Source organism: Candoia aspera, chromosome 8, assembly GCF_035149785.1.
Source record: "Candoia aspera isolate rCanAsp1 chromosome 8, rCanAsp1.hap2, whole genome shotgun sequence".
Taxonomy (NCBI): Eukaryota; Metazoa; Chordata; class Lepidosauria; order Squamata; family Boidae; genus Candoia; species Candoia aspera.
In genome coordinates this window covers 35,669,840-35,724,119 of record NC_086160.1, presented here as the reverse complement: position 1 = coordinate 35,724,119, position 54,280 = coordinate 35,669,840, and the positions used below count along the sequence as shown (strand labels likewise).

Below are 54,280 nucleotides of genomic sequence, written 5' to 3'. Positions count from 1 at the left end.
TGATACACAAGCCAAGGATTGCCATCCACTTGCCTGTCATCCATTATGATAGAATTCACATAATACTGATATTAAAGAACAGCTTTTAAAAATTCAAATCCCTGTACAACTTATATTTAAACAATCTGATATTCAAACATTTTCTTACTGGTCTGTCAAGTTTGTCTTTTTATGTCACCTGCAGATTTACATATTAATGAACTAAATCAAACATTTTATGCTATAAATTGTCCTTTCATATCTGATGTTCCCAGGTAACATTAATCAGTTATTCTTCTAATAGCTGTCAGCCACTGGAATCAAAGGGAACAGAGACTCCTAAATTGAAAGATTTTGGATTATGTGAGCTTATAAAATAGTAGATTTTAGAATTTAGACCTGAGTGTGCTCTGATATCTCCTGGTTCAATGAATCTCTAATTATGGACAGAAAAGCCACATGTACAATTTAAAATATACTAATTCCAGTTGCAGTAAATGTAAGCCCCAACTTGGATTCTCTATAGCTTATCACTCAGCTTTCCAGTTTACAGCTTTATCCATTTCATTCTCATTCTTGCCTTTCTTATAATAGATATACAGATGTAAAACTGTACTGAAAATACAGGAGCATCCTCTGACAAGTTGTTTTGACATCCTGCCAAAAATTATTGTAATGGGAAATAATTATTCTCTAGGTAGAAGCTAATGCTATATCTCCTATCCTTATTCTGGTATTTCCCTTAAATGGAAAATATATGGAGAGATATAACCATTTTTGTAAGCAAGCTGATAAAGCAAGCAGTATAATAAATAGTAAAGCAATTTAAAAACAGCAGATGCAACACTGAAATGTTAAAAGATCTCAGGAGCATTAATACTTTATTAAAAGTCCTAGGAGAATAAAAATACATTTGCCTGCCACCAGGCGGACCTTGCGGCAGAAAGCATTTCAAAGACAGGAGCTGCCACTGAAAAGGTCTATTCCCGAGTAGCCAATCAGCACCTTTCATATGGATGCATGCCCAAAACAGGTTACCTGAAGGGAATCTAAGGTATGGGTAGAAACATAAAGGAAGAGGAGTTCCATTGGATACTGTGACCCCATACCCTGAAAAAATGTATTTAAATCAGCAAACTGACCTGGGCAGTCACTCTCTCTCAGCCCAACTCACCTCACAGGATTGCTGTTGTGGGGAAGATAGGAAGAGGAAGGAGTATTAGGTATGTTTGACGCCTTGAGTTATTCATAAAAATAATAAAGGCAGAATAATAAATAAATAAATAAATAAATCGGCAATTTAATTTAATATCAGAAGTGAACTCAGGAACAGTGAAAAATCGTAAAGAACTGGAGTACATGTTCATATCGCCCAATTCTAGACAATGCTCTTGCCACAATTGTCACAGATTCCTTTTGAGGAAGGAATAAAACACTGAGGAGAAGAACCAGGTTTTACTGCAATGACCAGTAGGTGCCTGCTTTACAAGAAAGAGGTGAAAGGTGAAAGGTCCCCCGTGCAAGCACCGAGTCATGTCTGACCCTTTGGAGGGACACTGCTTTCACAACGTTTTCTTGGCAGACTATAGCAGGGTGGTTTGCCATTGCCTTCCCCAGTTGTCACCTTCCCAAGAGGGGCCCTGAACAATGGAAAAGCAAAGGGTTTTTATAGAAGTTGAGGGCTAAAAGGCAGGAAATCCTAGGTATCTGATTTGTTGGCCAGTTTGGGGAAGCTAGGCAGGTCCTTGTCAGTGTTGCCAGAGTTAGTTCTATTGTTAGGCAAAATGGGACATTCTGGAGGGCAGCAGAGCTGGGAAGCCCATTGCTAAAGGAGATGGAATGTTGAGGTCATCACTGATAGAATGGAAGGCTGGGGTTTCTTTAGGCTGCCATTTCCTTGTAAGGGCTACCCTTGGGCTCTACTGTGAGCTGACAAGGAGGCTTCTATTCTTTGGTTTAGATGTGATTGCAGTTGTGTGGGGGGCTTTGTCTGGGAGTAGGGAAGGTGAATATGGGTCTGATGGGATTAGGCAAAGAGTTGAACTGGGTTCGATCCTGGTCATGTCCAAGGACAGGAAAGAAAAGGGTGCACCTCCATTTTGTTGGTTAGGTTTATTTTCTCTACTACACAACATTTTATAATAACTGAAGTTTCTGACCTGTCTTCAAGGGCAATCCTGTTTATAATGAATCCACTAATCTAAGTTAGAAGTTACTAGGTACAGATTACTACAGCAAGGCTATAGTTGATACTCCAGCTTTAGCTGCTGAAAGAGGCATCATGCCACAGAAGCCACTTGTGCCTCTAATGTGAGACAGAATAACTTAAATGGTGCATCTGATGCTTGTGGCTGAAGTGGCCCCAATTTGCCAAATTTCAATCCCATAGGAGTCATGGGTCCCAGATTCTGAGCACATTCTGTAAGTTAGCCCATCTGAGGTACCTTGTTTCAAAAACTGTTGCCCTATGATGCACTGTTTCTCCCAACCGAAGGTTGCAAACAAACAGACACAAATGCTTGAGTAGTATATAGATAAAAAATTCTATATAACACTATGGAGAGTGAAACCTGAGGGACCACCTCTTCCCCGTTACATCAACCTGTCCCACCCGATCATGCAGAGAGAGCATGCTGCAGACCCCGTTGGTAAGAGAATTTCATCTGGCGGGGTCCAGGAGGCGGGCCTTCTCTGTAGTAGCGCCTGCCCTCTGGAACATCTTGCCGCCGGAGGTGAGGTTAGCCCCATCTCTCCTGGCCTTTTGGAGAAACTTGAAGACCTGGCTGTGCCACCTGGCCTGGGGCAGGGAGGAGAAAAGTCATGCCTGGGGTTGGCTTGTGCCTTCAAGTACCCCTTCCATGCAAATACTGAACGAGATCACAGCCATCTGGACTTTACTCTTATTTATATTTATTAGTAATATGTAATTTTATAATGCATTTTTATATATTGATTGTTTTAGTGATCATTTTGTGGTCAACCACCCAGAGTCCCTCCAGTGGGAAGAGATGGGTGGTGACAAATTTGATAAATAAATAAATGGTGCCTTCCAGAAATATTAGACAAATTCTACCAGTCCCAATTAAACTAGTCAGTGACAAGTCATGATCTGAAACAGCCACTCACTGAAACAGTCATCTCAAGACAAGGATTCAAAGGGATACAATTAAACAAACATACATCCTTGCTACTCTTCAACTGAACAATGCCATCTATTGGGACTCAGGATGCATGCCTTCTCTGCTGCTACTCTCTGGAATGATATCCCCCAGAGATCTTTGTAGCTCTAACCTTATGAAGTTCCAGGTTTTAAAAATTTAGATTTTTAAAAATTAAAAATCCCAGGCCTTGGGGTAGGGTGCTTACGGACCCCTGTTGGTTGTGTTTTTGACATACTGTGTGGGATGTAATTGTTCAGATGCATCAGATTTTCTCTTTATTGTTTTTCCTGTTTTTTAACTGTATGCCATGTGGAGTCATTGGAGTTGGCAGCATGTAAATTTAAATCATCATCACTGTCTGGATGGCACCATATAAGCTACTTCTCTTATATGTATCTGCTCAGATTTAAGCTCAGTTTAATTCAGCAGGACATACGTCCAAATGAATACAGAAATGCAGAATTGTACAGTTGTAGTTTTGACTGTGTATTTCTGTGAGACTCAGTGAAGCTCTGCTCAACAGGCTTCTTACAAAGACCTTGAAAAAAATCTGGTTCTTTCTCAGGACAGAAAGCTAGCCAGGATTTCTAAAGCAAAAGTCTAGTCATCTCATACCTTATTAGAAAAAGTCCCTTGGAGAATTGAGTCATTTTTGCTGTAACCTAGATGTATTATAATAACTAGCAAATATATTAACAAAGCTAGATCTCTTCGTTACACTAAAAACCGTACCTTGAAGGAAATTATCCTCCCTTGGGTTGCAAATAGCTAAATGAAAACTATTCTGATTAGTCTTTATTTTCAAATGCCTGGACCTTATTAAACAAATGAAATACAATTGTCAGAAAACCATTATGAAACCGTTTTTCCCCCAGAAAAGAACATTAGAAAAACGCGCTGTTCTATATTTAAAAACCACATAAAAACTGTTTCAATGCAGAATTCATGAACACAACCACATAGCCTACTAGGCTGACATATTAAAACTGATCAGAAATATATGTTTGCAGCCCAGAAACAAATGTTACTCTAAAGTAACCTCTTTGTAAAGAAAATGATAGCATTCCTAATATATTTCATCTCAGTCTTACATTCAGAATTAGTTTTGTTTTCAATGTCAGGCTGCTATCATAGCTAATCAGAAATGATTTGTGCATGGGATCATGTTGACTGCATGACTATAGAGAACCTCTGTGCAGATCAGAATTGTAAACCATTGTTGTATCAGTGGGTCTTTAGGAATTTTTACTATATTATCAATGTGTGTGTGTATATCATGAGTTAGTTTACATAGTGTAATGCAGATATATTTAACTTTTCTAAGCAAAGCACTACACTTGAACATTTATATTCAATTTATTTTTAATTATTTAATTTTATTTAATTCTCTGGAATGATCTCCCCCCTGATACATGAGAGCCTCCAACTCTCCTCACCTTTAGGAAAGCCCTTAAGATCTGGCTCTTCCTCCAGGAATTCAGGGTCAGTTGAAATGTCCACTTTCAAGGTTTTTCACTGTTTTGCAAAACCTTATGTTTCAAATGATTAGTATGTCCAATGATTTATCTGAAATGAGTGTGAACATGGAAGATGAATAGGAAGCCTAAAATAATTACAAAAGGAAAAAGGGAAAAGAAACATTACTATCACAAAGCTTCCACTATCTCACATTTCCTTTGCGTAACTGGGGTACTTCAGCTCTGTTGAACTATACATTTTAGCATCCCTTGACCAATTAGACACATTTTAAGAGCTTAATTACCATGCAGGGGAATTTTTCAAAGTTAAGTCACAGCAGGATTAGCTCCCTTCCTCCCTGCTGCGATCTCCTTGAAGTCCTGCCATTGAATCAATTAAGTATTAGAAGAGAAAACTTGGCATTTCAGAAGATGTGGCAGAACAGCCAGCAATTACCCAATCTGGGCGAATGGGTTTGCCTCTTTAGTATAACATCCAGGCTTATTACTCCAGTTCTATTTATTTTATGAAAAATGTAGATTAGGTTAATCATTCCTTATCATGAACTCTAGGGAAGTGGGCAGAAAAAGATGATCAGAGAGGATCTCATATGCAACTCAATCACACTTAGATATTGGACAGAGAATGGCAAATCCCAGGAAACTTAAACTCTGAGCAACCAATCAGGAGCAGAACATCTTCCTCATCACTTTTAAAGGAGAAGGGTCTTTGCTTTTTTGCCTTCCATTACTGAGATATAGCATCTGACCCCATACTGACTTCTGCCAGGTAAAATACACACTCAAACCTGAAGAAGGATTAGAAGGAAAGAGTCACCCAAAGAAATGAGGAATTAGATGGTAAATTAATTAATTATGTGCCATCAAATTGGCATCAACTCTTAGCAACCACATAGATAAACTTTCTCCAGGATGATCTGTCCCCTTCAGGTCTTCCAATGGTGTACCTGTCATTGCTGTATTTGAGCACATCCACCTTGCAGCTGATTGTCCTCTTCTCTCTCCTTCCACCTTTCTCATCATTAAAGACTTCTCCAGAGAGCTACATTTTTGCATAATGTGCCCAAGATATGATAATGTGAGTCTAGACATTTGTGTCTTGAACGACGATTCTGGATTGATTTGTTCCATGATTCATTTGTTTGTTTTCTTGGTTATCTATGGTTAGGTGTCTTTGCCAACACCGGAGTTCAAAAGCATCAATATTCTTTCTATCCTGCTTCTTCAAAGTCCAACTTTTGCTTCCATAGAGTGTCCCAGGAAGAACCATTGCCTGTGTGATTTTGATCTTTTCCAAGGCCTTCATTGGTACTGTACCAAGTGCTAGTCTACAGTGTGCTGGTTCCTTTACTGTTGATAGTTGATCCTAAAAGGCAGAAACTATACACCTCAGTAACTTCATAGTTAGCTCTAAGGCTGATTGCTATATCTTGTTGTCATTAGTTTGGTCTTCCTTACATTTAACCAGGTAGTCCTCAGGGTACAACCACTTGTTCAGTGACCATGCAAAGTTATGACGGCGCTGAACATGGGGGACTTATGACCAGTCCTCAATGTTGTAGCCATCACAGCATCCCTGCAGTCACATGATCGCGATTCAGGCACTTGGCAACTGGCTCACAATTATGAGAGTTGCAGCATTCCATGGTCACATTATTGCCATTTGTGACCTTCCCTGCCAGCTCCCCTGCCAGCTTCCCTTGCCATAAGCAAAGTCAATAGGGAAGCTGGCAGGTGGTTGCAAGTCACTCCCATCTCAAGGAACCCCTGGGCAGCATGGGAATCTCATACTCCGTAGCACCCACCTGCACTCTGTAGCACCCACCCACAGCACTTGTCTGCCCACACTCCATAGTGCCCACCCACAGCACCCACCTGCCCATCTGTATCCTGGGGCACCTGCATGCCCATAGCTCTCGCCCACTGGTCTGCTTGCTTGGGACATGGTTTCAGCAGTGTAAGCAAGAGCTTCTGGATTCCTGCCTCTTCCCATATCACGGTCACATGAGGTCCTTGCTTAACAACGGCAACAGAGACTGATGGGATTGCTGTAGCTAAGCAATGTGGTTATGCTGGTATCACGCTTTATGACCACATCGTTTAGCAATGGAAATTCTGGTTGTAATTGCCATCATAACCCTAGGACTACCTGTAGTCCCATTTTTTCACAGTGCTCCTTGACTTTTATTATTAGAGTTTCCAGATTATTTGTATCTTCAGTTATTGAGATGTCACTTTGGATCTTTTTTAAAAAAGGATCTATCTGGGCTGTTTCTTTATATGCTGATGTCTCTTTTGTTCTACATTTATTGCATGTGTGTCTAGATGTGCATTTCTGCCTGGAATATTAGCTGTGATTTGGGTTTGAGAGGACTAGTCTGCAAGATTCACATTTTTCTTTTCCTTTTCTCCCATTGTTTTCAATTCCCAGTTAGCTCCTTAACCTTAATCTACACAATAAAACAATTTGTATCTTCTGAAATCTGTAGTTTCATTATGACAGGAAATTTAGTCTATTATACGTCCTGGCCACTCTGCAAGCCTCAGAAGGGCAAAAAACAAAACAAAAAACAAAAACCTAAAGCAGAAGTTTCTTAATCTGTTCTTTCTAAAGAAAGGTGTGGAGAAGAATTTTCTCTTCGGTAGGTGGTGGCAGAAACTAAACTGACCCCGCATCCCCAGACAGAAGCAATTTTGGGGGAAGGGCTTCATGGCTCTCGCTTGGGAGGGACCAGCCAACAACATTGCTGCACATGCATATGCAAGCACCTCTCCCATTACATGAACAATGGGGATGAAGCAATTTCTTTAAAAAGCATCTGCAGAATTAGCAGATTGGATGAAGTATGTTGTACAGATCCAAACTAAAAATAGAAACTAGAAGATTCTAAGAGTTTGCATGAAAAGAAAATGTGTTTTGTTTTATGCTCAAAACAGAACAACACTCCTTCAATGGTCCACTGGAGTTCTAAGCTGTCTATTGGAACAAACTTCAATGAACTTTAGTGTTTTGTTCCAGCCCCAAAACAAATACTAGAGTGTTCCAGGGTTTGGAACTGAAACACTCAAAATTACCCATTCTGAGAATAAAATGGCATATTTTGGAGGTTATTATACTGTAAACACTCAGAATGACACTGATTCAAATGACCAAGGCTTGAAACAAAACTACCAGAGCATGAACATCTTGTATTGAGCTCAAAACATGCAACATAACTGTTTTGAGAACATGCTTTGCACTTGGCTTGGGAGGTTTACATCTGCATATGTCCCTATGACACCTATTGATGTAGATGTAGATCAAAAGCTTTTCATATGTTCCTATCATTTTTGGATTCTATCCACCCTCCTCACACAATTATATTAGACATACTTCAAAGGAATGTTGTGATGTTGCCATTTCAATGGCAACATCTAGTTCACCAAACATTTGAATTGAATAATTCTATTTGTTTTGTGTCATGCTGTAAACAGTCTGGTAATTAGCAATCCATAAAACATTTTAAAATAAATGGTCACTTTCTCTGTGAGGCATGTCTTCAAAATCGCTATGGAACTAATGGTGAATGTACTCTGAACCATCTCCCTACAGAAAGTTTTAAGGCTTATTTAAATATTCTTCACTAGGTTTCAGATCCTACTTCAAATATGCCTTAAGAATTTAGATACTGTATACCCATGTCTGAAATTAAATACAATTCATAATTAAAAGAACCAATCAGATGATTTCATGTGATATATACCTTGCTTTATGTTACATTAAAAAAACAGACTGTTTTATTAACTTCCTTGCTTATACTAGCCAGCTTGGAGGAGAATGCTCTATGGCTGGTGTTCATACTTAGGTATAAATCAGTTTGCTTGATTTTGGCTTAGTAGGATGTGTGAACCCAGCCTTTATAATATATAAAACATGCTTTCGCATTTTGGGAAAATCTAGAGTTGTTTATTCAATAAAGCTAAGTTAAAGCATGATTTACCAGATAAACTCCGACTGTGGATTGGGCAGTGCTTCAGATTTAAAATGGAAAGAGGTCCTTTGGAGCGTACCAAGCATCTATCTGCAACACGTTAAAGCAGCCACAGCTGTTTCCAGTACTGCACAGTTGAGGCAGACACTTCCCTGAAGCTGATTTAGAGTTAGAGAATGATGCCGCATTTGTACAGCCCCAGTGGTGATGCTACCTTTTCTGTCAGTATGCTTTCACTTCATATTGGAAAGTACCTCTCTTTCTAGCTGGAACATGTACGGTGTCTAAGACACCAAGATGAACATTTCTGGAAAAGTTATCAAACGTGATTTCAAATTTATTTGACTTCCAGAACTGGTAACCTAAAAAAGAAGTGTGTCAAACCAAAATTGGGATTAACCATATTTAAAACTCACTTAGCCTGTTCTTGATAACACTGTCAAAGAACAGATCTCTGTACACAACGCCAAATATTTGAAGAATGGTAATGACAGCCAGAACACTAACAGCAGCTTACTTGGCTATATGCAGGGATTTGTTTCTGCGCATATGAAGGTTCTCATTCGAAGAAGAAATTCTGCATTAATAATTTAGAAGCTGACATTTAGGGCATTCATTGTAAATGGAAATTTTATTTTAGACTAGTCTTTTCTTCAGGAAGCATAATCTGAAGCCTTTCACTGGTATCTTTTTAAATTGTATGGTATAGCTTAATTTTATAAAATTCTTAAAAAGAAAGGTTTAGGATGGTAAGAATGTTTTTATCCCCCAAGTCTTCTTATTTAGATGCTTAAAGGAAATTCTGCATAAAAAGATTAATTTCAGTCAGTATGATTATTTATCTTGTGAAGGAAAACCTCTGAAAAAAATCTCAACACCCTGGAAGCTTAGTGTAAACAGAACATTTGTCACATCATAAGTAGCGTAGGTTTTCCACACAGAATATCTGCCACTTCCAGAGAAACAGCCTTTTATTACGCAGAATGAAGCAATCTAATTTTTTAAAGTTCATTCGCAACAATATTCAGAGCCAGTTTGCTCTAGCAGTTAAGGCTCCAGGCTAGAAACCAGGAGACCTGAGTTCTAGTCCTGCCTTAGGCATGAAAGACGGCTGGGGGACTTTGGGCCAGTCACTGTCTCTCAGCCCAAATCACCTCACGGGGTTGTTGTTGTGAGGAAAATGGGAGGAGGAAAGAGTATTGGGTATGTTCCCTGCCTTGAGTTATTGATAAAAAGAATAAAGGCGGAATTAAAAAAAAAACTAAACATAAATGAATAAATATCAAACAAATATTTTTTATAATGTGAACATCCCCCAAAATTCCAATATATGTTTGTCCAACGTCAATTATTTGGAGTGAATTCTAAACAGAATACTGCTCTAATTAGAGTTTTATTCATGTCATAAAATACAAATATGACCAATATTCTGGGTTTTCTAAAATACTTTGTGTCCATTCTTTCATTAACAAATAGTAGCATCTTTATCCTAAATTTAAATACTGCATGCTAGAATATATACAAGAAACTTACTCTATTTTAATTTCCTTAAAAATCAAAAAATTTGTAATTAAATATAAGCCTATATTTCTCATATTTATCTATACATTGGAAGCAAAACCAAACTGGTGATAACAAAAATGGGTATTTCTACAAATTCAGAACAGAACATTCCATTGGATATGAAAACACTGTTCAAATTTTAATTACCATCTGAGATACACTAGCAGAAATCATACGGTCTCACTTTCAGCGCAGCATGATCTAAACTTCCTGATTTTGATTGGCCCATCTTTATGCATCAACAAACGTGGAACTCATAATTTGAAGAAAATTAACTGCAAACATTTCCAAGATTTCTTATCTAAAAGATGTCACTTATTGCAATACAGATGGACTCATTAATTTTAGTTGCTATTGCTTCTCATTATAGTGGAGTAATATACCCATGTACTTAGAAGTAAATGTCGCTGAGTGGAATGAACCTTAGTTCCTGTCAAGTGCATTTAGTCCTTGGTTCTTTTGGGAGGAATATGCCCCACCAGCAGTTTCAGTGATACACTCATCAGTTCCTTGCACTGATGTGGAATAGAGATTCTTTTTGTCATGAGTATGGATGGCGAGCAGGGGGCTCCCATCCAGACTGTTAAGCGCATGCGTAGCACTGAGGAATTGGGCAGCCATTCAAAGAGACACAGATCGGGACCGCCTTAACCTTTGGGGTTTATATGTCTGGGTTTTTCCCACGCTTCTTCAGTTGGTTAGGATTCCTGTTATGTACAAGCAGTAAAACATTAGAGACCAGTTCCTTGTCTCAGCGTGTTTCCTGGCTGTTAGGACACTTTTAAATACTTTTCATGCATGAATCTAAATAAATTGATTACAATAATATTCTTACAATAGCCAAGTAAATAAAATATTTCCCTTTAACATACTTTCAGTGCAGTTTCTGTCTCAGCCAACATATGAACAGCTCTTGTTCCTTCACCAATTGCAGTGATAAAAGCAGAACAAATGAAATACCTAGGAACAAAATCTGTATTTTTCCTTTAAATACATGTGGAAAGATCAAACATTTTCTGCTTTTAAAATTAAGTTATGAAGTCATACATTACTAGTATTTAATATATCCCTGACAAATACTCTAAATATCAGCACTGTTTTTATTCTGAAGAGCAAAGGAAAATTTATAAAGCAAGGATTTTTACACCTCAGTATAGACTGAATAAACATTACTAACTCACGCTTCAATATAGTAAATAGGAACCGTTCCATTGTATGCCTCCATGATCATCATCCAGAAATGATATATCAAACTAGTTTAGTTACATTATCTTCTATATCACCATTATACTCACACCCTCAATGCAATTAATTTTTTACACAATTAACAGAGCAAATTGGACTGTTCTCTTATTCAAGTGAGATTTTATATCTTTTGTGCCTACAATGTGATCCTAACAAATGTTATAAGCATTATTTCTTTAAAATGTGTTGCAGTTGTGCAAGTCAGCATTTACAATAGCTCTGAAGCTTCTTAAGATAAAGATGAATGTCTTCATATCAACTGAAGTAACCATTATTCATACCCAGTTCCTAGTCTTCTCTGGATTATTTTAGTGTCTCAGAAATTTAGCGTCTCAGAAATACCTATTTGTAGTTGATCAATGGCTTCTATAACTTCTTTAACAAATGTTATGTAAAATCCAAGCAGCTTTGAATAAGAAATCTTAGCCTTTCAGTGTTTAGCTTTCTAACTTAGCCCTTCTGAAAAGTCTCTATCCTTTTTTTTTTTTTTGGTGCTCTATATACCTGCCCATTTAAACTTCCTATGTGTTGCTCCTGGAGAGTAGGCCTGTACTTAAGACACTGCCTGGAATTTGGTCTGTGTTTCCTGGAGCTCCTGAAAGATTATTCTGTAAGGATCATATTGAAGATTTCCATTGATGAAAAATAAAGATTTGGGCATTGCTTCTGAGACTAGCTCCAGTTCATTGTTCTGAGATACAATTAAAAAAACAACAACATGCAAAGGATGATTACTTTCTGAAACACTAGAATATACTGAATTCTTGCCAAAGCTTCAGAGCACACTGGCAAATGTTATGAAGTCTTTCCAAATAGAATACAACTGTTTTTAATTAAAATATTAATGTCTGATTACTCAACATATTAAACAATCGTTTGTAAGTAGAAACACTTTGAATATGACCCAAAGAATCACAAACATAAGGAAAATAGCTGTTAGCACTCTTCCACAAATGCTTAGACAAAAAAAAATAATTAAAATTATATTACAGAAAGTTTCTATAACAGATTCCTCTCAAACTGCAATTGCACAAGGGAAATGTTTAGGTCCTTTCTCACAGAATTCTCTAGTATGAGGGGTAAAATAATTCTTAATATGAGCATAAGGGCATATATTTGCAATATACTATATTTAGGCTTATGGCCTCTGGCTGATTTTTAAAAATATACTGATGCAACGTAGTAATTTCATTTAACAGAGACTTGTACCATAAAATCCTAAGTAGTTCTACTTGGTATTAAGTGTAATCAATTATCTTGCTATATATACATTTACATATACATATGACCCATAGCTGAGTCAGGGTATTAAGGGAAAGTGAAAACTACTCCAAATTTTTTAAGGTACTTAAAAATGTATTATTACATGCCTGTAACATATATGATCTTTGTAACAAAAGCTCTCTACAACATTTGCATACTTTTATCAAAACTTACTCATCAATAGCTTCAGATGTTATATGGAAATAACAAGTACCTTACAAATCAAGCATGCTACTGACAATATTACATGTCAATGTATACAAGCATATATAATACATATTTTTAACATTTTTAGAAACTTTAAGTAAAGATACTATAGCAATTATATCCAACTTGTGTTTGTTACAACTCACATGAAAATTAATGTGCGGTGGGGGAGAGAAAGCTTACGATTTCAAGTCATATTGGGCACATTCTCCAAATGGTAAGCAAAGTCCAAAAGAGGAAAAGAGGTGAACAGTGACTTTTCCAGCTCCTCTCACTCTGAAAAGCTATGCCTGGAGGTCATGCTACCCAGAAGCAAGATTCATTCAGTGTTGTATGATAGGCCACACTCACAAACAAAAATAAGGAACATTTTGCCGCTATATGTAAAAGCCATGTCCACTCATACCCGAAGCCATTTTTATTTCAGCTGAAAAGCATACTGTATGCTGTTTCAGAAATGTATTCTATATCCTCTCCAATGTATTACATTCACTTTGTTTTTAAACTTTTGTAAATGAGAATGTAAAAATGGAAGAGACAAACATCAAGTCATTTTTAAAAGGCTGTTTCATTAAAATTTTAATGTGGATTCCAATATGGGATAGGCAAAAATAAATCCATGACTCAAACAGAATGATGTACATCCAACATATGAGACTGCAGTTCAGTCTTCCTTTTTTAGGGGAATGAAATTTATTGCATTACACCTTGACAAAGCAGCACATTGTATTAAGGACATTAATCATTACTACAATGGCTTTTGTTTTCCATTGACATTTTAACTATTCAGAATCCCAGGACAGAGTACTAAATAAGTTTTTAAAAAATCATCAAAATTTCAAACATTACTTCTCTATCAAAGGCAGAAGGAAAAGAGCACTACCTTCTGTCCACACAGAAAGACATGCAAACATTTGATGATTACAGTCAACAGCGCTCTACTACTATTTAATGTACTCTGATTTCTTCAGACATGTGTAACAGCTGCAGCTGGTTTTCTAGGATCAGAGAAAGGATAAACTCTTGGAGGAAAGAAATATAGAATATAAAAACTGCAAACTGAAGCAATGACTTTAGCAGTGTTTCGGCTCGGTAACAAAGAGTCAGGATTATGGCACATCAATGCAGGTTTGGTCTCATTAAAATCGTTTTCTCTTGATGATTTCAGGTTTCCAGCTAACAGGATGAGTTTCTTCAGTCTGGAGAAATTAAAGGGAAAAAAAGAGAGAGTTCTAGCCCAATTCTAACTTTGCACATGCTACAATTACACGTTTCCTAAGACTGGCTCTAGTGAATTTCTGAATGAAATCCCAAATGATCTGTCAGCTTAGATTACTTTGGTCTTTCTTACTTAGAACAGTAACTTGCACTAACTTCTCAATTAACCCCTAGCTGAGGAGGAACTTGGTGCCATATCCTTGGTATCAATATTCTCCATTTCTTTGTCTTTTAATGAGAATAGAAAGATACTAATGGTATGGAAACACAAAGGACACAAATGGGTTTATTTCCTGCTTCATGCCAAGTTACCCATGATTAAAAGTTTTGGGGAGGATCTAAGAGGCCCCACTGAAATCCTTCACATAAACTACAGTATCAGGCTAGAAACATAAGAATGACAACTGTTTTTAAAAGCTAGTGTTCTATTTTACTATTTCCATTGATCAGAAATTTTGCTAAACAGTCCAAGAGTGATTTCTTGCCACTTGTAAACTACCAGAATTTCACCAGTTTGCTTGTTTCTATGTCTCTTCCTTTATACATCACTACGTGCTGCCATACTAAATGGAAGTAGGGTTGAAATCTCATACAAATTTAGTTGGGAGTAAATCCACAAAACTAAGTTGAAGTACATATTTACTTTCTTCGAGTAAATATGTAAAACTGAGTAAAATTGAGTAAATACATAAATATGTAAAATTGTTCTATAAGGGTAGCTCACTGCTTTTAAAGCAACCATAACTACACATTTTGTTAGCCAAACTGAATATCTGACCACATTAAGTGTTCTCACAGTTACTCTACTGAAATTGAAGAACAGAATGCAAAAGCATTTTATTTTATTTTATTCTGGAAAGTTTCCACCAAGCACCTGAACTCAATTTATAAACTCTCATTTTTTAAAATAATTTTTTCCACTCACATAAGATGTTGTTTGCTGCTGAGACATGCTTGCTAACCTTATTTAATAAACACTTTAGCCATAAGCATCTTTTTGAGATTATTTCAGAATATGTGTACTCATTGTATCTTTAACCTAGTTTTATGCTGTAAAATATACTGCACTGGATACCAGTTTGCTTCCGGGTCCAATTCAAGGTGTTGGTTATCACCTTTAAAGTCCTACATGGCATGGGGCTAGGCTACCTGAGGGACTGTCTCAACCCCGTAACATCGGCCCGTCCCACCCAGTCATGCAGAGAGGGCATGCTACAGATCCTGTCGGCAAGGGAGTTCCACTTGGCAGGGTCCAGGAGGTGGGCCTTCTCTGAGTGGCACCCACCCTTTGGAACATTCTGCTCCCAGAGGTGAGGAAGGCCCCTTTGCTCCCGACCTTCTGGAAGGATTTGAAGACCTGCTTCTGCTGCCTCACCTGGGACGGGAAGGTCAATAGCTCTTCCTGTGGGTGGCTGGTGTCGTAGAGTTCTCCCTATCGAATGTAATCTCCGCCACTTGGATTTTATATTTATATTTATTATTTTATTGTCTGGTTCTTTGTTAGCTAATTTATATATGGATGGTTTTAAATTGTTAATTGTATTGTAAACTGCCCAGAGTCCCCCTTTCTGGGAGGAAATGGGCAGTGATAGAAATTTGAACAATAGATAGATAGATAGATAGATAGATAGATAGATAGATAGATAGATAGATAGATAGATAGATAAGATAGACAGATAGACAGATTTCACTTTCATACCGCAGAATCATCTTCTTTGTAGACTTTTATAGTTTTATCGGCTTCAGCTGTAAGAAGTCTGCTTTCAGATTGGTCAAATGCACAAGCAAATATTCCAGATTCACTGTCCAAAGAGCCAGGCTGTACAGCTGCATGCACCCTCTGGAAGTTGTACCCAGTTCTCCAATCCCAAAGGTGCATTGTACCATTATCAGCTGAAAATAAAACATTGCCATATTCATTCAAAATTACAATCCAAGTATACAGTACAGTTATGCCAAAGACTGACTACATGTGTCATAATACAGATCTATTTGCATCCACACAATTCACTTCTACATAACAGGATTAACAATCCATTTCTATGCCCCTCTGAGTTCATCAGGATTGACTTCTAGGAACATCAATATAATTAAACATTACAAGCAGCTCTACCGAGACATACTATTTTGTTTTCCTGTAGCTTATACCAATACTGTGTATGAGGAAATAATGCTTGCTACCTGCAGTTAATGTATTATTGATAGTCTCCCAGTCTGGGCCATTCCCATTTACTGAGCTACATACATGCAAGTGAGAATGATGGTTATTATAGCCAATCATAACTCTAGGGTCCTGACCGAAGGAGGCTGATTAGGAAGCCCGGGGGTGGGGGGTGGGGAAACTCCCCTGAACTCCTCTTCTGAAATACTGGCACCAGGTAGAGACCTTTTATATTATCTGTGTTTCTTTTCTCAGACTTAAACCTGCTTTAACATTTTATCCTGGTATACATTTTTATATGGGCTTGAATTTGTTTTCATTGAAAGCTTCCCCAAGAACATGGTTATATGATATATATTGTTTTAAATACAAAAATATTTTTTAAAAAAATAAAAATATAACTAATCATTGGGTACTTATTTTTCATTAGTAAAGCATTTTAATTATTCAGTCCCAAAAGAACCAAACATAAAATGCTATAAATCTGTTTGTTAAAGCAGTTTAAAGTGACCAGCAGTTGAAAAATGGAATTACTACCCTGCTTTGTTGAAATAAGTCTGTATTGCAGTTTTTATGAAGAAATTAAAAAGCTGGCATGATGCACTACCCCTGGTGGAGAGCTGCATAGCACAGCTGTCAGATTTGGGGAGGCTCAGCTCCTTGCCCAGATCAGATTTTAGCAAGTACCAGAATTTGAAGTAAATATATTCACTGGTTGCATTTGTGCACAGAAAGCCTTACAGGAGAGAAGATGCTCACAACATGGGCAAGGACATTTTAAAGCAGAAGCAGGGAACCTGTGGACTTCCAGGGTCACTGAACTCAGCATGGTTAATGGTTAGACATGATGGGAACTATAGTCTAACATCATCTGGATGGTCACAGTTCAGCTTCCCTAAAATTAAGGGCCAAAATCAATTGGAAACCATATTAAGTCCTTCCAGCACTGATGCTCTATGTGTATGGGTTCATGCTAATCACTGTCAGCCAGTAAGTTCTAAATAATCAGAGTTTTAGAAAAGCATGCAAAAGGCAGTCCTGTATCAAGAGTCTTATAGTGCATAGTAGCAAAACAGGATTTGCTTTTCAAACCACATGTACAATTCTAATTTACCTCCAGAAACCAGGACTCCATCTGAATTCACAGACAACGTATTGATAATAGCACTATGGCCAGAAAGGTTTTGGATGAAATTTCCATCAGGGAATTTCCACTGTTTAATGTTATCTGGAGACCCAGATGCAAATGTGTACCTGTAAGAAAATGTATATTAAGACCTTAGTAACTATTGGTTGTCTAGTTAATCAGACTACAGTATTTCATTATTGGTTTTTCAAGATACCAGGTTTATTACAGTTTCAACAGTTAAAAAATATTTCCTCTAAATTATTTCCTGTGATAGAGAAACTTTGGCTTTCCAGATGTTATTGAATTACAACTTCCAGTGAACTCAGCCAGCATTATTCATGGTAAGGTAAGGTATGTGGGACCTGAAATTCAGCACCAACTGGAAAGCCAAAATTCTTCACCTGCTAATGTAAGCTTATCTGAAAACAAAGTAACTGGCTAATGAGAGGATGGGATGTCAAATATTATTAAATCAGAAATGGCATGTTATACATGCATAAAATAGGAATGAAATTTTATGCATGTATATTTTATATAGTATAAATGGTAGGTGGGATATTACGCATACACAGAAACATATAGCATACAGACAGATTTTGTCATTGTATCTTTAGACAATTAAACCAAAGATCATTAAATCAACCGTTTACTGTATGGGAATAATCCACCAAAGTAGTTTCAAAACTACTTCCCACCCCACCCCCAAATAAATAGTTCTGTTTGGTGAGCAGAATATTAGAAGGTATTTTTCTGTAATCTTACAAGCCACAGTGAGTTGATTCACATGTGCTAAGTCTAAATAAAACAAATCACATTATGGCTTAGCTTGATGTGCAAATCTAACCACTCTCAGTCTTACTTACTATGGGGTAAAATGGGAGCAAAGACCGCAGAATGTATCCTACCTTCATCTCTATAGAAAAATGAACTATTTAAATCTAAGAGTAAACACAAAGCTCTTCCCCACTGATTGCAGTGAAACAGAATCTAAGTAAGCACGTACAAGATTGCAGCTTTAATCTTGTAAACTTTAATCTTGTTACACTGTATACAGTGCCAACTTTTGCACACAAGCCCTCTGGGTTTGATGAAGGAAAATTTCAGGCAGTGATCAAAGGCCCATAAGGTCATGTGAGGTAGGAATAATATGAGTTACAACAACTGGAGCAAATTAAACCTATTACTGCCCTAAATAGGCAGTACAGTATTGAGTTCATGACTGGTAGTCTGACTTACCTATACTAAAAATGATATATTTAGTTTTTAAAAAGCATGTTTTAAAAAACATGGAAAATCTTACTGTCTTGGATGCAGGACAACTGCTCTAACTGATTTCTTGTGATTTGTTAAAGTGACCCGTGTTTTTCCTGCTACCAAGTCCCAGAGACGTATGGTGGTATCATGACTTCCTGTAGTGATGAAATGGATTTAAGAAGTAATACAGATAAAAACTTTGACCACATTTTGTTAGTCTTTCATGTTTCTGTTTCTCCTGCACTTGACAATCTTCCAGATGCTTTGAGTCTTATTAAGATAAGAAAGGTGCCAGAAATAGTGGTATTACTTCTGGCACTCTGCTACATGCAACAGTAATATACTGTAGAGATCATACAGCTTGCTGCCAACAATTATGACATTGGAAGGCACTACCCTCTCTATTCTACCATAGCTCCAGGGAAAGTGCCAGGAGCCACAGCTGGAACTGCTGCAAAGATATATATAGAGAGAGGGGGGGAGGGGGAGAGGTATTATAGTTTATTTATGTGCCTTATTTGTATAGCCAAAGCAGTAAAGTGCTGATTTTCTGAAAGACTTTCTCCTCCTTTGCAAGATAGCTTTACAAAACTTAACAAATCTAATTGCCTGTTGCATAATAAGTACTAACTACAATCCATAACAACTCTGAAAAGCATTAATGGTTCTCACACTCTATTTTTTAAAGGAATTGTGGGCATGAAACAAATTTTTCTACTTTCTATTTATACCAAGAGCTTCTCAATTACATGCAGAATTATTTAAAATATTTTTCATTGTTTGAATACTACTACAAATGTATAACTAGAACATAGCAAATGGAAGCTAGCACTTTATAAAACCACAAGCACCTGTGTGCAAGTTGGCTACAGCACTGACTTACTGAATCATGTTCCACTTTAGCAAGCAGCATTCATCATACCTGTGATAATCTGTGGCTCTGCTGCTTGGCACTTCACTGTTGCCACAGCGTTTGTGTGTCCTGACAATGTATGCACACTAGCTTTTGTCCTTACATCCCAAATCTAATAAGATCACAAATTTGAACAATTAAGTACAATGATACAAAGATTATGAACAATCTTTATCAAACAAACATTACCATTTGTATATAATTATGAGCTTATCACTCAGGATTCTGCTGACCTTAGTGTCACTTATGAAGTCCCATATACAGTAAGGACAATATTTGTGTAGGAAAATAGTAGGATCACACAAGCACTTCCTCCACTGGCATTGACATGCCATTGGAAGGGACAGAGCTGAAACTGTTCAGCTTTTGTTTGCTGAACAAACAAAGGGGTAAAATGTGGGAGGGGTAAAATGTGGGATTATAACAGTTTGCCCCCTAGGGACTTGTCTCTCTTATTTCTACACTCCTCCCTTAAACCAGAAAAGTATTAAATTGTATTCCCCAAATTTGGTCATTTTGCAAAAGTATTTCAATGGCACAATCCTGGGATGCTGGGGCTGCAAATGCATGGACTACAGATAATTCGCCTTCTAGCTTTAAATATATTTCTTATTTGACCGAAGAGAATTAGTAGAACCTGAAGTTTTTGAAAAGGGAGTATAAATAGCAAATGACAAAAAAATGGGAGAAACAAGTTTTTTAAAAATTATAAATATTTCTGCTTCACTTACACGTGCAGTTGAATCTCTGCTACATGTTACAAGCACATCTATTGTTGGGTGCAAATCCAAACCATACACAGCACTTAGGTGGCCATGATAATGCCTAATAACCTGGAATGAACATATTTCAATCAGTACTGAATGTTCCAGATCATTACATTGTTGAAAGATTCCAACTGCTGCTAGTTTACTTAATTACCTTATTATATTCAAGATCCCAGCATTTCACCTGTTTATCTTCCCCACATGAGAAAAGGTAAGGACTTCTTCCACTCACTATTACACCTCGAACTGTACTAATATGTCCTGTTAACGATAGTTTTAATTTGCCACTTGCAAGGTCCCAAATCTGTAATGAGAAAAATACATATTTAATGGTCTTTGAACCCACATCAAAGCCTGTTAATTTAACTGAGCAACATCTCAAAGATCTTACCAGACTACAAAATACATCCCTTCATGATAGTAGACAGACTGAAAAATTAGTTTTCTATACTAATCCCAGTTTTGGAGTAGCAATATAATCAAACAATTTGGGCTATAGACAAAGATAGGAGATAATAAAATATACCAAAGTGGATATTACTGAAGTGCTATTATGAAGTATATTACTGAAGTAATATAAAAAGTACTGGACCACAATTAAGTTAGTATCTCACCTTTATAGTCCTGTCAGCAGATCCAGTAACAAACCACTGATTTCCTGGTTCAACCGCAATACATCTCACCCATCCCAAGTGTCCACTGATAACCTGCAAAAGTTACAGGATAGTTAATCAGATTGGAGATAAATATCAACCCTCACAGCTTAAAGCCATTAGATAACAAAGAGTTTGCTTGGTCATTTGGCTTCAAATCTACCAGTAACTGCACTGTTACCAATTTTCAGTGAATAATGATTAGGGGGCTCCAAAAAAAATTGCAAAACCTATGGGCTGCAGGTTGCCCAGCCCTGCACTAAATTATGATGATCATTATGTACAAATCCAGCCATGATCAAGAATTCTTAGTCTTTGTAATTTCAAATTTTATTAGAAAAAATATTTCAGTTGCTACCTTCTGGGGCAAATTCCTTTGCAGCAGCCTTTCTCTATACAATCTATAGAGCTAGATTAAAAGGGTCAGTATTATGTTAGTTATACTTCAGACATATTTTGGAGCTGATTTTTTAAGTTCCATCTTCTTAAATTCCCTCCTTTATGGCATAAAGATAAATTGTCCATATCTTTCTTCAATTTTCAAATGAACTCGTGCTACTACTGGACCAAGACAGGATACAAAAAAATATTATTTAACCTTGACCCCTTCAATAAACTTCAATCTGTCCTTGCCAGATGGAAATGACAAGCTATGAATAATAAAAGCAGAATGTTGTTAGTTTATTCGTAAATGCTTCCAACTTACCGGAAGGACATTGAAGTAGGAGTGATAGTAACTGAACTCAAGGTCTGAATAGGCTTATTCTTCTAATAACCTCAACATATGGTTTAGTATTCCCATCCAAACTACTCCAACATATAACAAACTATTTATCTAGCAGTATATACTTCTAACCTATTTACTACTTACTCTGTATAGCTTCCATGGTGGATGCCACTGTGGTTTTGGCATTGTTGGGGCCTTTTTTGCCATTAATGCAGAATTTTTATTCCCACCAGCTTCCATCATAGCCTTTAAATTGAACAAACACAACATCATATATTTTTCTTCACTGAACTACTTTCACATGAGTATATAATGTAATTCTGTCACAAAATTCCATGCTCCTTCTAGCTCATTAGAAGACTAGAATCTAATCTGGTTAACTTACATCAGAGGTTTCCTATTAATGAAACTTACCATAGTCAAACCTGGAGGCTGTGAACGTTCAGGAATTCCAGCATGTCTATATATATCACCTATGCCAGCAGCAGTTCTATTTGATTCCATTCTGAAAAGAGAGGGGAAAAAGTGATGTGGGTTTACCTCCTAAAGAATTAACAGACTGTTGACTTTGTATATAACTGACAATATGCCTAGTCAAGAAAACCTGTGGAATATCATCATGCTAATGTAGAAAGAACAAACGTGTTCAGATCACAATCCAGCTAAACTAGTAATAAATAGCAACATTTGAATCGTGACTATTAGATTCCTCGGTATTTAATGAGCCTTAGGTTTAACTGATTTTCACTATTGTCCTGCATTATTGTTTAGTTTATATCTGTGCTTATTATGGTACCAAAGGAAGAAACACATCATAGGTAAACATTCATTGAGGCAAGTATGGTTTATAATCTATGTTGCCAGTAGAAGAGTGAATGTCCAAAAGGATCGCTGGATAAAAATTAAAAGGTGCTATTGCGGTCCCATTCATAAGACCATCCACGCTGACTGGAAATTGTCTATCCAGTAAGGACAAGCAGAGAGGATATGCTGCAGGTCTTCAAGATATGGCCACCTTCTTCTGGAATAGCTGGATGGCTCCTTCTCTGGTAATATTCAGAAAGGTACTAAAATACTGCTCTTCTATAGAGACTTCGAGGAATAAATTTATACTGTACTGTGGTTAAATTACCCAGTGAATGATTTATTTGATCTTGTGATAGATTATTCTGGTTTTTTTTAATAGCAGATAGTTGTACCATAATCTGCCCAGAGACATTAGCACACATGCCTAAGTAAGCAAATTGTACACATCCTACTTGTGTGCCTTCTTGGCTGGCCACTGTGGAAAAAGAAAGCTGGACCAGACAGCTCTGTCCTGGTATGGCTCCTCCTCTTCCTTTTTAAGGTTTATTCCAAGATTAATTAGTATTAATCCACCAATAATATAGCGACAAGCTGAAGTTAACTGTCAGGTCATTTATGCTGCAATTTATTCAGATTTTTAAGGTTGCCTAACTCAACAGTAATTCTAAGCACACGTACTTAGAGATATGAATACATTAAATGGAAATTATTACTGAGTAGATGCGTGTTAGGATTGCATTGCTCATGGCTTGTGTCCTCGCTCATACAGAAATCTTTAGACACTACATAAACTAGCTTTCATCAAAAGATCCTTTTGGCACTCAAAAGCCATCAGGGATAGAAAAGATATCTACTTACATGCTGCTTATGCTATGCTACCTTTAATTTAAGTCCCTATTTTATTTTTTAAATTAAATTATCAATAGTATAAGTAATGTCTTTTTGAAAAATTACAAAGAACATAATAAAAGGAGCATACTATTATGAGGTGAATAGCCTCATGTGGCGCAGAGTGGCAGGCAGCAGTACTGCAACTGAAACTCTCCCCACGACCTGAGTTTGATCCCAGCGGAAGCTGGATTCTCTCTTGGGTAGCTGGCTCAGGTTGGCTCAGCCTACCATCCTTCTGAGGTCGGTAAAATGAGTGCCCAGCTTGCTGGGGAAGGTGACGACTGGGGAAGGCAATGGCAAACCGCCCTGCTATAGTCTGCCGAGAAAACGTCGTGAAAGCGGCATCCCCCCAAAGGGTCAGACTTTACTTGGTGATTGCACAGGGGACCTTTCACCTTCCACCTTCACCATTATGAGTCAAAAAAATACCACTTTGTATCATTGAGTTCTAGACTGTGTTTCCCAATGTAATCTGAAATGCCATTTTGCTTCCTTAGCTAATTATTAAATAAAATATAATTACTTGGATTGAGAAGGAGGCAGTGCCACAGCTAAAGATTGAGCTGCTGATTCACTAGGCATCCTCTGGATTTTAGTGTCGGCAGTCAAAGCCACTCCTTGTTTAAAAAAAAAGGAAGAGAATATACTCAAGTAAGAAAAATAAAATATTAACAATGTTAACAATTATATTCTTATTTATGTTATGAATTATATACCACTTTTCATTTTGTAATACATAATTAAAATAATACCAGCTTAATTAAAATCACAAATAAATAATAGAAATAGAATGTGAGCTAAACAATAAACATTTTAAACAATAAAGGAACAATTATTACTTCAGCAAGCAATTATGTAGCCAGGGAAATCAGGGGAATACATAGGTCAAGTCTTTAACGGATAACAGGTGCTCCATACTGGAAGGCTTCCCACTTCAATTATCTTTCTATTTAATAAATTATGAATGTTTTTAATTCACTGCAGTCTCCCTCTCTTTCTTTCTCTCTCTCTCTCTGTATGGCTAATGCTGTCACACAGATATTTCAACTGCTTAGTTTTATTAATGCTCAGTAAAAGTAATCAGGTTTTTAAATTTTAAGAAGTCCAGTTTCATAATAGTTTTGAAACAGGTTAAAACATTAATTTTGTATTGTACAGATTAAACAGGAGCTTGAAAATTCAGTGACTGAAGCAGACATTAAAAACTAAAATCAGATTAAAGGAATCTTCATTTTGTAAAGTATATAACACATGTATCTGAATAAGATTTTTGAAGTTAGATAAAAAGAGAGAGAACATCTAAGAAAATTTAAGAATATAAATCTCTTGTGAACAAAAAAAATATAATATTCCTAGTTAAAATAATGAATTTGAAAAATAAAGTATTTCGAATCCTGCTAAATATCTTGATTCAAAATATTCCAAACAAGAAGTATTTCTGTTTTATTTGTCTCAATGTCTTAGTAATAGCACAACCTTTCTATCTAAGAATGGGTGAATTCTTCCATTAGGTTGCTGAGGAACTAGAAAGAATATAGAGAAGAGCAGCAAGATGGTGAGGAGCTTAGAGGTTAAATCTTACAAATGGTTAAAAAACTGGGTATGTTTAGCCTAAAGAAGAGAAGGCTAATGGGAGACCCAATAGTAGTCTTCCAATATGTGCAAGAGCTGTCACAGGAAGACAATGTGGATTTATTCTACACCTGACGGTAGGACAAAAACCAATGGGTATTTGGTTTGAATGTTTGCAGAGAGAGATCCAAACTCAAGGAATTTTCTTCCTGTGACAGCTATTAAGCAGTGGAACAGCCTGCCTCCTGGAATCATAAGTGCTCCATCACTGGTGGTTTGCAAATAAAGTCTGGGCAACCATTTGTCTGGGATGGTTTAAGAGACTGGGCAGAGTTGGACTAGAAGACCCTCAGTTCCTTTCTAATCCTATGATTATAAATATGCTGATATTTCTAAACATGTCAAGATATACTCACCATAGACCAGCATTTAAACTATTACACATGAGAACAGATGATAGCATAAATATCACCAAAAGCAGTAAATATTATTTGTACAACTCCCTCATAAAAGATGCATTCAAACTGCTTCCAAACCAATTTTTGCATCAAATGCTCCATCTTATTATACAATGCCAATAGCTCATTTTCCTTAAGATTCTGTCTAGAATACCACAGAATTTCACCCAAACTTAGTTGTGCTTGTCCAAAGGTTTACTCACCAGGTCCAGGAGGATACGGATGTGTTCCTGTTATCAAATAATCATTATCTTCTCCTAAACAGTAAGAGATTTACTTGATTTATAGAAGAGTCATTAAAAAAAATCACGTGAATGATTTTACAACCCCTATCATATGATTCCTAAACGGCAACTATCATTTGAATTTCCATTAAAGAATTAATGCAGAAAAATCGTGCAACATATATCTATATATCTATATATATGACGAAATTAAGGACTACATCATAACTAAAAGCTATACAAGCAGAAAAACATTTTAAAACTATTTGAATCATTCTTATTTGCACCTGTTTTGTCCAAATCTATATTCTTTATATTTTGAAATGGAGAACAGCTTTTCTACCACTGTAACCTTTAGTTTAACCCAAATTATTTTGGGAATGCTCACAATGTAACCTAATACTCTGAATAGTTTGAGATCTATTATTATTACACAACTTAAGCCTCTTGTATAGAGTGAATTACTGTACCAATAAGTGTAACAATATACATACATGGTAAAAAATTAAATATGACATTCCAGTGACATGCTTAAGTCCAGATCTGATAAAGTTAAATAAGTTAAATTCCTTATTCAATTTTAAATTATAAGTATAGACAACTAGCAGAATCCATTGTCACACAAGTGGAAGGTTGTTCATGGAAAAGATTTTCCACTCTGTATTCCACCCAAAATTTCACTGGGGGATACTTTCAATCTGCAAAAGACTTTGAGGGCAAGCAAAGGATTATAGAAGGAAATGGGAATCATTTTTCCCATTATGACCAATAATTTTGATTTTTGTTTCCTTCTTCTATGTTTTGCAGGGGACCTTGACTTTTGTTTAAACTGGCTAGTACTGTCAACTACAATTATGAATGTAAAGCACTATCATTAGTTATGGGACGAATCATAGCAGATCACTGCCTTTGGTTACTTCAGGAATTACCGAAAGTAACAGAAGCCAATGATTAACTATCTCAGTATTAAATGTGTAAATTTACTATTCAATCAATAACACTGACAGAAGAACATCCATTGTCATCATTGTTCTTTTGTCTTGTGCTGTTTTTGTATTGTTGTTTTCAAATGTTCTAACAATTGTAAACTGCCCAGAGCCACTGGGAGTTGGGCAGCATATTCATTTAATAAATTATTATTATTATTTCTGGGAAATTGCCATTTTCACCTACTCAGAATTTCTGGAGTTAGAATTCTATTTTAGGGTTATTAAAAAATGGCAAAGTAATCACAGTAGAATTAAGCAGCCAATTATATTTCTCTTTAAAAACCTTATTTTATCTCATATGGGTGATTATACATGTGTTCTATATTAATCCAGAAAAAACATCCTAATTGATATATATTTACTAGTTGAATGGTTTAAGTATAAATAAAAAACAGACAAAAGCTGCACAAGTCCAGAGGGGAAAAAAAATCCAGAATTCATAGATAGGCAATCTTTGTTAGGATGAAACAAAATATGCCTTTACTTTGGTTGTTTCTTAAAAGAAGAAAAAGAGAAAGAAAGAGAGAGAGAGAGAGAGAGAGAGAGAGAGAGAGAGAGAGAGACTGTCTAACTATAGATTTTGAATATTCATTCCTATTTAGTCATTTTTCAGTATCAATGAAATATATGTAGAAGATTGGATGGTTTGTCAGTACAAGTCATTTACTATCACTTTTGATATGTGCTATAGATAAAAAGTAACAGTAAGATACATGTAAGAGAGCCAGTTTGGTGTAGTGGTTAAGGCACCATGCTAGAAACCAGGAGACCGTGAGTTCTAGTCCTGCCCTAGGCACAAAGCCAGCTGAGTGACCTTGGGCCAGTCACTCTGTCTCAGCCCTTGGAAACAGGCAATGGCAAACCATTTTTCAAATCTTGCCTAGAAAAGTGCAGGGTCTTGTCCAGGCAGTCTCCAGTAGTCAACACTGACTTGAAGGTACCTCCCCAAAGTAAAACTCACAAACTTTTCTAAATTAAATAATCAATAATTTGTTCATTATTTTCACTATTCACTATTTTATTCTATATTGAGCCTATGCAGGGTTTCACATATAATTCCAAAAAGATGCTTCAGAGGAAGACACAGACACAATACTGTCTATAATTCCTTAAAGCAACCACATATTTTCTCCAACATTGCACAGCTGCCTGGGTACTTTGAAGCATCTTTTAAAAATTGAATTCAGAGCATTGCATAGCCCACCAAATATTATTTTCTACTATAACCATAAAATGGAACTTTAGTGTGGTCATAAATTATTAACTATTATTGCATTACTACACATTTGAGCAGTTAGGAAAATGGCATTTATAAATGTCCTTAAGTGTTTCAGTTTTTGAAGAAGCAGCCTATTCAGTATTTTTAATTATACAAAAAGCCAGTCATTCATCACTAGCATGATCAAATCCCCTTCTCTGCTTCCAATTATTAAAAAAGTTAATTTTGTCCTGAATGAATATGAAGACAGAGACTCTTACAGTCTCAAAAGGAAGTATAAAGTTAAATGATATAATTTTAGAAAATGATATTTTTAGTGAAAAAATGTACATGTTCTATATAAATAGGATATAATTTTGCTTCCATTTTAAAAAGGAGAATAAAAAGAGGAAGGGCCTAATGGATCAATTTTTAAAAAGGAAAAGGAAATAACAAATGATGAATTTGAATTTCAAAAAAATTAAGCAATAAGATTAACCTTAAAAATAAAGATAAATTACACATAAGATATTTTAATAGAGGATGTAATGGACAGAATGTTAACATTTGAGCATTCAGAAGAATAAAAAAAGTTATTACCATAATAACAAATAATGGAACATGTGCAAACAAAGGCCTATATATATTTTGAGATAATTTACTGTGTTATATAATTCAAAAATGTGAAGATGTTAAACATATTCTCAAAATATCAGGGATCTAAGAAGCCTTCATATTTGAAATGATACTTCTTCCTTTTAATCAGGCACATGTAGACTTCAGCCTGTAGGGTCTACTTTGCTTTTACTAGAATTTCAAGATCATTGACTGGAGTCAGAAGTAAAATAATTGTTTGAGTGAGTGAACATAAATTCAGGAACAGTCTCTCTCTACCCACAGGAACTCAGCCCAGCTACTTAGGATTAGTAGTAGAACCAAACTCATGTTCTGTAAACAGAAATTAACTCTGGCTGCCCTCCTTTTCCCCAGTTTCCTTTTTCAGAAATTTAGCTTGAAGTTTGGAAACTTTTTAAATTGTTACTATTTTCTACATAACTGGTAGTCAGCTACTATGCCAACGTACTTTAAAATCATCTAGAAATCTATTAGTACATCATGATCTACATTTAATTATCTCTGCTTTAAATCAATGACTCAGGTCAGTGGCAGTCCTTTAGGCAAGTTATATTCTACTCTGTTCCTCAGCCAGAAGGCAACTCTCTTTTTAAAAGTGGGGCACAAATCCAATAAAACAATCCTAACCATCTCTACTCAGAGATGGTTACTATCATCTGATAGTGACCAGATGGTTACTAGAGCTGTTTATTGAGTCCGTAGGTACAGGATTATTAAAGCTGTATCTGTCTATCATTCACCCACACACGCATAGATGTAATTTTCACCATACCTGGATTTTGGAGGTATTGTTTATGTCCGTAGGAATCTACTATACCATGAGAACCCTTCTCTCGAGCACATTCTTTCAATACAGGCATATGTAGCACAGAACCATACTCTGTACGGAGTTTAACTGCCATCTTAACTTTGTGGCTGCATAAGAACACACTTTATTACATCTTTATTTTTTTACATATGTTTTACTATAATAAAACCATACCATAGTAAAGAGATTCATACATTCAGAGGTTCAGGTAATAGGTATGATGCATACATGTGCTGGTAAACAGATTTTTCCAAATTCAGATTTCTGTATTTTCTGAATTCGAATGAAATGCAAAAATCAATTCTATTATTTAGCATAAAATAACCTGATGTTTATTTAACTGCATTCATTAAGGGGATTCATTCCATTTTGCCATGGGTATACAGCTCTGAGCACCAGACTGATTCAAGACTTCAGGATTCAAGCCATGGACAATGCAGTGGCAGCAGCTAAAGTGAGGTAAGGAAAGGAAGACATTGAAAAGATCAGAGGGTGGGCAGTTAGCTGCTGCTGTCCTTGGTTTCAAGTGTGGCATATTCAAAGGGCAAGCCCACTCAGTCTTCAGACAGCTGTCCTTTCCCTACCTTATCTGCTAATGGCCTTGGCTTCAAGAATGGCAAAGGGAAGGTAGGGAAAAGAAAGCATTGGGAAGAAGGTCAGTTAGATATGCTGCATTTGAAGCCACTAGCAGTAGTGCAGGTAGGGAAAGGAAGGTGCTCAAAAGATCAGTGGGTGAGCCAGTGTACAGACCACATGGAGGATGGAAGAGAGAAGCAAGGTACACCAGTCTTACCCTATTCATTATATAAAAATTCCCAGATTTTGATTCAGCTGAAACCCAGAACAACCAAAATGTTTTGTATTTGATTCTGTTGGACCACAACCTACATGGAACAGTTTGGCAGACGTTAAAAAGCACGATGTGTTTGTTTTGGGTTCAAACAAAACATATTTTTTCATTTCATGCATAGTCCTACTTCTTACCTCCTTTCATCTAGTAATACAGGTTTTGCATTGTCAGCTACAAACATATCATGAGTCCTCTTTAAAGACCTGAATACAAGAGTGTGGACAGAGTGCTTCTGTACTTCCTAAAAAAAAGAAAGAAGAGGTTTCAGACATAGCCATAACAATTTAAATAAAGAAAAGGCTGTGAAAACAAAATATGCACTTGCAAGACACAATAATCTCTCTTTATGTGCCAGTGAACAAAGAACGGAAGATGTGATCTCGCTGGGCTTTGAAAAAGAAACCACACAAAACTCTCATACTTTTCCTACCTCCTTCAAAGCTTAACAGAATAGGAGAAATCTCACCTTCAGGTCAGATGGAATCACTAATCACTAAGCAAAATAATCATAACTTTTGCTTTATTTGAAATAAGACAAAAAGTAGTAGTTCCTTCTTGCCCTAAAGAGCAACATGACATAAGAAATCTCCTTTCTCCTATACAATTTATATGAAAGTAAATGTCCCACTATTCATATATCTGCCAATATCCCAAAAGGTATTGAAAATGAGAGATTGTCTTATGTTTGTGTAATATTATGAAGCTGACAGCTAGATACAGGGAATTATCTTCCCATTAGTGATGAGCATGAAAAGCAGGAAGAACAGGAAGACTGCATAAGTAAAAGTCATCTTGCAAAAAGTTTAACACAGTCCACTGTAATTTTTTATCCTTCTGATGGAGCAAGGATGTTATGCTTATCATATAGAATTTATTTTTTAAAGGGTAAAAATCTAAGACACAGAAATATGCCTCTGTGGTTTTACGGTGATAAGAATACGTCTGTGTGTTTGTTCCAGCCAATTAGCTCTGAATGATAGAGATCACTTAAACCTAAAACCATTACAGTATAAATAAGCATTTGGATTGCATATATATAGCCCCCAAATGTTTAACAAATAACATTATTCTGTATCTTGTAATTAATTTTTTCAGTAATAGTCAATTTTCTAAACAGAGCAGCACCATCCTGTCTTACAGCACAGCAGAATAAGAAAAGGAAACCACGGACTCCTTGGAGACCAACTGCTTTTGGCCCTCCGTTACCACCACCACGTGATCAGGCTGTAGAGTTAAAGGAGAGAATGGAATCCTCTCAGTTCTACGGCAAGTTCAGCCATCTCATACTTCCTAAATGGTTTTCCACTAGGCTGTCATAAAAACTGTAATGTTTAGGACTGGCATTCAAAGTTCTTTTAAATCTCTTTCTATGCCCTTTTGATTATAAAGCTGAGGGCAGAGATAACTGCTGATATTTGCAAGCCACTCTGGGAATCCTTTTGGCTAAAAGGCATTCTTTTTCCTCTTCATTGACATGATTTTCTTTCCCTGATTCACAAGTAAAACTGCTATTAAAAGCAGTTTCACAAAAAGTTTAGGATGGATTTGCACATTATTTCACTTTCTGATCGGTATCAGTGGCATCATGTACTTCATTTTATTAGTACCTTAGCTTCCAAAAGCTGTACCATGGCTTTCTTACAAGATGGAGACGGAGCTTAATCAACAACGATTTAGCCTAGCTGTTGAATGAGCCCATTCTGTCTAGTTAATTTATTATTTGTGTCATGCAAAACCTGAACGCTGCAATAATTCACTAAGCTGCAGTTAACCATGAAAAAACATATTAGACAAATTTCCTGAGTTCACATGACACACTGACTCAAACTAATGGAGATCACACAGGATGTGTTTGTGGATGGCCTTTGATGTGACTGATGGGGGACCATGATGCTTGTTTTGCTATACCTCTCAGCTGCCTTCAGTACTACTGACAGAGGTATCTTTCTGGCTAGCTGCAAGGGTTAGGAGTGGGAGACATTGCTTTAAACTGGTATTCCTTCTTCCTGAGCAGCTGGTTCCAGCTGGTGATATCGGGAAGGAGAGGTGAAATTCTCAGGTACTCTGTTGTGGGGTGCCACAGAACTTGATCCTCTCCCCTGCCAGTTAACATCTACATGAAGCCCCTGAGAGAGGTAATAATAATTTATTAAACTTGTATGCTATCTGACTCCCAATGACTCTGGGCAGCTCACAACAACCAAACAAAGAAATTACAATAAAATCAATACAAGATAATAGATGGCAAGCATGACAGATGGTGAAATTCAAGGTGCTGATTGTCACCTTTAAAGCCCTATATGTTTCAGGCCTGGATATCTCCCAGATTGCCTGCTCCCAGTTGATTCTGCCTTCCTGGTAAAATTAGGAAGAGACTAGCCAAGTGTCCCTTGATGAGGGTCTGTCATCTGCAGCAACACTATCATTGAACCTTTCCAGTGACAGCCCACTCCTATGGAATAGTGGCCCCCAGGTTTCTGGACCATTCCTTCCTTGTTAAGTTTTAAAAGAGCTATAAAAATGTGGCTCTTTAGGAAAGCCTTGGGGGATGAATGAAGATTATACTACCCATGAAGTTAGTTGACGAGCACTATTCTTAGTGAATTGTCTTTGTTTTTTTCCCCCACCCCTGTGTAAGTTTGTTGGTTACCTGCTCAAATTTATTTGGTTGGAGCAGCATGCAAGCTAGACTAGAGAAATAAATACTAGGAAAAATGTGCTTGGATAGTTTTTTAGTTCTGTATGTCAGCCACCAAACTTGTATACACACAAATATATTTTTGGTGTTTCTCTCTTGATGCAATGACTACAATGCTGTTTATCTACAACAGAGGTATGAGAGGAAAACATGGGCAATGCTCTCACTATAACCAACCAAAGTGCCACAAAAGCTCCTATCAGCAGTACAAAACTGTTCATCAAATTAGGCATAAGTAGCAGTTGACAGATTATTGTTAAAAAAAAATCAAGACGATGTCCACATCCAGACATAAATAAGAATTTGATTACAGTTCCCAGTTCTTGACAGAGAGCATTTTCATTGTCACACGGGCGAGGCTCATGTCCAACCAGACCTTTTGTAGACGCTTTTGCAGACAGGCGCAAAGATAAACAGATAGAAGGCGAAGACATATAACTGCTCCATTCAGCTGGGAGACAAGAAGAGTCGTAGCCGTATAATAAACCTTTCGATCCTCTCTCGGCAGTATTCGCATAACAAGGCACCCTACTGTTAGGTTCCCACCCAGGCTAGTTCACCGTATTTTGGTTAAAGTGTTGGGCGATCAGAGCCAAAAAGAAGCGGGAAAAAGCGAAGGCCCTTGACTAATTTCCCTTTCTTCCCGAATAAGTTCGCCGTAGCAGCCTCTCCACATCCAAAGGATCAGAAGAAAAGCGTCCTATTTTCTTACCTCCACCATGATGGCAGCTTGCCTCGATAAAGGCACCCGTTACACCAATTTAGCCCCTCAACGCAATCCCTATAAATCCTACACCGGATCCAGGTCCGTTACTAACAGGCGGTTCCGGCACTAGTCACCGCCGCGACGGAAGTGACGTTTTCGCTCGCACCCTGGAGCATGCGTGAACGCTTGCCGTGTTAGCCGCGTCTGACTCGCCGAGCTGATCGCCCTGGGACGCCAGGGGGCGGTGGGAGAATAGTGAGCTTTGAATCCGGGATTCAGGCAGAGGTCTTGGTAGCAGCAGCAGTAAGGAAAGAGCGGCAGATGAGAAGGAGCTGAAACAAATAACGGCGATAACTTTTTATATTAACAAATGTGAGATTTACTCCAAGGCTGATGCACAGAGGAGTGCAGCAGAGCCTTGTTAAATTCGGTTGTTGTTTATTCGTTTAGTCGCTTCCGACTCTTCGTGACTTCATGGACCAGCCCACGCCAGAGCTTCCTGTCAGTCGTCAACACCCCCAGCTCCCCCAGGGACGAGTCCGTCACCTCTAGAATATCATCCATCCATCTTGCCCTTGGTCGGCCCCTCTTCCTTTTGACTTCCACTCTTCCTAGCATCAGCATCTTCTCCAGGGTGTCCTGTCTTCTCATTATGTGGCCAAAGTATTTCAGTTTTGCCTTTAATATCATTCCCTCAAGTGAGCAGTCTGGCTTTATTTCCTGGAGGATGGACTGGTTGGATCTTCTTGCAGTCCAAGGCACTCTCAGAATTTTCCTCCAACACCACAGTTCAAAAGCATCGATCTTCCTTCGCTCAGCCTTCCTTATGGTCTACTACAGGGAACACCATTGCTTTAACTATGCAGGCCTTTGTTGTCAGTGTGATGTCTCTGCTCTTAACTATTTTATCGAGATTTGTCATTGCTCTTCTTCCAAGGATTAAGCGTCTTCTGATTTCCTGACTGCAGTCAGCATCTGCAGTAATCTTTGCGCCTAGGAATACAAAGTCTTTCACTGCTTCTACATTTTCTCCCTCTATGTGCCAGTTATCAATCAAGCTGGTTGCCATAATCTTGGTTTTTTTGAGGTTTAGCTGCAAACCAGCTTTTGCACTTTCTTCTTTCACCTTCATCATAAGGCTCCTCAGTTACTCTTCACTTTCAGCCATCAAAGTGGTATCATCTGCATATCTGAGATTGTTAATGTTTCTTCCAGAGATTTTAACTCCAGCCTTGGATTCCTCAAGGCCAGCTTGTCGCATGATGTGTTCTGCATACAAGTTGAATAGGTAGGGTGAGAGTATACAGCCCTGCCGTACTCCTTTCCCAATCTTAAACCAGTCTGTTGTTCCGTGGTCTGTTCTTACTGTTGCTACTTGGTCGTTATACAGATTCTTCAGGAGGCATACAAGATGACTTGGTATCCCCATACCACTAAGAACTTGCCACAATTTGTTATGGTCCACACAGTCAAAGGCTTTAGAATAGTCAATAAAACAGAAATAGATGTTTTTCTGAAACTCCCTGGCTTTTTCCATTATCCAGCGGATATTGGCAATTTGGTCTCTAGTTCCTCTGCCTTTTCTAAACCCAGCTTGTACATCTGGCAATTCTCGCTCCATGAACTGCTGAAGCCTACCTTGCAGGATCTTGAGCATTACCTTACTGGCATGTGAAATGAGTGCCACTGTTCGATAGTTTGAACATTCTTTAGTGTTTCCCTTTTTTGGTATGGGGATATAAGTTGATTTTTTCCAGTCTGATGGCCATTCTTGTGTTTTCCAAATTTGCTGGCATATAGCATGCATTACCTTGACAGCATCATCTTGCAAGATTTTGAACAGTTCAGCTGGGATGCCGTCGTCTCCTGTTGCCTTGTTATTAGCAATGCTTCTTAAGGCCCACTCAACCTCACTCTTCAGGATGTCTGGCTCTAGCTCACCGACCACACTGTCAAAGCTATCCCCGATATTGTTATCCTTCCTATACAGGTTTTCTGTATATTCTTGCCACCTTTTCTTGATCTCTTCTTCTTCCGTTAGGTCCTTGCCATCTTTGTTTTTGATCATACCCATTTTTGCCTGGAATTTACCTCCAATGTTTCTAATTTTCTGGAAGAGGTCTCTTGTCCTTCCTATTCTATTGTCTTCTTCCACTTCCGCGCATTGCTTGTTTAAAAATAATTCCTTATCTCTTCTGGCTAACCTCTGGAATTTTGCATTTAATTGGGCATATCTCCCCCTATCACTGTTGCCTTTTGCTTTCCTTCTTTCTTGGGCTACTTCTAGTGTCTCAGCAGACAGCCATTTTGCCTTCTTGGTTTTCTCTTTGGGATGTATTTTGTTGCCGCCTCCTGAACAATGCTGCCAACTTCTGTCCAGAGTTCTTCCGGGACCCTATCTACTAAGTCCAGTCCCTTAAATCTATTCTTCACCTCCACTGCATATTCCTTAGGAATATTAGTGAGCTCATATCTAGCTGATCTGTGGGTCTTCCCTAATCTCTTTAGTCTGATCCTAAATTGTGCAAGAAGAAGTTCGTGATCTGAACTACAGTCAGCTCCAGGCCTTGTTTTTACCGACTGTACAGATGTCCGCCACCTTTGGCTGCAAAGGATGTAATCAATCTGATTTCGGTGTTGTCCATCTGGTGAAGTCCATGTATAAAGCCGTCTCTTAGGTTGTTGGAAGAGAGTGTTTGTTATGCAGAGTGAATTGTCTTGGCAAAATTCTATCAGCCTGTGTCCTGCTTCGTTTTGTTCTCCCAGGCCATACTTACCTGTAATTCGAGGTGTCATTTGACTGCCCACCTTAGCATTCCAGTCTCCTGTGATGAAAATAACATCTCTTTTAGGCGTGTTGTCCAGTAGGTGCTGCAGATCCTCATAGAACTGCTCTACTTCAGCTTCTTCAGCATTTGTGGTTGGGGCGTATATTTGGATCACTGTGATGTTAGATGGCTTGCCCTGAATTCGAATTGAGATCATTCTGTCGTTTTTTGGGTTGTATCCAAGCACTGCTTTAGCCACTTTACTATTAATTATGAAGGCTACTCCATTTCTTCTGTGGTCCTCTTGTCCGCAGTAGTAGATCTGGTGGTCATTTGATGTGAAGTGGCCCATTCCAGTCCATTTCAGTTCACTGACGCCCAGAATGTCTATCTTTAATCTTGACATCTCACCAATAACCACATCCAATTTGCCCTGGCTCATAGATCTTACATTCCAGGTTCTGATGGTGTGTTGATCCTTAGAACATCGGATTCGCCGTTCACCACCAGCACCGTCGGCCGCTAGCCGTCCTTTCGGCTTTGAGCTAGCTGCGTCATCACGTCTGGGGCTAGTTGAGCTCATCGTCTGTTCCTCCCCAGTAGCATTTTGACCATCTTCCGACCTGGGGGTCTCATCTTCCGATGGTATACCGACATATCTCTGGTTGTACTGATCCATTTAGTTTTCACGGCAAGAATACTGAGGTGGGTTGCCATTACCTTCCCCAGGGATCGCATTTAGTCTGACCTCTCTGTCATGACCTTCCCGTCTTGGGTGGCCCTTCACGGTTTAGCTCATGGCATCATTGAGGTGCTCAAGCTCCAGCACCACGACAAGGTAACGATCCTTTGCTGAAGGTTAAATTCGGTAGGTTACTGAAAATCTGAGAAGGGTAAAGCGCGAGATCCACATTCTGCTGTGTCTCACCTGTCCCGGGCTAGATTCAAAAATCAAGAATTTGAAAGGTGGTGAATCAGAAAACTCTTAAGATCACTTAAAAGGAATTGCTCGTAAAAGCTAAAACAAGTTTTGATGTAGAAATGTAAAACTTGGAAGTATGCTACTGAAGTAATAATGATCCACCAAGCTCTTGTTTGCAGACAGTAATGCACATTCCTCCAGTCCTTGAGTAAGCAGAAAAGCATGATTTGTGCTGCCCTGATAAGCTCTAATGGCTGAAAGCAAAGAGGAACTGAGGAGCCTTATGATGAAGGTGAAAGAAGAAAGTGCAAAAGCTGGCTTGCAGCTAAACCTCAAAAAAACCAAGATTATGGCAACCAGCTTGATTGATAACTGGCAAATAGAGGGAGAAAATGTAGAAGCAGTGAAAGACTTTGTATTTCTAGGTGCGAAGATTACTGCAGATGCTGACTGCAGTCAGGAAATCAGAAGACGCTTAATCCTTGGGGGAAGAGCAATGACAAATCTCGATAAAATAGTTAAGAGCAGAGACATCACACTTGACAACAAAGGTCCGCATAGTTAAAGCAATGGTGTTCCCCGTAGTAACATATGGCTGCGAGAGCTGGACCATAAGGAAGGCTGAGCGAAGGAAGATTGATGCTTTTGAGCTGTGGTGTTGGAGGAAAATTCTGAGAGTGCCTTCGACTGCAAGAAGATCCAACCAGTCCATCCTCCAGGAAATAAAGCCAGACTGCTCACTTGAGGGAATGATATTAAAGGCGAAACTGAAATACTTTGGCCACATAATGAGAAGACAGGACACCCTGGAGAAGATTCTGATGCTAGGGAGAGTGGAGGGCAAAAGGAAGAGGGGCCGACCAAAGGCGAGGTGGATGGATGATATTCTAGAGGTGACGGACTTGTCCCTGGGGGAGTTGGTGGTGTTGACGACCGACAGGAAGCTCTGGCGTGGGCTGGTCCATGAAGTCACGAAGAGTCGGAAGCGACTAAATGAATAAACAACAATGATAAGCTCTAATTTGCCTCAGTAACAAGGCTTGCTAGACAATCACATCTTCTAATAGAGGATTCCCGAGATGATTGGTCCCTGTAGAAAAGCCTGGGATATTGGGCTGGACTGCATCCAGGCTTAGTTAAGTGTCAAGAGAATTACAGGATTTAAGTAGCTGTAAAATAACTGCTTATAGCTGTTAACATGACATGCCAGGTGTCTGATTAAAAGGGTTGAAGTAGCATGTTGAAAAACCAAAAGCACTTGAAGCAGAAAGTTTCCTAATTTCAAAAAAGGGCAATGGAGTGTGATATTTTAAAAACAAAGCAGTTTTCTGAACACTCCAGACATTCAAAAGATACCAAAAATATATTTTATAGTATTATGAAGTTTTAATAATATGGGTGAGTTATATACATCTTTGTACAATTTTCATCCTCTGGCTTCATTTTATATTTTGGGGCAGAAAGTGCCATTACTAATTCTGAACAGAAGAGTGTGTGGTTTAGCTTTTTTTTTTCACCAGTTCAGTGACATGAGGCAATTGCTCACGCCAAGTGATAAGACTATTATTTTTTTAACCCAAAGGAAGAAAGGCCCAAATCCCAGCTGATGAAAGATTTTGGTTAGATGGGGGTTGTAATTCAATACTTCTGGAGCATACTAGGTTTGGAACAATTAAGGCTATAAGCGTATATACTCTAATCTCAAACTAAGTTTTGTTGAACTTAGAGTTTATGAGTTAAAGATGCTTACTTCCAAATAAATAAAGGAATATACTGCTTTTATTGCTGAAATAATCATCTGGAAATAACCGGGCATCTGTGGGGAGGTAGCTGACAGAATTTGTGAGATGAAATATGCAAAATGTTGAACTGTAAATATATAAGGGTAGGATTTGCACTATGTTGTTATTGCATGCATTTTAAAATAATCTCAATTTCCTGCAGATATCCATGCCAATAACCAAAATCTAGGATGACACACAAAGCTAGGTTGGTCATCAACAGTTTCAAAATCCATAGCATACCTAATAATTATTGCTTAATATGGATTTTAAGATTTTTCTTGGAATAATTTTCAATACTGGCATGAATATTTGAGTTGATTAACAGCTAATCTGGTAATTTCAACCAATGTTTTAATCAGCCACTGATTGTATGTGTGTGTGTGTATGTGTGTGTATTACGAATGTGCAATATAAAATAGCTGCCTCTTTTTTCAAACAGGTTTCATTTAAAAATATACATATTCGGATTGAATCCTGTGTTTTGTACTGCTATCGCATTTAGTCAGCTGGGACAAATGAAAACTGGAAACTATCCCATGCATTAATCTTCAGAAATGCTTTGGTGGTTTTATGTCTGTTGTGATTACATTAGATTCTCATTTACGAGAAGTCACTGTTGCAACTTTTTGCTGCCTTCAGATTACAATTTGAGATATCAGAGGTAGACTCTATGTTTGCTTTGCTGTTTTAAAAGTCAGAATAAACTTGCAACACCACTTATGAAAAAAGGACACTTTTGAATAAGTAACTAGGAGGACAGGCTTCCCCCTTCCACAACATCCATTGCTTATATTTGGTATAAAATCTCTGTTCCCAGTGCTATGCACAAAGGCAGTCTTTGATAGGGGAGTCAGTGAGCAGTAGCCTTGACTAATATGATAAGAGCAGAATATTACACCTCTATTTGAACAAACCAAGAGAGCAAACAATGCAAGTTAGCATCTCTGTTCTCCACTGGCTAAATAAATAACTTGGTAAATGAGTGAAAAACTTAGGAAGGAGAAATGCCTGCCAAGGTTTTTGCCTTCACTTCTGTTTACATAGAAGATGCTGTTCTCAATCCAGCTATAGCAATGCAACTTATTTATATGCCTCACTCTCATAAAAAGCTCAGACAAGATAATATGCAGTTCAAAGAAATCATGATCTTCCTGTTTTGAATCACGATAGCATATAGAGAGGTTTGTTGGTGGCTAACATTGTGTAACATCAGTCAACTGGATAATAAACATAGTCAAATCATTTTTCCTAAATGCTGCAAGACATTATTGGTGGTCTCACTGGGGAAACTATTTTATAATGTTAACATTGCTTTGGCGCACATATTTGAATAATTATGTATTTTATTTTGCTGATTTTATGGATCATTACTGTTGGATGCTCTATTCCACATTTTCCTGTTACAACACTAGTGCATCAACAGATCAATCAAATACGTTCAGGAATGGCTAATGCAAAGAACTTCAAATGTGGCATTTCTATATCTCATATTACATAGGTTCAAATATTAGGGTGCTATTTAGGTTGTGCTCTGAAGATGACAGATATACTAGTTGTGGTTAAAGTGTTGCGCTAGGAATGGGGAGACCCAAGTTCTAGTTCTCTGTCAGTCACAGGCATTCTCTGGTTGACTTTGGGCCAATCATTCTCTCTCAGCACAATCTGTTTCACAGAGTTGTTGTGGGGGAAAATAGGAAGAAAGAATGCTATATATGCCACTTCGAGTTCCTGAATGTAAGGCAGGCTATAACATAAATAATGTTTCTTTTCTTCATATACACTGGCAGTTTCCAGACTTCCCCTTCCAACTTCAACTTGTACTTTAGGAAGTTGGAATATCATTCTGTCATATTCTGGGCCAGTTGTGGAATGCACTAGGCGGAATGCCATGGAAGGGATATTAAAACAAGAACAAAAACTGGTGGATGATTTCCAGGTCTTAGTTGCAGAGTCTTTATTTTTTATAATTTATTTATATATTTAGAACATTTATATGGTTGCACATCTTAAGCAATAACTCTGAGCAGCTAACACTACAATAAACCTGTATATACAGATAAAATAATATATCCACCAAAAATTTGTTCTCTCAAAGATCAAGCTACCATAGAATAAAGTTTCTGTCTGTCAAGTTACCATAAAAGATCTACAACAGTAATTTGATGAACACTTCTTTTGATCAGTAGGGTAAATTCAGTAGATATATTATGGCCATACCACTACTTTGACCTTCAGCTCGTGTAACAAAGATGATTTCCTTAATATAGACTTGGGAACTTTTCTTAAAGCTGAGAATGCTATTGACAAGCACCTGCAGCAAACTGAGTTTATGTCAGAAAATAATAACATACTTGCAGTGATGCCATGATGTAAATCCAGACCTTATGTTCTTCCATCCTGATTTCTGATGCAAATATGTAAGTTCTGGGTTTTTGTCACTTTCCTCTCCCTATGATGGCTACCATTCTGATAAAAAAAAAGTGATATCCATTATGTGTCAATAATCATGGGATATGATTATTTTTATCAGGACAAAATAGAATGTGAATTCCGAAACATACCATATTCTTTCCTGATACAGAGAACCTGGCTTTTATGCAAGGAACACATTTGCAGTCTCATTTCAAAATCTTGTTTTATACAAGCCTTAAAGATATGAATCAGTTGCGCAATAAGGCTTGTAATCAGACAAATTATGTTTTAAAAAGAGGTGATATGGCTCAGGTTGGAGTGTTTGACAGTCATTGACTGTCATGTACAAATTGCACTGTGAGGAAACATCTCAAAACTATGACAACTGAAGTTGCTATTAGTAAAGGCTATAACCCAAACTCAAAGAAACGAGTTGCATTAAAGCTCCCTTGAAATTGTGACATTTGCCATAACAGGTTTATTTGCTTAGATTCAGTGTAGCATATACATAGCTAAGTGTTCTGAATTTGAGGCAATGACAGGAAATATAGCTTGAGTCAAAGACTTGGTTAATTAATGGAAAGAAAACAAAGTAGAGGAGCAATTCTCACAATGTATTCTTTTGCTAGACCAGTTTAAAGAATGCTGATCATTTTGAATCACATCCATTTGATTTCGGTAAATGAGCAGAATTAGATTTAAATAACTCATTTTTCCTTTGCTTAGTCATACATAGCAAACAATGTTGCTCAACTAGTGACTGTCCAGGCACAATAAGGTTAAATATTAACAATTGGGATGACAGTTGGACCTATCATGAGTCGGTTAATACACCTCATGTCGGCTCATTTATATAGGAGCTTGGATTTGCTTTCCCTAATTCCGGGGAAATACTGCAAAGATGTTCAAGCAACTCAGTGTCATGAAACTACTATTGCTCTTTCTCCTTTCTGTTGTCCTAGTTAAATCTGAGGAAGCTGCAGACTATGATGAAGATGAGGTAGGAATATTTTCTTTTCTGTGGTAGCATGCTTTCTATTTGACTTAGATTAAAAACATTTCTAATCTGTATAAAGTTTAATTTTCAACCTAATTTACTAAGAAATAAGTGCTGCACTTTTTCCCATCTAAGTACATATTTTCTTACTTTTTTTCCTTTTCTCCCTTTTTTCTTCATACAGGGAACTGTTGCACCATTGGTAAGATTTTTTTTAATTGAACTAAAATATATAGCATATACATGTTTCTCTGGTAGATTGCATTCAGTAATGTGTTAGTAGTTCCTATCAAATGTATAAATGCAGAAAACTTCATATACAGAAATGTTGAACTTGTCTGGAAAACTTAAATTCCGAAGCAAATTTTATCACTACTTAGGATGAAATCAAGCAGGAGTGAGAACTAGTTGATCTTGTAGAGATTACTTCAGCATCATTTATAGTATACTTGCACTCATCTGCTTATAGTTTTAAAAAGAATGTAAGAAAAAAGAATGTGAAGCTAACCATGAAATAGTTCTTCATTCCTATAGTCAAGTAGGTGGAGTAAGGAATTTCTCTTGATAATGCAGAATAAATACATATTAAACAAAAACCTATTGTCTGAGCATATAATCATTTAGTCAGACACTGAACTTTTCATAAATTAAAAATATATTCCATTTTAGTCTGAAAGCAATATTAAATATTTTATTATGTTTAAGTAATACATGTTTAACATTTGTAAATTATTTTTTTTTAATTTTGGGATGAAATCTGCTATTAGATTACTCATTTACCAGCAAAATGTTACACAAAATATATGATTAAGATGCTAATCAGTGATAAGCCATACAGCTAATCAACAAAAATATTTTTAATCTAAGAAAGGTATGGTAAAGCCTGTTTTTCTTCATATTTGTACCACAGGGCCTCAGGTTCTTCAGTCACTGTCTTTTATTTTAAAGTACAAAATATTTTTTAACTGCATTCCATCTTACCCCAAATCTATCTTTTGTTCTATAAAATGCTGTGTGAGTGATTACATTTTGCAGATATAGAACCAAGCTCCTCCATGATTTTTGAACTCCAATTTCTTATATACAGATCCATTGCCCACATCCACAGAATTGTGTTTTTCCTGAAGTGGATATAATCCATGAGAACTTCATATCATGAAACTTTTATTTTCCTTTTTCCTAGCTACTTTAAACTGATTTTCACATCCTTTGGCTTTTTGTTTTTCCTTCTGCATATGCGGATTTCTTTATTTCATTTGGCTCGTCTTGGTGATTATTCTTAGGCATCTGTTTAGTTAAGGGGGGGCTTCCATAGCTGGATTGCAGAAATCTGGATGACTACTAGATGGCAGCATTAGAAAACTCTAGCGCTCCTCCAATTTTTTTTAGTCCAGCAGTGATATTTTAAGGATTACACTAAACAGCACCCTCGCCCTGTTAGTTTGTTTTTCAACAAAATCTGTGAGTATGGTTGGAGAGGACAGTATTTGAGAGCAATAAAGCAGAAGGAGGCATAGTCAAGCCTTTCTCCATACTGTTTCTCTCTTGTAATCATATTCTTAGAGGCTTCTTCTGTCCCATGTGGTTTCAAATCAACTTTTACTGTGCAATATATTGAACAATTCAGGTGCCCCCAATATGGATCCTGCATCCTGATACATTTTGGAGGTTTGTGTTGATCACTGCTTCCTTCAAAAACTAATACTTTGAAATGAGATCCCCCTGCAATCTGTGTGGCTCCCACACAAGAGTTAGTATTCTGTAAAGCCTTGAAGACCTGGTTGCTCTCCCAGGCCTTGGAGTGAAACGGATGAGGCCCCTTGTTGGGTGTGTCTGTTGTTTCTTTTCCTGGTCTATATACTGTGCCCAAATCCCATCTTGGTTTTGGTTTGTATTGTTTTTTATGTTGTTATTTGTTTTATGTTATTATTTGTGAGCCACCCAGAATCAGTTAGAGTTGGGTGGCATCTAAATTGAATAGAGTAAGTAAGTAAGTAAATAAATATGTCTAGGCTGGAATCCTATTTCTCATTTTCTGGGAACAAACCCCATTGAACTAATGGGTTTTACATTTGAGTAGTAATATAGGTAGGACTGCATAGTTAATGTTGTAAACCTACAATTCAACCACATCATGGTTGTAATCATAAATCCTTTTTTCTGAGAGCGATAGAGCTCTGTTCTGAGTAGATATACATTCTGAATTTGTACCCTACGGTTGCGCACACTATAATAATAGTAGTAGCAGTCTTTATTATGGACATTAACCAGCACAAATAATAATAGAAGGCAGAGCTATGTTTGGAAAAAAAAAGGTGACATTATTCTATGGATTGATGGATAATGACTTGCTTGTGCTTTATTTTTTTCTGTGGATGGAATGAACGAAGGCTAATGGAAATAATGCATACTTACCTTACCTGATTAATGTGGTTTGCGTAGTTCCCCAAACCACAATTTTCTTAAATATTGTGAAAGGTGAAAGGTCCCCTGTGCGAGTCATGTCTGACCAATGGGGGGACGCCGCTTTCACGACGTTTTCTTGGCAGACTATAGCAGGGTGGTTTGCCATTGCCTTCCCCAGTCGTCACCTTCCCCAGCAAGCTGCGTACTCATTTTACTGAGGATGGAAGGCAGAGTCGACTTGAGCCGGCCACCCGAGAACCCGGATTCCGCTGGGATCGAACTCGGGTGGTGGGGAGAGTTTCGGTTGCAATACTGCCGCCTACCACTCTGGGCCACACGAGGCTGTTAAATATTGTTGAATAAACCACAATTGGCTCAGTTCACACATTTTACTAAAACAAGCCACAGAAGTTGGATTCATGCTGCATACTAAGCCAAAACCAAACCAACTATATTGTGGCATAGTGCAATGTATGAACCCAGCCATTATTATTAATCATGTAGCAAAAAAAAAAAATTAAAGTGTTAATTAGGTATTGTTCCTAATAACTCCAGTCTACAAGTAAATTATTATTTAATTTTAGTAATTAGTTTCTGTGAAAGGAAGCTTACAGGCTCATTATTAAATATTTACCTGCCAGAGAGCATGCATGTAATAATAATTAAAGTGCTGGACTAGGACCAGAGAGAACCAGGTTGAAGTCCAATGTCAATCATGAAAGCTCATTTTGTAATTTGGGGCAGGTCACTATCTCTCAGCCCAACATACCAGAGTATATTAATGTAGAGCAGGGTTTCTCAACCAGGGTTCCGTGGAACCCTAGGGCTCCATGAGAGGTCACTAGGGGTTCCTTGGGAAATCACGATTTATTTAAAAAATTATTTCAAGTTCGGGCAACTTCACATTAAAGAGGTAAGTTTCATACTTTATTTGTAGTTTAAGAATACTCTTAGTGCATATAAACAGGCCTACACATGAAACGAATATAATAATTTTGTAACTTCTGGCCTATATTGAGCCTGAATGTGCAGGGGTTCACCGAGGCCTGAAAAATATTTCAAGAGTTCCTCCAGGTCAGAAGTTTGAGAAATGCAGTTGTAGAGAAAAAATTGGCAGGTGGAGTGGTGTCAACTTGAAGTCCAAAAAATCTCAGACTATAAATCTAACAAAATAAGAAACAAAAATACAATACACAAATATTCCAAAAAGCATGTTCCAGTTTGTTCTTATATGAGTCTGCATCATGTTTTTGGTGAGTTTGATTACCTATGTTTTTTTCTAGATTCACCTTGAAAATTATGACTGTTTGCCGTTTGTAAAAGTATTTTTTCCCTGATGTTAAATAGACCGAAAGTAAAGATCAGACCGTGGATGCACGAGGTCACAGACCACTGAACAAGCAACGGGAGCCAATTCCAACCCTCAGACCAGCTCCTCTTCCTCCTGTTGGTGGTATAAGGTATCGAGCTCGTCCAACCAAAAAACCTGTTACTGGCCAAAAGCCAGGGCCAGTTGTTTATCCTGATAGTGGAGGTTGCAAACACTTGGCAGAGGAACTGGTAGGTGTTAGTTGCACTGATATAGAGCTGGGCTAGAATATTTAAGAATAAATAATACTGTACATTGTTTTATTTAAAGTTTACTTTGCAGATTTATTGTGCGTTTTGTTGAATGGAATGTCTTTGTGCATATCCATTTATTATTTGGTCATTTGCTGTGGACAATAAACCATTCCCTGGCAAAAATATTTTAGGTGGCTACAATATTTGCTTCGATATATATTTTTCCTTCTCTTTCGCTATTTGCCTGGCATGATTAAATTAGTGGCAGAGATGTCAACTGGTTTGTTTGCCCTTCCTCATATGACCCATAAGGCACCAAGCTCAGGATGCTGTCGGGCTCCTTTCCTTGCGATGTAATTCTGCATGAAGAAGGAATGGGCAGGACCAGATATCTGAGTCTGATGCATTTATTTTTTTAATCCATTTGGGCTCCTTTCACCTACTTGTGATGGCACCATGGGGAAATGGCTCCCATACTTCTGCAAGTCTCCATGAATAGCACCCTAGTCTCATTGGATCCATAGCATGTGAAGAGCAGACTAATGTTATTAATTGCTTTCCCTCAAAAAATTACTCTTATCCTAAGGGATTATTTATATCACATGGGAAATAATCACTTACATCGGTGCCAGATGTGGCTTAAGAGGAGAGAATTTTGTAAGGCATACAGCAAGAAAGAAAAGGATTAAGTTCTCTCACCCACCCTGTCTTGTGTAGTTCTGATAATAATCAGAGCTACCCCAAAAGTTACTATTTGCACTTTTTAAAGGTTCTTTTATCATGTCTAGTTTTGAATTTACCTCCTGCATTTGTTGTTTTGTTCTTTTAAAGGGTGTATTATGTCCAACTGGTTGTGAGCTAAGAACTGAACTGTTGAAGCAAGAAAGCACAGTGAAGCCAACTGTTAGGGATCTCATGGACAAAGGACAGAACCTACAGCAGTCTTCTACAACTATCAATAATTATGCCCATTTATTGGATGAACGTTTAGCCAAAAGACAGAAACAATACACAGGTGATTCCGAATAGAGCAATATATTATAGCAGTAAATTAATATGTAGGCAAAAACTGCCTTGTTTTCATTATAAAAGATTTTTTTTTTAAAGATGAAGGGTAACTACAATATGGAAAGACTCAAATAATACATTCTGCAAAGTAACTTCACTTAAATCAAATACACTTAAATCAAGTGATTTAAGCCAAACGGCTGAGAAGCGATGCAAACTTAGTAAATAAAGCTTATATGGTAAAGACACAACATTTTCCCTAGTTTTTACATGTTTGCTATAATACCTATAAAAATTAATTATAATCAGTGTCACCTTTTCTTTACAGTTATACATTGGGAAATGTAAATGACAGTTTACCAGTGTAATCCTGTACGTATTTATTTAAAAGCAAGTCCCACTGAACCAACAAGATTGGATCTGCTGCAGTCCAATCCACACTGAACTTAGCCTTTTAGATAGACTTTCATATGTTTGTTTGCAAAAAACTATTTCTGAAATTTGTCATGTTCATCAATATGGCAACTTTGTCACGTCAGTTGGCTCTCAGCCTGAGTTATTAGTGATTCCCAACCCTGGGTTATTAAATGTTTTTGAGGCACATTTGCCTTCATTTATGACAATTGACCATTCTTCCTGGGGATGATAGACCTATAATAATGTAGGAACCCAAGAGTGAAAGCTACTTAATTAGTAGAACAATGCCAGTCTTGAGTACTGGATCCAGTAGGCAGATATTTCCCTCAGTTGTCTATGATCCATGTCTAAGAGGAAAAGGGGAAGTAAAGTTTTGGCCATGGTTTATAACTAATTAGCGTTTATTTATTTTGCATATAGTGCCACCTGTTTATAGTATTTAACAAAGATTTGGAAGCCTGGGGTTTTTTATTCCGGGGTCTTAGAACCCAGAAATAAGCACAGTACAGGAGTTAGAAGGAAATGGAAAGTCTTAATATCTTATAAAATGTATTTTGTTTTTAAAAAAATCTTCCTACCTCTTTACATTAATTTTCTTTTTTCTCCAGATAATCAGAATTTAATTTCCCAATATAACAGACAACTTGAGGAACACTACACTTTCATCAAAGAGAAATTAGACAGCAATATTCCATCTACTCTACGACTTCTTCGTTCAGTTGTAGATACCTTGAACAAAAAATTACAGAAACTAGAAAATGCTATTACAACACAGTTGTCTGAATGCCAGACCTCTTGTACAGTTTCTTGCAATATCCCAGTAGTGACCGGCAAAGGTAATGTTTCATTTCTCCCACTTGCTTTGCTCTCGAAATGGAACAGATTCATCAGCAGCCTTGGATACCACTACTGCAATTATGGGGAGGTCCTTATATTGCAGTCTCCTTTGAGAGATTTCTTGCAAACTCAAAATTTCCATTGCTTTGTATCAGTGGTGTGCCTCTTTGGATTACCAACAATTGTCCTGGATAATTACACTACCATAACCACTTATGCAGCTTTTGAATCCAACACCCCTAGATCCTCATGCTCTCCCTCATGGCCCTGGTAGCTGGCTATTGAAAGTTGTGAGGTGGAAATGAGAATCTTTGAGAACTGCATGCCAGTATGGTTAGATGTGAGGCCTATGATGTATGAGACTGGAGTTATATGTGGCTGGGCTACCCCTATACTCTGATAGCCTCCTTCCTTCTTTCCTTCCTGGAAAAGGAGAGGTTATTTGGGATTACAGAGAACATTTGAAATTAGGTGGAGAAATGCATGCAGTTATAGAGTCACAAGTTACCCCCTTCTAGCCTGCAGCAATCTGATTGTTGTTGCTTCCCTTCCTCTGTTACTTTTCAACCATCTGAAGGAAGGCATGAGAGCTAATTCTCTGACTTTAAGTTAAGTAATACATATTTTTAAAATATCTCTTTAGAATCTCATGGCCTCATCTGCACAGGTACTCTGTCAGGAAAGCTTGCATTCTGACAACATTGTTTGGCATTAAACTTCACAACAGACACAACAAAAAAGCTTGACTCCGTAAACTCATTGTCATATTCAATAACAGCAGAAGCTTCATAGATGTGACATGGCTTGATACATTCCATTACTGAAGACAAGAAAGAAGTCATATATACACTGAAGATCTGTCTACTGCAGAACACAGGAATGTAGATCTATCAGCCTCAGAGTTTTCATCCTAGACCTTTTCCTCCCACTCTCTTTTTGGTTGCTCTTTCCTTAGCCTTGAGAGTTGGATACATAAGTTCCATGTTTACATAATAGTTCTTTCTGGCCTCAGTATTGATGGCTTCTGTATGACCAAATTCAAGTCTTACTTTGGAGATGGAGGAAAGAATTTCCAAATCAGCATTTCTGAAAATACATTTAGCCTTAGGTAAGGCAGAGGTCCCAAAGGCAAGCACACTCTGGAAATTCTCTGATAGCTGTTTACTGCAGATAAAATCTTCAATTCTTCCTATGCAGTTTTAATTATGTTACAGATTTCTGTAATTCAGATGATTATTTATTCCTGTATTCAGAACATTTTTGTAATTCACTCAACAATATAGATAATGGATTTCTGTTTGCAGAGTGTGAAGACATATATAGGAAAGGAGGTGAATCATCTGAGTTGTATCTTGTTCAGCCTGATCCTTTCTTTAAACCATTCAGAGTGTATTGTGACATGACCACAGAAAATGGAGGTAATTGTTAAGCCAATATCTTTAATAAAAATGGTTTCACTTGGTGGATCCCCCTGATAATACTCTCCTGCCTCTTCAAGTGTATATGCAGTGATAAGAGCAGGAAGCAAGAACAGCGACTTCCAAATGCTGGGGTCTTTTTTTCTAGGCAAAACCTTTTTTGTAGGCTGAGGACAGAAAGGGAGGGAGGATGATTGGATAAGGATAACAGTGATAAAAATGTGGGGTCCATTCAGAGTGGAACCCACCAAGGGCACCTTGTCCCCTTCCCCTTCCCACCACCCAGTTCTGAAGCTTTATGGAACTATTTCAAGAAAGGGAACTATATAATTGTTACATTTTAATATCTTTTTCCTTGAATAGGTTGGCTCCTTATTCAAAACCGCCAAGATGGGAGTGTTGGCTTTGGAAGAAAATGGGATGCATATAAAAAGGGATTTGGAAATATTGCTTTCAGCGGCGGAAAAAACTACTGTGACACCCCAGGTTAGAATGTGGTTTTCAGAAATGTTTATCAGTACATGTTTAACAGTGGTTTCTGCTAATGCAAAATGTTTTAATTTCATTAAAGCAGAGAGAACATCTGTTTTGAATGTGAACTGTCATGATCAGAAAAGAAAGGTTTAAGTCTTCACTCTCTTGCTATGATCCAGATTAGAAATACCTCCTGCTACTAGCTTTCCGTGCATTGTAATCTCACTTCAGAATGAGCCAAACTTTGTTGAGAGGATAGGGAAGAGCTTTTCTCTGATAGTTGTCAATTTCTAGCAGATGCAGTTTGGTTCACTAAGTCTTCTGCTTAGAGATGCATTTCAGAATCTATGCCAAGCTGCTTTGGCCTCAATGAAAAGAAAATGCAAACCACCATTCCCCATCAGGTTGCCATGCCACTCTATTTAAGTATGGAATCAGAATGCTGGAAAATGTAAATCAGTATAAATAAATCTGATTTTTCATACATTTTGGAATGAGTTTGGTTCAGTTTTATAGGTTTAAGACAGGTTGAAGATACTGCTTAAAATTTGAAGAAAATAGCCTCAGGGAATTTATTTTGTGTTACAGGTGAATATTGGCTTGGAAATGACAAAATTAACCAGCTTACCAAATTAGGGCCTACTGAACTTTTAATTGAACTGGAAGATTGGGATGGTGCTAAAGTTAAAGCCATTTATGGAGGCTTCAGTATTCAGAATGAAAACAACAAATACCAGCTCTCCATTAGTAACTACAGGGGCACAGCTGGAAATGCACTTTTAGAAGGAGCTTCACAGCTATTTGGTGAAAACAGAACAATGACAATCCATAATGGCATGTTCTTCAGTACTTTTGACAGAGACTATGATGGATGGTACGTATACGCCTTTTCACTTGCTTTGCAACTATTAGTGGTCTCACATTTTGGAAACATAAACTATAATTCTTTATGAATAATTGCCAACAAACAGCTTTCTTTATAGTTTTTATATAGCACTTATGCAAATAGTCTTTGAAACATATTTGCAAATGAATTCACACATACTCCTAAGGAGCACTTTCTTACAATTTTTTCCATAGTTTCTTGTGAATAAGCTCTGTTGAACTCAATGAAATTCATTCCTTTTACTATGATTACTCCAATTTTTATCCCACATTTCCTCTGGGAACTCAAGACAGCAGGAATAGTATTCTCTCCTCCATTTTTTCCCCAGAACAACTATGGGACAGGTTGGGTTTTGAAAAGGTGACTGGCTCAAAGTTACCTAATGAATTTCCATGGTTAAGATGGACTTGGGCCTCGGTTTGCCTGGTCCTAGTTCAACACCATAAGCACATTACCTCTCCATTAGATCTGTATAGGGTTCTTTCCTGTCTGGAAAAGGTTCTAAAGAATAACCAGAAAGTAAAATTAGGAGTATCCGATATTCATTTTTCTGGACAACTGAAGCTGATCTCCTAGAGCAGCTAAATTGATTAACAGAAGTAGCCTTGTCTAGGATACAAGATCCAGCAGTTTCTCAATTCACTACTTTATTACATATAAAAACTATTTTAAAGCAGCAACAGTACTTCAGATTGTTTTGTCTGGGATTTGAAAAGGTTGCAGGTAAACACTAAATGAGCCAGTTTGGGCTAGTGGTGAAGGCAACGGGCTAGAAACCAGGAGACTGAGAGTTCCAGTCCCACCTTAGGCAGGAAAGCCGGCTGGGTGACCTTGGGCCAGTCACTCTCTCTCAGCCCAACTCACCTCACAGGGCTGTTGTTGTGTGGAAAATAGGAGGAGGAAGGAGTACTTGGTATGTTCGCTGCCTTGAGTTACTTACAAAAATAAATAAATAAATAAATAAATGCTATTTATATTAAATATAGACATTTAAAAGTGGAACATTTCAAATCAAAGCAGCAGAAGAAGCAAAAGCTGAAATGTTTTATTTTAAAACTTTAATATTTTTGCTGTGTGTGTCACAGCAGTGGATATACACACATAATAAGATAAGGTGAGATTCACAGTATGTATTTACACTTCAGTTATTGGTATCTGTTCCTTTAAATGCTTTGTGTAATTTAATTCACAGGACTAACCCAGATCCCAAAAAGCAGTGCTCTAGAGAAGATGGTGGTGGCTGGTGGTACAATCGTTGTCATTCAGCCAATCCAAATGGCAGATACTATTGGGGAGGACATTATACCCCAGAAATGGCAAAACATGGAACAGATGATGGAATTGCATGGATGAATTGGAAAGGGTCCTGGTATTCAATGAAAAAAGCGAGCCTGAAGATGAGACCAATTTCCCAGTCCAATTAACAGTGATTATTTAAATGAATAATTGCAGGTTTCTCTGGTCACATCTGTTTCATGATACTCAACTTTTACTTTGCATAAAAACAGTGAAGCACAATAAACCAATTCTTCCATGATGATTTCATTAAATGCATTTTGATGAAAATGGAAAGGCTATGCTGGAAATAAATCTACCAACCCATTAAAACAATTTGCTACTGTTATTTGTGATGTACAGAAGGGCATAGCTGAAACCTACCTTTTGCATGATTAATATTTTATCCTAGTTTCTGCTCTGCTAGCTTACTGAAAAGTAGATTCATAGGCAGGTACAAGTGAGTTTTTGTCTCACATTTTGTTGAAAATGCTTAATAAAATAAGCCAAGTCCCATGGACAGGATGTTTTGTCCTTCTAGCTTCCTTCTGAATGTAGTATGTAAATATGATTATTCATCTTTTTTAAAAAAAAATTGTCACGTCTTTAATTTTATATTGTTTTCATAGCTGATTTTTCTAATTTCTTTTTAATCGTTAAAGACTGAAACTTCTCTTCTGGACTTCAGACCACAACTAGTCTCAAGCCCTACAAGGCATTTTGGAAGAATATTAGGGTTGGTAGAATTATACTAAAGTATAATTGTTATACACATCATTAGGTATCTGCAGGTCTAACTGTAAGTGGATTCACTTCTGCATACTTTTTCTGTAAAGTCACCTTGTGGTTTCAAATACTTGTGCAATTATTTAAGTTCTTGGAGTGTGCGAGACTATTAAGTAAAAATGATACATTACTTTGTGTGTGTGTGCCTTCAAGTCAGTGCCGACTCCTGGTGATTATCTGGATGAGTCCATAAAGTTTTCTTGGCAAGATTTCAGAAGTGGCTTGCCATTGCCTTCTTCCTAGGGCTGAGAAAGAGTGACTGGCCTAACACCCTCCAGCTTTGTGCCTAAGGCGGGACTAGAACTCAACAGTCACCCAGTTTCTAGCCTGATGCTTTAACCACTACACCAGACTGGCTCTCCATATATTACATCTAATGAAAGCACAATCCAACTCCATGTTTTTTCTGGAGGAAGAATTTTGCTCTACTTATAAACTACTTTAAATAGAAGAAAGCAACAAGATTTTTGTACAGTTGATCCCAGGTTAGGTTCTGGCATCCCTAGTTGAAACAAACAGAATTAAGACAGACCTCTGGTAGGGATATTAGAGAGCTGACGTCTGTCAAAGGCAGCAATATAAGGAATGGAGCTATGTTTAGACAGGGTATGAGATAAATTCATGGAATCATAAGATCCTTGTCAGCAGATTATAATGAGTTTACAAACAGCATATTTGCCCCCAAATAAGTCCTACTGCTTTCAGTGAGATTATTCTGTGGGATTACAGCCTCATTCTTTAGTAAGTATTACGATTCAAGCAGATAATAGAGCTTAGTATTTTCAGGATGTGTTGGCTTGG

At 37.4% G+C, this 54,280-nt stretch overlaps 2 protein-coding genes across 2 annotated transcripts; one reads left to right on the top strand and one right to left on the bottom strand.

The window, feature by feature from the left end:
* Positions 1-12,508: 12,508 nt before the first annotated feature.
* PLRG1 (pleiotropic regulator 1) lies at positions 12,509-33,653 on the bottom strand. The gene is made up of 15 exons (XM_063310770.1): positions 33,533-33,653; positions 30,257-30,363; positions 29,237-29,379; positions 25,621-25,674; positions 23,911-24,004; positions 22,104-22,194; positions 21,834-21,935; positions 20,924-21,016; positions 20,464-20,613; positions 20,274-20,375; positions 19,552-19,654; positions 18,676-18,784; positions 17,361-17,500; positions 15,785-15,978; positions 12,509-14,066 (listed from the first exon to the last, which is right to left on the bottom strand). Exons 1-15 carry the CDS (start codon positions 33,539-33,541, stop codon positions 14,007-14,009), a joined length of 1,551 nt encoding a protein of 516 aa, XP_063166840.1. The 5' UTR covers positions 33,542-33,653; the 3' UTR covers positions 12,509-14,006.
* Positions 33,654-42,276: 8,623 nt separating this feature from the next.
* On the top strand, positions 42,277-53,609 carry FGB (fibrinogen beta chain). Its single transcript, XM_063310013.1, has 9 exons — positions 42,277-42,412; positions 42,594-42,611; positions 46,163-46,375; positions 47,210-47,393; positions 48,412-48,639; positions 49,945-50,058; positions 50,422-50,544; positions 51,121-51,406; positions 52,611-53,609. The coding sequence occupies exons 1-9, from the start codon at positions 42,314-42,316 to the stop codon at positions 52,840-52,842; spliced, it is 1,497 nt and encodes a 498-aa protein (XP_063166083.1). The 5' UTR covers positions 42,277-42,313; the 3' UTR covers positions 52,843-53,609.
* Positions 53,610-54,280: the final 671 nt, after the last annotated feature.

Coding starts and splice junctions, on each gene's coding strand:
- PLRG1 (XM_063310770.1), bottom strand. Junction 21,936..22,103: donor AGCCTCCAGGTTTGACTATG/GTAAGTTTCATT, acceptor TTCAATTTAAAG/GCTATGATGGAAGCTGGTGG. Junction 14,067..15,784: donor ACAAAGAAGATGATTCTGCG/GTATGAAAGTGA, acceptor TAATTTCTCCAG/ACTGAAGAAACTCATCCTGT.
- FGB (XM_063310013.1), top strand. CDS start 42,314: ATGTTCAAGCAACTCAGTGTCATGAAACTACTATTGCTCTTTCTCCTT. Junction 46,376..47,209: donor AACACTTGGCAGAGGAACTG/GTAGGTGTTAGT, acceptor GTTCTTTTAAAG/GGTGTATTATGTCCAACTGG. Junction 47,394..48,411: donor AAGACAGAAACAATACACAG/GTGATTCCGAAT, acceptor TTTTTTCTCCAG/ATAATCAGAATTTAATTTCC.